This window comes from Sphaeramia orbicularis, chromosome 21, assembly GCF_902148855.1.
Source record: "Sphaeramia orbicularis chromosome 21, fSphaOr1.1, whole genome shotgun sequence".
NCBI lineage: Eukaryota > Metazoa > Chordata > Actinopteri > Kurtiformes > Apogonidae > Sphaeramia > Sphaeramia orbicularis.
This window is the reverse complement of record NC_043977.1, coordinates 9,782,866-9,845,595: the sequence shown is the minus strand read 5'-3', so window position 1 is coordinate 9,845,595 and position 62,730 is coordinate 9,782,866. Positions and strand designations below refer to the sequence as shown.

The following is a 62,730-nucleotide window of genomic DNA, read 5'->3' as shown; positions in this document are numbered from 1 at the left end:
TGTTCTGCTTCATGTTCTGATTCCGTTTCATGTTGAACCTCGGTGTGTTTCATGTTTGAGGGAATGAAACACCTGTTTTTAACGGCAAAGACTAAAAGAATCTGAAACACTTTGCCATCATTTGTTGGACTCATGTTGAACTGTGCGGACCTTTGACCGTGTTGTGTTCAAGTACCTCTGTATACTTGTGTTGTGTTTGTGGTTCTAATCCCGTTGTTGCATTGCTGTCTGTTGTAGGTCCTTGTGTGCATGTGTGTGTGATTTGTGGGTCTGTCCGTGTCACTGAGTGGGTTCCCGTCTGTCAGGACCTTACCGTTCTGGATGACAGCTGTCGGCTCCAGCTGAGACTCCAGGACCCTCCACGCCACCATTCGACCCATTTAGCCCAGCGCCACCACCTTCAAAAACACCACCCCCCGAAAGAGTCCAGAAAACCAACCCTTTATTAGACTTCTACTGACAAGGCCAGGAAATGTTCCATACAAAAAACAAAAAGAAACACAAAGAAAAACAAAAAAGGCACAAAACGCTTCAAGTATCAGGTTCACCATCAACAGCTTATAAATACAGAAAAAACACCAAACATCCCAGAGTCGGAACAGTCACCCTCAACACAATAAATAAAAAACACCAGAAGTAATCTACGCTTTCTGGATTTTAACTCAATCTACGTCCGATTACGAGTAAAGATCAACAAGAAGAAAAGAAGTCAATTCAACCATGATAAGTTTAACTCTGATCTAATAAAGTTACAACTGTTTTATACAATAAACCAATGAACATTGCACTGAAAAATATATTTATATGGAGGTTCACCAAACTTTACATTCATTATAAATAGAGCTGTGATCTGTCTTTAATCTGTTCATTATTTTCACCGTTTCATCATCTAATCACATTTATTTCACCAGAAGCTTCAGCTACTTTTGAGTGAATCGAATGTGAAAAAAACCCCTGCAAATTCTGACCATTCATCAAAATACCCGCAGATTAATTAATAAATAGAGCTCAGTCACATTTATGTCGAAACAAAACACCTTAAATATCAAACAAAACAAGAATTAAACTTATAAATAAGTTGCCGACAAATAATGTAATTGTGTGAAATATTTATAAAAGTGCATTCACTAAAGGCAAAAATATGAGATACTTTATTAGATTTTTGTTGGATTTTGTACGATGTTTTTTAAATTTATTTTGTCACTATTTATATGTAAAATTCATATTTTAAAATAAATTCAGGGTACAAAATAACCTCAACTCTGTTCTGATACAACACCAGTTTCACATTATTACGAGATAAGGGTCTAATTTTTTTGTTTGAAAATGCAGTTTCCTACTTTACTTTTATTAATTTTTTTTTTTAACTTACATGTTTTAGTTTTAAAATGTCTTTTTTTGCTTTGTTGTGTTTTACTCCCATTTATTTGATGTTTTGTTAATAAGTTTTGTTTCTATCAACATAAATCTGACTCGGGTCCACACAGTAAAACAAACAGAATCAGATATAAAAATACAACTTTGGTGCCTTCATTTCATGACAAACACGAGGAACCATCGGTGACAGGAATAACTTACATGGCTTTGAATCAGGACTGATCCGTTAATCTCTTTGGTGCATTAAGGCACAGGAGGTGCTGGCTCCTATCAGTGGTTCTGTCCCTAACGTTAACGTCTGCTTTAAACAGAACCAACACAGGAAGTGGAGAAGCAGCAGAGTTTAACAGGACACCTCTGACAGGGTCAAAGGTCAGCTTCAGGTTGAGTAAAGGCTCTTTAAATGGTACTAATTTACACTGAAAAGGAGGAGTTTTAGAGTTTCTGTGACACATTTTCAATGAGCGGATGTAAACATCTGGATATAAAATATTACATGTTTTACAGGAAACGACCAGAAATAAAGCCTCAGTGGGGATTTAAAGGGGCAATTTGTAATGTTTGTAAATTCCAAAATTAAACAGAATTATCAACAGTGAGGAAAGAAATAAACTATACGGACAAAAACTATGTGAATATGTTGAATTCAGGTGTTTCTTTTTCTAACAGGGGTCAGGGATACAAAACAATAATGACTAAGGTCATATAGTTTTATATTTGTGTAAATATCATTATATTGGTTAGTTTGGCTTAAACTGTTATCTCTGCTTCCAAAATGCCTGAGATGGTTTGTACTGAATTTCTCTCAACATTGATTTTGAGTAAATTCAAATGTTATATCAATACAAGAGAAAACTGAAGACAATTTGACTTTTTCACTATCATTAACTCAACATAAAAACACATTTCTACATCCTTATTTTGATCATGGTACCTTGGTATTTTGTTAATTTTTTCAAATTCATTTAGTTAATTTTGATTCATTTTATTTAGTATATTATTTGTTTTTGTTCATTTTCTGACATATTTTGTTCATTTTGGACATTTTTTTCTTCTTCTCTCAACATTGTGTGTTTTTTATCCATGACAATGATTTTAAATGTTCTTCCTCTACATTTCTATATTTTTCATGTTCTGACTGTAAATAATAATTTTCTACTACAACTAACCAGCTACTTCCTCACATCTCACTGAAGAAGAAAAATCTCCCATTAAACTTTAAGAAAATATGGATGTTTCTAAACTATATGGACATAAATATTGGGACACATCATGTCTACAGCTGTAAAATGTCCTACTCATGAATATTTGCCATAAAAACATCAATATTTCCTCAAAGTTTATTGGGGGATTTTTCTTATCATTTTGGATCCCAGACCGCTGTTAGAAAATACACCCCTGAATTCAATGTGTCCCAATACTTTTGCCCATATAGTGAATATTTATATGTTATCAACTATGTGCAGAAAAGAATTGGAAAAATAGCTAAAAATGAGCTGAGTTACAATGCAACAACAATCATGTGTTTGTGCTAAAACACTGTGCCCTTCTGTTGAAGACTGGCGTTAATTTTTGAGTTTTAATTTTACAAATTGCCCATTTAATATTTCTAGTGGTGGAACTCAGTTCAGCTGCTTCGAAACTGTGCAAACATATGACACATAATTAAATAATGGATCATTAACGGAAACAAAGGGATCTCCAGAGTCCATAGAACCAGGAGACAAAGGTTCTGTTGATGATTAAGGCTGGAAATGCTTCGAGTTTTGTTTGTTCATGTGTAAAAAAAACAAAACAAAACCGACACAGGCTCAGTGGAAGAAAGGCAAAAGCACGAAATCCAAATATTAAGGAGGTTTGGTGCCTTTCAAAGGATGAGTCTTTGTCCATGTATGCAGTCAGATCCAGAAGGCTGATGTGGAATGGTCTCCATGGTGAATGGACTGTTGGTTTGTCCTTAAAGGGCAGGTTCACATGTGTCTGATGTTTGTGACTATAGACCCTCCTCCTGTTCAGATAAAACATCCATCACAATTTAATGGACGCAATGGAAAAACCCGCTGTTGTCTGTATCTGAGGTCACAAATTTAGTGGAAGTCACCTTCACCTCCGTAAATATTCATTATTATTATTTATTTAAATGCAATAGTCATCACCTCAGTGCAATAATCACACCCATGCACCTTATATTTCCTTTTATCACCTGTAAATATCTTTATATGTTGTACATATGTGTTAGCTGTAGTAGCTTTTTGTGTATTTTAGCAGTAATTAGTAGTATTTTAATAGTATTTGAATATTTAAAATGTTATCACTGTAGTTTTTATATATTGCCAATATTTCTCAGTATTTTGTGCGATATTTTTATACAGCCTTCTTGCACTTTAAGTGTTTGGTGTCAAACAGATTTTTATTTTTCCTGTAACAAGGACAATAAAGATCTATTCTATTATTAATATTATTATGAGACAGGATGTGAGTATTTGTATAATCACTTTACCCTGTCTGTTTTTATGCTTATAGTTTTTCTGACTATTTGACTCCAGGTCCATCTGATCATGTTTTTATCTGTTTGGATTTTACTTTTAACCTTTAAAATATGGACATTTAACCCTGTGATCTCACCCCATACCAGATTTTTCTTTTACTCCATATTACATATTGCTACTGTACTCTTGCTCTGGTTGACTTGTTGTCCTGAATCTCAAAAAACCTTCAGATTAATGTTATTTATCACGTCAACTGCACATTGTGAACAGATCTCTGAACAGGAGGAACAGTCGCCCATTTTGGTCAAAGGTTTAACAAACACCTTCATTTTCTCTTTTCTATTTAACACCGATAACGTTTCTCACCGTTATGATGGAGGTACGGTATCCCCTCCAGTCCAGTCCAAATGTCCGCTCTAACACTAACTTCACAAAAAAATACCATGTTAAAAAAATTAAAAGAATAAAAAGTCAGGATGTGTGAAGGAACCATTTACTATGCTGCAGAAACAGTAAAGTTTGATTATTTTTCTAATATTGGAAGCCAAGTCTAAAAATGTTTCCATTTCAGGTCATTTACTGGACTTAAACCAATGCATTTTAGAAGTAAAAAAAACCCTGTTTCTATCCACATTAATACTCTGATCAGTATCTGATTAGTGAAGTTATCAGATTATTGATCAGAAATCTATGTTTCATTAAATTGAGAATGGAATCCCTCAGGGCACTGTCTTAGGTCCCACCATTTATATGTTTACATTAATGTATTTTCAGACGTAAGTCTACAGATGTACACTGATTACAATGACCCTGTTTACATCCACACTAATGCTCTGATCAGTGTCTAATTATTGATCATGTAAACAGTATAAACTGTGACAGTAAACGCATCACATCTGATTATTACAATTATCTAATTTAAACAGTTATTGGATTTATATCATCATGGAAAATGACTCACTGATAATACCTTAACAGCTTCAAGTCGTGATATAGTTACATTTTTTGTTGTTATGTTGAGGGTAAAATGCAGATTATCTGACAAATAAAATACAGTGGTCTTATTTAGGAGACGCTATCATACTGGAATCTCATACTTTAGGATGATGCTCCTGCTCTGAGTCATATAAACTGTTAAAACAGAAAGTTACTATAAACTCTGGGTCTTTATTTGGATTCTGTTGCACTGATGGTATTGGTATACTGTCTCATAATGGTAAGAAACAAGCAGTAAGCAAAGACGACAGCGTTCTAACCCTTTGACTGTAGGCCCATACTAGTTTGGTTTGTTGAAATGATGGTGAATTTGTCAGGACTGTTATTCTTTTGTTGTGTTACTGTTGTCAAAGTCCTACGAGCTGCAGCTACACACTGAAAATGTCAGGGTTTGACAAAAATTGGTCTTTTTTTCCTCACTGTTTGTTTTTGCAAGGATATAAGACTTGGTCTCTCCTTTAGACAAAATGAAGGTGTTCTAAAGCCTTTGACCTTCAGGTTGTATTCTGAACTTGTGTAATGTCAGAAACGGGTCAGAAGACCAAGAAAAACCATGAGGCTGTAACGACGGTGAGTGTTTCTGAGTTCAGATGAAGTCCGATCAGCTTTATCTCTGAGGAACATGTGTGTGTGGTGGGTTTGACGGTCGACACTGCAGTCATACACACACACACACACGTGTGTTGGTGTGTCAACATGTTTCACTACGGTTCCATATGGGTCCGGTTCTGGTCCAGTTCTGGTGGGTCCACAGTCCCGTGGAGACCTCAGACAGTGGTTTAAAGTGTGTGTGAAGGCAGTGCCATCAAAGTGCTCAGTGCTCCTTCAGCCTGTGAAACAGAGACAAACATTAACATCGTCGTTATAAATCGGTGTCGGTTTCATCATCATGAGCTCAATTAAAGCTGAATGCAGTAATGATGAGCTGATGCTTTTAGAAGATTAGAATCAGATTCAGAATACTTTATTAATCCCAGGGGATATTATTGTGTGCTACAGTTACTCCAAGCAAATATATTAAAGTTGAAGGAAAAATATACACATATATATCTAGCTGTATATATATCTAGGCACTGCTAGTTAGCAAGGAGTTCCTCCTCCTCCTCGCCCAGAGATTGTCACATCTTTAAGGTAAATAAGTTCATAAAACCATTATATTTCTTTGTAACTGCACTTGATCCATTTTAAAAACCGTCAAAAAGGATTTTTGGTTGATTTTTGGGTGTTTTTTTGGGGCTGGAATGGATTAAATATATTTCAATTAATGTCAATAGGGAAAACTGATTTTTAAAATGAGTAAATCACAAATTGGGGTGCGTGCGCGCATTTTCTCTGGGGATGTGTGCATGCGTGCCAGCCAGTTTCCGTCCTACTTATAATACTACGGGGGCACAGGGCGGTGCGGTCTGTTCTGTCCTGCCTGCAGAAGTGAAAGTGAAACTTAAGGCTCATTTATCTTTTCCCTACCTCCTGAAGCTTCACAAACTTTCATTTGAGGGGGCAAGACATTTGTCCTGGCCTATTATATATTATACATATGTATAACAAGTCTAATGCGACAGTGATGATTTTTTTTTTGTATGAAATGTATGGTGTGCGGAAAAGCTGCACTATTATATACAAATTATTTATAAGAATTCACTACTAAAACCTTGCTAAAATGCTGCTAAAAGTAATAAAAATCTACCATTTCTCTCACCGACTGCACTCTGCTGCTCTCTGCTCCACCCACTTCCACCCTTCCCCCTCAGCCAATGCTGACCTCTACCCTGATGTGTTATAGACCAATAGAAAGAACCCAATCTCAGATAAAAGATGACATTTGGATTTTGTCAATAGCTTAATTTGAATGACGGTGAATCTTAGAAGAGTTAAAAGCAGGGTTTTGTTTTTTTTTCTTCCAGTGGACCTGTTAGACCTCCCTGCTTCATCTCCTTCTGGAACAGCATCTGTTTGGACACTAAATGGTTCTAAATCAATGTTTGACTCAGAACTAGGAGTTTGTGCCAAAGTTTCAACTCGTAACTCACACTCATTAACCTGCGACTGTCTGTTTATCCTCATTCTGCTCTGATCATAAAGTCGTGGACTCTTTGATTCTGCTTTGACTGAAGCCAACAGATAAACTAAGATAAACTGCTTTAACATATAAGTGGAGAATCTGTTTACATCCACACTAATACTCTGATCAGTATCAGATTAATATTGATCATGTAAACAGTGTAATCTGATCTATTTTATCAGATAACAGCAGTAATCTGACTAGAATAAATCAGATTAACACACTTGGATTTGTCCCCAATACTCCCATGTCTTTATGCATGTATACAGGTTAATCTGATTAATTTAGTTCTGTTACATCTGAACATGTGGAAAAACTATTAAATCGTAGAAAACAGAAGTCAAGGAAACAGACTCCATGAAGCTGTGAATTCAACAGGTAGGTGATAATGAGACTCACTCTACAGCTGAGATGGGCCGTGACTTATTGGATGTCAGTTCCTTCATCACCAGCCGAAGCAGCAGCTGAAAAAAAACAAGTCACAGGTTAGTTTATTCACAGATTTACTGTTTGTCTCAAACACCAGTGAAGACATCAGAATGTTTTCTCTGATGCTGGTGCAGCTGAAACTGCCCTATTTTTTATTAATTATTCTGCAGATTATTTGGTTCATTTATCATTGGGGGATCTACTCAAGTTTATTATAAAGCTAAACAACAAAAAGCATGAAATATCTACAAAACCTGAACCTTTAAGCTTGAACGTTGACTAAAACATTTTTAGCCATTACCAAAACAGTTTTTGCTTCAATTAATGGATTAACAAACTTGTTTGACTGAATTGTAGAAGGTTGAAGTGGATTTACAGCAAAATGAAGCCAAATCTATTCTATCAGAAACTGAAACTGGAAACCAGAGTTCGACAGATTATTTGGACTGAAATATCATTTTATCCAAACCAGCAGTGATCATTTATGTGAACCAAACAGTATACAGACACATTCACGTACAAATTAAAGTTCACTGGTACAAAAACAGTGATTCTACAGATTAAGATGAAACTTAATTTCAATCAGGACTTTTTACTTTTCTTTAAAAAAAAAAAAAAAAACAACATTTCAAAGGTTAGTTTTTTGCCGACCTGTGGATGCATATTTAGTTTAAGCATAATAACAGCGTTATAGGTCCAGTGACTCAGATTGAACAGGATCTAATTACAGAAATAGAATATCCATTAGTGAGTAATTACCTAAAAATCCCTGTGAATAGGTCATTTTCTATCTAAAAGGTTGTACAGTAGCTCTGAATAAACTCCCCTATTTTTCATCTTCTACAGCAGCTGACATCATTGGTTACTGTGCATGGCTGTCACCTGTTGTATTTATAGAGGTCTTCTCCCATTAACCATCTAAAAACTCCTGTATTTACATCTGTAGCCCATTTCTGCCATAGTTATTATCAGTCCAGTAATCTGTTATTTTTAGCTTTGTTTTGGTCTCCACCACCCTGCATTAGCTAACTGTGACTGAACACTCCATACTAAAGACTGTCAGCTGCATGTTTTACTTCTGCACACTAAAACTAATACTTGTGTTTTCCGAACTCTTACCAGCAGAGCGAAGAAGTCGGCGGTCATGAGCATATAGAAGACCTGGTCCCATCCTCCTGCAGACAACAGTCCGGCCAGCAGGGGGCCTAGTGCTGCCCCTGAACACGCAAACAGGAAAATATAAAACACAAGGAAGAGATTAAAGAAACATCTGGAATGACTGCAGGCTGTAAATACACCTCCTGTTGTAATAAATAGATTCGTCCCCCATAAACGTGTCTGTTTAATATGAGCTGCAGTGTTTGAGCAGATTACTGAGCCTTTTCTATGAATTTAAAGAACATTAGAGTCAATCAGAGAGCCTGTTTACATGATCATAAAAATCTCATAACCATTAATAATCAGATAATTGAAATAATCAGATGTGATGCATTTACATGCACTTCAGATACAGGATAATCCATAAACCCTGGTTTAGACGTTTCAGTCCATTATTGGATTTATTTCAAAGTTCATTGTTACATAGTGATATAGAATCAAACTTCCTGTTATTGTCTTAAACTTATGTTTGCATTTGCTTATTTTTTTCATTATTTTACAAGTTTTTTTGTTCCGTTTTGTTCGTTTCTTCGTTGTTTCATTTATTCTTCATTATTTTTTCTACATACACTAATACAAAGAAATATCTGTAGTTGTCATTATGTTATTTTACTGGTCTGACCCACTTTAGATCATATTGGTCTGAATGTGAAACCTGAACTAAAATGATTTTAACATCATTGACTGTTATTATCTTCTACAAACTCATCCCTCAGGCCAGATTGGACTGTTTGGTGGGCCAGTTTTGGCCAAGGGGCTGCATGTTTGACTCCCCTGATGTAGACAGAAAGTTAAAAAAAAAAAAATCAATAATTAAAACTGAATTTTAATTATTAAAACCAATAACTGTGATAAAAGTGTTTGGGAATAATCACATGGACTTATCCCAGTTACAGTGTGAAAACACTTAAGGGACAGTGTACACTTTGGGATTAATTACAGCAAAAAAAAAAAAAAAAGAAAAAAAAAAAGAAATGGAGGACAGAGCAGTAACATGTCAACACTGGACACATTCTGTCTATAAATGCAGACACTCTGAGGAATCACTGTGACACTAACCCACAGATCCTGTCCCGTCGATGATGGCGGTGACTGTAGATAAGGCCCTGGCGTTGCCCTTCAGGCTCTTATGGGTCCCCTGGGGTCAAAGGTGAAGAGAGGGTTAAGACAAAAAGGGGAGAGGAGGTTTAATCAGGTAACGTTTGCATGAACATATAAATCCAGTAACTATTATTAATTAGATCATTATAATAATCTGATGTAAAGCGTTTACATGCACTTCCTGGTTTAGATGTTTCAGTCCATTACTGGATTTATTTCGAGTTGGTAGGTACGCACTGACATAGAATCCAACTTCATGTTATTGACTTGATTTACATCCACACTAATACTCTGATCAGTATCTGATTAGTGGAGTTATCAGATTGTTATTGATCGTAAATCTGTGTTTCATTAAATTGAGAATGGGATCCCTCAGGGCACTGTCTTAGGCCCCATCATTAATATGTTTATATGAATGTATTTTCAGATGTAGGTCTAAAGATGTACACTGATGACACAGACCCCGTTTACATCCACACTAATACTCTGATCAGTATCTGATTATTATTGATCATGTAAACAGTCTAATCTGATATGTTTTATCAGATAACAGCAGTAATCTGATTATAATAAATCAGATTAACACACCTAGATTTGTCCCCAGTACTTCCATGTCTTCATGCATGTATACAGGTTAATCTGATTTATTTAGTTCTGTTACATCTGAACATGTAGAAAAACTATTAAATCAGAGAAAACTGAAGTGACATAAAAGACAATAACAAGAAGTTAGATTCTATGTCACTACATTCGTATGAACTCTGAAATAAATCCAATAATGGACTGAAATGTCTAAACCAGGGTTTTCAATTATCGTATTTCTGAAGTGCATATAAACGCATCACATCAGAGTATTACAATTATCTGATCATTAACAGTTTTTGGATTTTTATGGTCATGGAAATGGACTCACTCTGTATATGAGAAGTCGTCTTATTTCTGTGAGAACAGGGTTAATGCTGCTGCTTTAGGTCAGTGATTATCGTACTTGGGTGATGAATTGTTCTTACCAAATCCGCCGACACGGCGGTGGTGATGAGAGCGTAAGGCCCGTTGACAAGTCCTCCACACACCAACAACATCCCTGAAAACATACACCGTCACACTCACACCTCCTTCTATGGCTCATATTAAGGTTCATTTCCACAGTTTGGATTGGACACTGGTGTGTGTTCAGATAATTATAGGACATAATCTGCAGCTGCAGCTCGTCCCCTGCTGCATCACACTGTGCTACATAATGACAATCACTAATTCCCTTCAGTGTATTGTGAGGATAATGAGCCACAGCTGTGACCGTCACGAGCTCAGTGTCAACGATACACAGTCATTGTCGTCCAATCAGAGCTCAGCGCATGCTAATTCAGGCGTCTGAAGTAACCTTGTGGAACTGGACTTTGCCTCTTATTAACACAGAGGTGGACGCACAGACGATAATTAAATCAAGTGTTATGTCGTGTTCATTTAGGCAGAAGGAACTGTGTCCAAACAGGTGAAAAAACAGGTTAATTCACATAATCCACACCCACAGTTTGAGTTCATTAACCTCAGAGTGGAAGGGAATGTACATCTCATAGAATGTTCCTGTTGTTCACCTGTATCATATCAAACCTCTGTGATTATTAAACATATCTTTTCAAAACTACACCTCCCATAATGCTTTGTAACACAGCTTCTTCCTGTCTTTTTCAGAGTCTTGTTTTGTTCATAGTTCATGGTTTCATTCTGTGAGCTCTAACCTTTAACTGTACTTTTACAACCAGGTCTGAATTAAGGATAAATCCACTAATCTTTATTCAATTTAATTTAGTTCTGCCTCCTGAAAGACAACAATTCTGAGCAACTTTCAGTCCAATGAGATGTGGAGGATCGCTGAAGTTGACCATTGACTAACACTCATTATAGTGAAATTCGCCTATAATCCAAACACTGTAGTCACTGTTGTGTACCTGTGTTGTCTAATTTATTTTCTGTGTGGTTCTGATTTATATTATGTGGTCAAAGTCAAAGTGTCAAAGTCTGCAGCTGATAAACAATGAGCTGAAGCTAAAGATGAAAAGCTTGGTGACTGAATATGTGTTGTTTAAATGCACAGTGTTGTATTCCAACAGTTTAATCATCTTTTTAAGGCTGCATTTGTTTTTCTATGGAAAATACTGGGAAACAGAGACTCCATCGTCAGGTTGCAATTTACGTAGCTCTTAAATAAATCTCGTCTTGGATCTAAAACCTCCTACTGCTCTAGAGCTGCATCTAAACAACCTTTAACCTTCCAACATCCAGGTAAGCGTATTATGCACACTTTAAACTTCATGTTATTAAAGGTCATACTATTTTTCATAATTTGTTTTAGGTCAGAATTCAAAAGTTGTTAAATTTGTATGATTTTTTAAAATTCTGACCCATCCACTAAAATCAGCACATTTTAAACATTGTTAAATTCCTACACTAGCATCCCTCTACCAAGTGAGTAAAAAATGCACACTGACACATTTTAGCATTTACCATTTGACCTAACACAATAAATAATTTTAAAATTTCAATTTAACCTCAATTTAACCAGGAAATATCCCATTGAGATTAAGAACCTCACTTACAAGGGAGTCCTGGCCAAGATAGGCAGCATCAAATACAACACACAGTTACTAGATCACACAGTGAAAACACATATAACACACACATTCGACAATAAACAGTAAAAATAACATTTACAAGCAGATTAGGAAAAATCTGCTTGTCAAAGTTATTTTTAAAAACTGTTTTTTAACAACTGTTTATATAATAGTGTATAGTAACCAAAGTTGGTGTTAATCATTGACATATGCCAGAACAAAAAAATAAAAAAATAAGTAATCCCATTCTTATGTAGAATATTGGAGAAAAAAACATTTCTGTTCTTTGCATCCAAAAATTAGGTTTGTTTGTAATTAAAAATATGACATTTAAAGGTTGACAAATATGAGTTATTGAGTATTTGTTTATGGCTCAAGTTGATGAAATACAAAAAAATGTAAAAAAGTTAAAGAACAAACTGTATGAAAAATATGTTATTACAATGACATTGTGCATATTATGGGCTTTAGGTGGTTAGAAGGACCTCTATGATAATGGAGGATTGATGGATCATATATCATCATTTATTTAGTAATCATAAATATCTGAGTACAGTCTCCATATCATGTGAAATGGATTATATCAAGATCTTCATGTACATCTTGCATTATTTTTTTTTAACATATTATGTTATGATGAACAATATCAAAGCTGAACTTATGAAAAACATTCTGACATTAGTACTGTACTGCACAGATTATCCACCTTCAGTGGTTAAAGGACCTCTATAGGTGAATACCAGAGGGAAAAATGCTTGTTAGAAATATTAATCTACAGTGTTTCTTACCAATAGTTGGTCCCAAACCAAACTGGCTGATCATGGAGAAGCCGTACAACTGAAAAAAAAAAAAAAAAAAAAGGATATAACATTTAATCACATTTAAGTCATCATCATCACAGCTACATCCACAGTGAAACTAAATACATGTGGTATTTCAGAGGACAGTTGTGTTACATTCTGTCAGTTCAATGTTAGCATGTCTGTGTTTTGTTTGGTTGTTTGTTCATGTTCAATTCAGACCCTCAGAGAATCCCCCTCCATCCCTCATCCTTTGAACATTTGGCTCCCCCTGCTGGAAACTCTGGGTATATGTACATCTAGTTCACAGATCCTCTGTACTTGAACAAGTGCATTTTACTAATTCGTGCCATCTTTCCTTATTTCTAAAGACAAGTAACATTAATGTTTAAATATAAATCAATGCTTAGCCCCCTGCCTTTCTACATTTGCACATTAATTGTGGAGAGACATTCTGACATTTATTCTCTCTGTACAAATGGTCATGTATTGCAAGGATGTCAAACTCATTTTCTTTCAGGTTCCACATTCAGCCCAATTTCATCTCAAGTGTAAAATAATATAACCTATAAATAATGACAACTCAACCTGAAAAAATATTAAATTTCTTAAAAAAAATAACTGCAAAATTAACAACATTATGCCTCAACTTTTTATTTATACATGTGCATTACAGATCAGACCTACTAAGGCACAAAACATTTAAGAACGGGCAGAACATTGGTAAAATTACACTTAATTTTCTTTAAACATTTCAGGTTGTCCATATTTGTTCAGGTTTTTCACATTTTATTGTTAAAGGATAGTTTGTAATTGTAAACATTTTAATAATCCGATGTTATTTTTTTGGAACTGAAACAAAGAGAAAAATTTGGAGTTGTCATTATTTACAGGCATAATGTAATATTACTTTTTTCACATTAAACCAAGAAGAAAATTTGGAGTCAGTTATTTTACTTTAGATCAGGCATGTCCAAAGTCCGGCCCGGGGGCCAATCACGGCCCGCGGTCAGATTTTATACGGCCCACAGCTTGGGTTTTATAATGTATTATTCATGGCCTGCTTGGACTGTTGAACTGAGTACATGAATCATGAAAGGTTCAAAATGCAATTTCTCCTTTCACCTCATGGTGGCAGCACCACTCTAACTCTATCTGGCTCTGTGACCTTCCCATCAACCATTTTCGCTAATTTCTAACCATGGTGCCTGTAAATAAAAAAAAAAAGGAAAGTTGACAGTGAGGGCCGCCGCTTCCAGGAAAGATGGGAATTACAATTTTTTTCACTGAAAATTGAGGTGATTGTGTTTGCCTAATTTGTCGAGAGATTGTTGCCTTGTTTAAGGAATTCAATGTAAAGACACACTAGCAGACAAAACAAGCTAACGCATACGACAAGCTACAAGGGAGTGAGCGTTCTGAAAAAGTGACGCAAATTCAAGCTGCTTTAAACTCACAACAGTGACTCTTCATGTGAACCTGGGAGTTCAATGAATTCACCACCAGGGCAGGCTACCAAGTTGCCAGGTTAATTGCCTATAATTGCTGGTGATATGTACTTGTAGATGTGACACAAATATTACTTTCTGAATGATTTTGTGAAAGACAAGAGTAAGAGTCATATGTTTTCATCTGAAATGTTAACAGACTTTGCATTACTGAGTAATATATGAGTAATGATTACTCATATAAGTCATGTTTAAAATGAATGTGGGGTTAAGATTTTTATCAACTTCTTGGAAGTTTAAGATACTCCATACAGTTTGTTCTATGTTATCTGACTCCAGATGTGAAAGGAAGGCAGAATTGTTTTTTTTTTTTTTTTTTTTAATTTGTTCACACCTGAGTGGTGTAGATTTGGTTACATTGCCATTTAAAAAAAATTGTATTGTGACAATGAAAATAAAATTATTGTAGAACAGCACATTTATATGTAATTTTTACTGTTTAAAAAACGTCTGAAGGGACCGCTGGCCCCTGGCAATGTCCACATTATCAGATCTGGCCCTCTTTAAAAAAAGTTTGGACACCCCTGCTTTAGATCATGTTGGTCTGAATGTGGAACCTGAACTAAAACCAGTTCAACATCCTTGACTGTTAATATCTTCAGTATAATTTTTGTCCTTTGTAAATTCACCCCATGGGCCGGACTGGACCCTTTCGCAGGCCAGTTTTGGTCCACGGGCCATACGTTTAACATCTCTGGGGTAGAGGTTTGTCTCCACAGAAATCATGCAGACTTACTGTCGGAGCAGCAAGCAGTAACATGACTGCACAGGTGGTGGCTCTCTTCCCCAGTTTATCTGAGACCACTCCTGCTAAGATCCCTCCTGTATCACAAACATCAGAGACACAATGTCAGGGAGTTCAGAGGAAGGAAACCATAGCAACAACAAACCCACAGGACGTACCTACGATCCCTCCCACGTCAAACAGTGTCGACAGATCTCCAGCCTTCTTGGCGTCAAGGTGAGCTGAGAATAGAAAAATCCATGATACATGGTAAATCTTAGCAACGTCGATTCTGCAGACGGTAACACCAGGACATCCACAGAAAGAAGGTTTAACCTTTTAAGGACTACCATTATAACAGATTAAATTTATTTATGTCGTTTTTGCAATAAAAGTGTGACAAAATGTCTTTTTTGCCAATTCTTTTGCACCTTTTTTCAGGAAGAACTTAACTTCCAATATGTGTCCATTAATTATTATTATTATATATAATAAATACTAAAAACAGTGTTTTATAGCAAAAAAAAAAAAACTACTAGAATTTTTAATATATTTACTATTAAAAAAAACTGTAAATGTTCATAGTGAAACGTTATAAGATTACAGAAATAAACTTTCAACTATTTTCCATGTGTTCAAACATTTGAGTTTGTCTGGATCATTCTGTGTCCATGTTCTTATTTTTAGTTCTTTCTAATCATTTTTATCCTGGTGATAGTCTGTGTTCACTTTCTGTCTAGTTGCAGACAGAGCCCCTCATTTCACTGACAAAAACATCCATCATCTGATTCAAATACAGACACTGCATCTGTTTATGTTCTGTTTAGTTCTGCATATAGATTTACATATATAGATAGAAATATACATACATTTATATAATATTTACAGATACAAAAACAACTATCAATGAACTATACAAACAAATAACACAGTGAAAAAGGGCAGAAAAAACCCAAAAAACCCCCACCAAAACTCAACAAAAACATACTAGTAGAACACTCCAAAGCAGCACTATCACTATACAATTATTTACAGAATTCACCACTAAAACCTCGCTAAAACGTTGCTAAAAGTAATAAAAATCTTCCATCTCTCTCTCAACGACTGCACTCTGCTGCTCTCTGCTCTGTCCACCTTCACCCTCCCTCCCAGCCAATGCAGACCTCTACCTTAATGTGTTATAGACCAATAGAAAGAATCCAATCTCAGCTCAAAGATGATGTTTGGATTCTGTCAATAAACGGCTCAGGAGTTACAGCAAATTGAATGACGGTGGATGAAAAAAATCATCTAAAAATCTTAATCAGATGCTAGTTCTTGTCTGAGATTTACCTGCTTTTGTGATGTAGAGTGGCAGCCAGAACAAGAAGGTGTAGCTGACAAGTTTAGCAAACAGCAAACACAGAGAGAACTCGATGACCCCCTGCAGAAATAAACACACAAACCCACAGATTCACTGATTAAATGTCACATCAGGTGGTGAGTTTTAGTAAGTGAGGTCTGTGTGGAAGTGGAAAGAGATGGAGGAGACAGAGGAGGAAGAGGAGACAGAGGAGGAAGAGCTACAGCATTTAAAAATAAAACATAAATGCATTATTTTTTATAGACTTTCATACACATGGTTAATACTGTGAATATTCATAGAAATTGTTAATATTGTAAATATTGTGTCTATTCATATTTTAAGTCAATTATTATTTTAATCTACTTTTTAGTTCTATTCTAATTTTACTTTTGGTTAAATTTTATATTCTGTTTTATTAACTTTTTAGTTTTTTGTAATTTTTGATGTATTTGACGTACTTTTTTTATTATTAATATTGTTGCACTGACTGGAGCTGCACTCACTAATTTCACTAAACACACAATGACAATAAAGGTTATTCTATTCTGATATGAAAATGACATTTTTGTCCATATCACATAATCAAGACCTGCCTTTCCTGCATCAGACACTCGACCTGTTTCAACAACTGTTAAATGTAACTGAGGAACCACATTTATACTCAATGATCCTATGTTTTGAACAGGGACTACACTGTTCTAACTGACTCAACCCCATGGTATTGTTTCTTGGTGGTGCATTGTGGGTAATGTATGTGCTTAACTGACCGGTATCCGCAGGGCGCCCATGAAGCTGATGGCCGACGGCTCCGATTCGCTCTTAACCACCACAACCGGCTGCACCGGGACGCGAACGCTGTCCCGCGGTAACAGCAGCTCGGTGTCGTAACTCTATAGAAAACAGACAGAAAAAGAAGAGGGAAGTCCAGACACGGTATCAAACGCATCCACAGCAGAGTCAGGCACAGACGAATTATGTGTCTGAGCCACGAATTTCATGGAAAATAACAGAAATCAAATAAAAACAATCAGTGATAATCAATGAAGTATCAGCCATTTAAAGAGGAATTAAGGAACACATCCACATAATGTTCTTTCCAACACAGAAACTGGTAAAGGTGGATTAATATCCATTTATGCTCCATCTTCAATAGGTGTGTCCCCATCCAAACCAATTGCAAATTTCTACCAAATTTCAGAAAAATCACCAAAAGAAAATGTGATTTTTTTCATGTTTCTATCCACTAGTGCATGTACGGAGCTATATTGTTTTTTTGTTGTGATATTATTAAACTACATGGATATAAATATTGGGACAACTCATGTTTACAGCTGTAAGATGTCCTGTTCATGCAGATTTGATATGTAATCAATATTTCCTTAAAGTTTAAAGGGAGATTTTTCTTCCTCAGTGAGATGCGAAGAAAGTAGATGGTTAGTTTGTGGTAGGAAATTATTATTTACAGTCAGAGCACGAAAAATATTTTAGAAATTTAGAGATAGAACATTTAAAATCATAGTCATGGACAAAACAAAAAGCAAATAAAAATAGCTTAGGATGGATGGAAACACACAAATGACTTTCCGAGAGTAGGAACACTGGATCCAGACACTTTTAGAATACTGTGTTCTGATTGGTCAGCTTTCATGAAGCCTGCCTAGCAACAACAGCTTTGAGCCCCGCCCACCTGGAGGCTCTGTAAACAAACAGTAACAGAAGGACAAGACTTCTGTTCCTGGTTCTTTATGTGAGATGAAAACTGCACAAACCATCCACATACAGCTTTGGAAATGACGTTTAGACCTGATATTCATTCCGTTACTGGCATTTTTTTATCAAAATTATGATCTTTTGGCCTCAGAACCCTGATGGTCTCACATGTCATATTTAAGAGTTTTTCATGTCATATTTAAGGGTTTTTCATGTCATATTTAAGAGTTTTTCATGTCATATTTAAGAGTTTTTCATGTCATATTTAAGAGTTTTTCTCTTGTCAACATGGTCCAATGATGTTTTTTCCAAATCTATACGTTGGAGGCTGAATCTGATCTGTATCAGAGAACAGGAAAAAGCAGAACGTTAAAGAGCGGTGACCAGCGTTTAGACTCCGCCCACAACAAAAACTTAGACTGAATCCAAACGTCTGGACTGAAACTGAGCCTCCTGTAAAGAGGACCTGAGTTCCAGAGTCCAGATGATGCCATTTGGATTGAGCCTAAGGGTGATTTTTACTCATAATCCCCTGCCTGCTGCTCAAGGCACCATGAAACACCTGCAGGAAACTGAAGAAACGACCTCCTGTTCAAGACAACCGTCCTCATAATAGTAATAGACCTGATGGATTATAATAACATGTTAAACACAGTAACACACATGCATCGGCCGTTTTCATAAAAACACCTGAATGAGTCTGAGAAAAAACAGAGAAAAATCAATGACTTCATTAAAAAAAAAAAAAAAAAAAAAAAAAACCTTTAGCTGTGTCTGGTACACTAACCTTCAGTATCTGGGTGAGTATATTATGCACATTTTGCACTTCATGTTATAAAAGGTCATCTTATTTTTCACAATTTATTTTAGATCAGAATTCAAAAGTTGTTGCATGGTTTTTAAAATTCTGACCCATCCACTAAGATCAGTATAAAGTCAGATGGAAACAGACACCACTTCACTTTGTTAAACTCTGCTAAAGTTTTATGACTTTCACTTTTAATATTGTTTATTTCAGATTCTATTCTTCATGTAGGAGAAAAAAAAACATTGATCTTTTTCTTCAAATGTCTGGATGATGCATTAAATTCCTCTGAAGACTTAGTTTAACAAAAACTGAAAATCTCTTCATTGTGACTCAGTTTTTTTTAAGAGTTGAGTTGATTTAACCTACCAATATTTGCGGAGATTTTTTATTTTTTTTTAGTTCAGGTTCCACATTCAAACCAATATAATCTCAAGTAAAATAATAACCTATAAATAATGACTTCAAATTTTCTTCTTGGTTTAATGTAACTAAAATAATATTACATTAGGCCTATAATAATGACGACTAATTTTTTCTCTGCGTTGGTGCAAAAACAAAAAAAAAAACACATTATGAAAATATTTGCAATTTAAAAAATGATCCTTTAACAATAAAATGTGAATAACCTGAACAAATATGAATGACCTGAAATGTCCTAAAGAAAACTAAGTGTAATTTTAACAATATTCTGCCTGTTATTAAATGTTTTGTGCCTTTGTAAATCTGATCCATAATGCACATGTATAAATGATAAGTTGAGGCAAAATACTGTTAAAATGACATTTATTTTTCTTAAGATATTCAAGTTATTCATATCTTCTTGTTTAAATAGTTTGTAAATGTAAATATTTTCATAATTTAATGTTATATTTGTGTACTGAAACAAAGAAAAAATTGTAGCTGTCATTATTATAGTTTATGATATTTTTTACTGGTCTGACCCACTTTAGATCATATTGAATGTGGAACCTGAACTAACCTGAGTTTGACATCCCTGATGTAATGTCTACAGATAATGTGTTTAATGTCTTCAAATGCAGCTGCAGAGGCTCTGACCTGGCTTTTATCGTCCTTATACTGCAGATACATCTCTGCGTGTCCGTTCACTCCACTCCAGCTCTTTGACGCCACCTGAAAAAGAAGACAATCGTTCTCATCACATTCACACAAGGAAAAGACACAGGTTTACATTATTCACACACATCTCTATGTGTATCTGCTTAGTGCACTTCAACACTCTTAAAACCATGCACTGGTTTGTTAAAAGGTAAATGTTTCGTGTCTTTAGAGGTCAGAGGCTGACTGATAGTTTCACCTTCAGGTCATTTTTGTTTATTTTGTCATTTTTCTTTGTTGATTGCTGATTGTTACATCCATGTTACATCTTATGTCATGAATGTCTACATGAATGTTCCTTTTTTTTTGACAGATTTTACGCTGATGTCAGTTACTACTATACGGCTACTGACACTTTTTAGACCCTTTAGAATAAAAATCTAATCATATATCAATATTTTTTCTGCATAAATCTCTTAACCACTTCATCTCTGCCCAATACTACCAAATGTTCAATAAATTTCCAGGCTGTAACCCTTTAAATGCCCAGTTTGAATATACTGACCCTAAACATTTCACTGCTTCTGATTCTGTTGGGTTCTGTAAATTGGCTCGAGAGTCTGGTATTGACCAGCTCTATATGTAAAGTATCATGAGATAACTTTTGTTATGATTTGGCACAATATAATAAAAATTTGATTGAATTTGATTAACTGCTTTACATCATTATGTGTTAAAGATTACAACACAAACAAAAGTAAGAGTGCTGAAAAACATTCACTTCAACTTTTTTACGACCCTGGTTTTTCCTCACTGTTCCGTTATGACGCTGCTGATCTGAACATTATTTATCAGACATTTTCTGTGCTTCTTCTAACTCGGTCAGCAGATTAGTTTACAGCTGGTTTGTTAGTGAAGTGGACAAACATTCTCGCTCTGCAGGAACAGACTGGAAGACAAAACAAGCTCAAACAATTATTTTTACCTAATACAGACAGATCTAACAAGCCTGTCACACAGAAGAAATAAGACAAACCACCTGTAAAAATAGTTCCAATGTCCCTGTATGTCAGTGTCATGTTCTATCTGAATCATCTCAAGTTGAATTTGTGAGGTTGTCTGGTTCTGTCTCTGTTAGAATCCTGTGGTCTGGTGCAGGAGATCAATCTAACAACAGAAGTGGGTGGTGCTTTCACTGGAGGAGAACTCAACTAATTCAATCAGTGATCAATAGGAACTATTGATGTCTGTAACCATTTGGATGTTACAAACCATCACAGTATGGACCATTTATGGAAAGGCACATTTTAATACTTAAAAAAATTCATAAAAATACTCAAAAATTTCTCAAATCTTTGAACACAATTTGTAGACAATGTCCCAAGAAGATACATATAAATTTGAACTGAAGTAGTTTCATTGGAGATGTTGAAGAATTTGCAAACAACGACAAAGACAATGCCAGACACAGCGCCTTCACAATAACACATGGTTGATGAGATAAAACTGTCCTATTTGATGAGTAAATCTCTGTTTTAATCTATACTCATGTAAGTCATGAGAGCCTGTTCTGTATGTAGTCATGGGGATGTGTTCAGGGCAGACTGTAACTGAAATCCTCATTACTTAAGACTAAATGCTGCATTCAAGCATACTTTGTAAATTCAGAAATCCTCACTCAAATGGTCTGAAATATTACAACAGGAGAGGTGATTGTGTGTTTGCTGTTTTCTTATTTACATGATGGTTCATCTGTTTTGACACTGAGGATGAAACTGTTAAACACTAACAGTCGTCTCATATGTTATATCATGATAAAGATTCATGTCACAAAGGGCTGATTCATCTGTGATTGAGATGATACTTGTGTGTGTGTGTGTGTGTGTGTGTGTGTGTGTGTGTGTGAAGCCACAGATGACAACTGTCGCTGTGGCAACTGTTGTTATGCGCCAGTCTCACAGTGACACAAGTCAAACAAAAACACTGATACGCAACAGAATGAAGGACTGCAGTGACTTATTAACATTAACAATCCACCTTGAGAAAAGTGTTATTAGAACAAAGGTGAGCATCAAATTCTTGAACAATTAGGATCAAAGTTGGAGAAAAAAAGGCTGTGATTAATTAGTAGTAATGTTTCCAACCACTGGATCATCACAAATCGATAACTGGAAATGATTATTATACTGTGTCTTATAAAATAAACCATTATAAGACAATTAATAGAAAAAAATATGTAAAATGAAAACATTAAGTTTTCTCTCCAGGGTTGTTGGAAGTTTTGTTTTTCAACTCTGGTGGTGTTTATCACCTTCCATAGCTTTCAACTATTACATGGACAGTGATAGTATATAGTAAATGTAGAATTTTCCTGCAGAGGATTCAGAGAACCTCCACCCAATATGTTTAAGTAGAACACAACCTTTAGAAAAACCCTGTAATAAACTCAAATGATGCTACAATGAATGTGAACTGAGTGGAATGAGGACATGACACCCCCCCCCCCCATCACTGAAAACACAGACTCTAAGATCCTCAGAAACTTAAAAATTAAATAAAAAGTAAAACCTCAGACCATTCAAAACCTCAGACCACCTTCATACTCACAGATTTTCCTGGAGATGAATTTTGTGCGTACATGCTTTTCAGGTCATTTGGATCTACAGGAGACAAAGACATTGACACATTAGACTCTGACCTTAAGGCTTCATTAACCACTAAAGACTTTGTGGCAGTGCCAAAAATAATTTTTTTCTTCATATTTAACTTTTGTCAAGTGATTTATCATCATTTATATAATATTGTCCTCGGTATTTGCATTTTTTTCTGTGAAAATCAGGTATTTTCTATATTTAATTCATTAATTGTGTCTGTAGTTGTTTATTGAAGCTCAAATTAAGGTTAAGGGTTATTATATCAAAAACAGAGAAAAACTGAAGTAAAACTGACTTTTTCAGTAAACATATATCATTAACTGGAACATAAAACAAATGTCTACAACCTTATTTTGTTCATTTTTATTCATTTTAATTGTTATTTTATTGTTTTTTGTTCATTTTGTTACTATTTTTATTTTCTAAATTCGTTGCCGATTTTCTTACTTTTTCTTCAATTTTTGTTTAGTCTGTGGAATTATCTGTTCAATACTTATTATTTTGTGGATTGCTTACTTATTTATTTAAATTTTATGAATTCATTGATCACTGGGCAGTTTTGTTTTTTACTTTATTCTTTTTTACTTCATTTTAGTAAATTTTCAAATTTTTTTTCACATTATTTATTTTGCTTTTTTCTATTTTTTTTGGTTAGTTTATTTAGAATTAACATAAACCAGTGTCTCCATCCACTGTTATTTATCAACTCCATGGGTTTTACTAGTGAATCAATGCTGTAGAAGATGACGGTGTTTCCACGTTCACTACAGAGCCTCTGAAACGTCCAAATGGGTCAATATCTGATGACCATGAAAAGAGGACAAACTGCATTTTACTCCAATATTTACATGTGTTTTCATAGGATTAGTGAGTCAGAGTTATAAGCATTTATATCATTAGTATGGTTTTGGTCGCTGGTGGTTGTTTGGGTCTTTACAGGTTAAACCTCTGCAGTGTCGATGGATTAAATTTACACCTGAGCTGATGTGACGCGCACCTTCACCCTCTGTCTATGATGATGATGACGCGTACTTACGCTCAATGAGGAAGGAGGAAGCAGACCCACGCCCATGCAGCGATGATGAGGCCAGGTACGATAAAGGACAGGCCCCAGTTGGAGGAGACCCAGTACCGGCGATCAGCGAACCCAGAATGTTCCCAACTGAGGTGTGGGAGTTCCACAGGCCCATGATGAGTCCACGCCTGGAGGATGGACACAACGGAGGGTTAAGACATGGACTTGGAATTCTCCTGGAATTCAAGAGTCTAACAGGACACTAGAATCTACTCACTTCCAGATAAAATGAAAGTAATAAATATAAATAAAAGTGTTTTGGCCACTTCAGCATGATGTACACCTCTACTACAGTCAGTACAGATCTGTGAATTATCATTTCATCTGAAACTGTAGTTTGTATTAACAAACTCAGAAGAAGCAGATGCATTGGATTGTAGAGAAAAGAAGTAGGCTGGGGTATTTATGTGACCACTAGAGGGAGTGAGTCACTCTGAGGATGAGAACCAGAAAGAAACAAATATCAGAATCATGAAAAGAAGTGATAAAACTAGAGTCATTGTTTTCTCCACTAGATTCAGCTGTAAATGTAAAGAATAGAGTTTGATGGTGAAATGTCAGTGTTCCTTCTACACGGGTGACTTTGATTCTGAGGCTTATGAAGGTAAAAAGTTATTATGGGATGTTTTTATCTTTGCTAAATTGCCATTTGTTTACTCCACGGTTCAGACTAAACTGTGAAAGTTCTGACCTTGTTTGTCAGATTCCAAACAGATCTTGAATTCAGCTATTGACAACACAAACCGTAGAGAAAACAGAGATGACTTGTTGTTTTACTGTGGCTGCTTTCTGTCTAAAAACAGAGCTAAGCTAACAGAGCTAAGCTTCCAGAGCTATAATGTAAACTGTCAGCTGATGCAGCACGTCAACTTATAAGACACAGTGTTATTTTAGAGGTCACGTCTTACCTTCCTTTTCCGAACCAGTTTCCAATGCAGGTCACTACACTGGGCCAGCCGGTGGTTTGGACCAAACCATTTTGCACCTGAAACAAAGACCAGTCACAAGTCCAACCATTTATGTCCTCTATTCCTCTAGGATGCCATTTTAAGCTGTTGGTGGTGTCCTCTACTTGTGTGTTCTAGGTTTTATTTGTTGACATGGTACAAACCAGCATTTTTACAATAATGTTAATCATTTTGCTATTCACTCTGTTGTAAATATGTATATAGTTGTTATATTACTTAGTACTATTATTTTGTTCAATTTGTTCATTAAGATGCATAATGCTTGCAACATGTAGATGGATTCACTTTCACATTGTCTTTTGAGTAAAAACATTTGGAACCACCGCAGTAGAATAGAATAGAAATAGAATAGATAGAATAGAATAGAATAGAATAGACTTTATAGTCATTCCACAGGTTGTGCAACGAAATAGCAGGTGGTCTCTGCTAGCGATAACAACACAATAAAAATACAACCATAAAGACAAATAATATAAAATAGTGTGAAATAAAAATCTATGCCAAATTAGAGATAAACTGTATAACCAAGGTTTTTAAAAAGTGTAAAAGTATTATAAAAAATATGCAAATTAACAATGTAAACATGCATGTGCCGTCATAAGGTACATGTCTGGTGAGTTTTGCAGATTAAACCACCCATGGGTAAATAAACTTGCGTAGATGAGTTCAGCCTTTCCTGTTATTTCCTAAAAGTCTGATGAAGCCTCTGACCTGTACGAACACGTAGAAACCCAGACTGTGGACGTTGTAGACGTATCCGAGTCCAAATAGACACGTGAACAGGCCACTGGTCAACATGCCCACTGTCAGGTACAGACGGATGGGCAGACGCTCGCCGATGATACCACTGGAAAACAACAACACACAACACGGAGCTCAGGTCAGGTTGGAATGCAGGGTTGTCAAACTCCTTTTAGTTCAAGGTTCTACATTCAGACCTATATGATCTGAAGTGGATCAGACCAGTACAATAATAACAGAACAACATAAAAGTAATGACAAATACAAACTTTTCTCTTTGTTTTAGAGTGAAAAAAGTAACATTACATGAAGAAAATGTTAACATTTACAAACTGTCTTTTAAAAAATGTGAATAACATAATATTCTGTGTAAGTTTATCATTTACACATGTACATTAAAACTTACAGATCACAGGGATCTACAAATAACAAAACATTTAGTAACAGATAGAATATTGGTACAATTACACTTATTTTTCAACTTAACTTCTTCAACTTCAGGCGGTGTGCACAGTTGTTCACCGTATTCTTCCTTTTTTGTTAAATGATAGTTTGTAAATGTAAGTATTTTCTTTGAATTTACGAAGGTAAAAATTTGGGAGTTTTGTTGGATCTGGACCCTATCTGAATGAGCGTTATCATCAGATCATCTTCTATTCATGTCAACACTGTGAGTTACTATACCTGAGGTACATCCCCACTGCATACGCACACAAGAAGGAGTAGTCCATGGCTCCCAGCAGCTGTTTGTAGTTACTTTTATCTGGAAAACCCCACCCAACAGTTCATCAGCGGTCATCACTGTCACCTCAACATCAGCTGTGTTTATTGTTCAAAGACAGAAACGATATAAAACACAAAAAACAGAGAACATCCCACTGATTTATCACATTAAATCCAAACAATTAAACTGTTCTACATTGTACTAGTTTTAATGCTTAATGAAGGCTTCAAACAGTAAAACATATTTAAGAGTGAAATCTGTATACAGTATTACAGGCTGAGATAAGATAAGATAGATAAGATAAGATAAGATAAGATAGATAAGATAAGATAAGATAAGATAAGATAAGAATTTGAGGGGGAGTCTGTGCTTGATGCATCCTGATAACTGACCAAAAGGCTTCCAGCTGCAGTCCATGTCCTGAGTGCAGAGAGGGGATGGAGGGCTGCTGACGCTGGACGCTGTGGACACCTCACCCACAGACGAACAGTCTTATGGAGCTCACTCGGAAACACAGATCAACATGACCATAGTGAACACTGAACTGTAAGCACAGATCACCTGACCATGGGGGTGGTGATGCTCCACCGGCCTCACCTGACGATGCTGATGGGTTTCCTGGACAGGTGAAAAATGGTGTAGAGCAGGAAGGTGAGGATGAAGGTGAGAGCTCTGTACCTGCAGAGAGGAAACACAAGAGGGCAGCACTGAGCAACACAGCCCAACAACACCTGAACTTGTGAATGGAAAAAAGAGCTCTTTACAGGAACAGTACAGTCCTGTGAATGGATTTCTGCAGGATTTAACACTGAAACACAGGAGTTTTTAAGACTAATATTAAAATATAATGACCTGTTTAAAATCTACCGGAAACCAATGACAGAACATTTATTTCAGCATTTTCTTGAAGCTTTCTTAAAGCAGGGCTGTCAAACTCATTTTAGTTCAGGTTTCACATTCAGCCTAATTTCATCTCCAGTGGATCAGACCAATAAAATAAACATATAAGTAATTATGACATCTCTAAACTTTTCTGTGTTTTACAGATTTCTGATTTAAGATCCAAATAAGACCTTAGATTTCAGTGTGAACTTCAAATTTGTTTCCTGTACAGTTCATGTTTTTGGTAAATGTGGATGTTGGCAGACGTTAATCTCCTTGGACTCTTGTATAAATAACACTGAGGTTTAGTTGATGATTTACTGTGATACAGAACTGTGGTTAATGACGTTACTGTGACTTTATTCCTCGTCTGTAGGGTCAGTGTTTCAAAACCACCACAGCTGATGTGTCTGGAATTATTGTGTAACTTCACCAGATACATAAAGGTGTGTGTGTTTCATACTGGGATGGATTACTGGCTGAACAAACATGACACAAAGTCAAAGACAGACGTTCAGCAGCGTTTACAACAGGGAGAGGACCAGGACCTGGACCGGGACCAGGGCCAGGACCACGACCACAGGAAGAGGCCACAAAACCAGGACTAGGACTAGGACCAGGGTCAGGACCAGGACCAGGACCAGGATCAAGACCACAGGAGGTGGCCACAAAACCAGGACCACAGGGAGAGGGAGAGGATCAAGACCAGGGTCAAACAACAAAACAAACATCAATCAACACAGAGACATAACCTGCTGCCAGTCACTGCATGAGCATGTGCCCGCTACACTACCTAGGGTCAGGACCAGGACCAAAACCAGCGCCTCCTGTCGGCTAGTGCTCAGATGGATTTATTGTGACACAGATGGGGTTTTAAGTATTCGTGTGTGTGTGTGTGTGTGTGTGTGTGTGTGTGCGTGTGTGTGTTCAGTTTTACTGACAGAGTGAACACAGAGATGAAGGAAACACAGAATCTCAACATCTGGACAAACTGCCATTCTTCAAGGTTAAAAAGGATTAAAATGATTCACTGATCTGGTAAAAAGTCCTGCAGGTGTAAACACTACGACAACACAGCAAACACGAAACACACAATATGCACCAACTCTGCACCTGCTTCTACATTTTACATGTGTTTTTTCATGAGTTTTGACTTGATTTTCAATTTTGATTTTTGGGTAAAACTGCAAAAGACAACAGAAGTCAGCATGTCATTCTCGTGTGCAGTCCAAAATGCAAGGCACTGTTCCCTACCTCAAATCTGTGATGGTAACACGGAATCCCAGAAAATTCCATGATGGACCCCAGAAGTTATACCAATGTAAGTCAGTGACATACATCAGTCATGTGTGCACCATGTAATATGAGTGATCCCCATGCGTATATTAAATTGGGGGATCTGTGTGTGGAAGAGACCAACCCAGGACACGCTGGAGGGATGACATCTCTGGGTTGGCCTGGGAACGCCTCAGGATTACCCCGGAGCTGGTGGATGAGGCTGGGGAGAGGGCTGGATCGGAAGAAGGCAATACGGTATGGATCCATGTGGGACAATGTAGGTGAGTGATCCCCATGCAGTTACATTTGAATTGTGGGATCTGTGCTTGGGACTACAGCTTACATTGGTATCACTACTGCGGGCCCATTTTTCTTTTTTTTTAATATTTTGTTTATTTTCTTCATTTTCTTCTTCATTTTTATGTATAAGTTATTGTGTATTTAAAAAATGTTGTGCTTATTTTATAAATTTTTTTCATGATATTGCTGATTTTGTTCAGTTTCTTCCTGGTTTTGACACTGACTGATAATCATCTTCATCACCATCGGTTTTATTCTCATTATATATTACTGGTATTTTTTCCCTACATGTTTCCTACCATTCATGTCTTCAGTGTTTGTGTTTCAGTATTTCTGAAACTGTCCACAGAGTTCAACTGAATGAAGACAGTCGAATGGCCAGGAATGTCAACACACCAGTAGTTTGAAATGACGAATGACACTCGGATACAACAGAGGAAAAAAAAAACAACCAAAGAAAAAGACCATCAGCAAATCCAAAAGTCGGTTTTTACATCTGAAAAGTCAACAGAGACTGTAACATCTACAGTTTATATGTTCAATAAAAGACCAACTGGTCCTGTCCAGGTAGTTATAAACTAAGATGCAGTAGAGAATTTCTTTCTTCTACTATCTATCTATACTATTATCTATCTATCTATCTATCTATCTATCTACTATCTATCTATCTATCTATCTATCTATCTATCTATCTATCTATCTATCTATCTATCTATCTATCTACCTGGTCCATCTGTCATCTACTCATTTTTCTTCATTACATCAAGTTTTGCTTATTGTTTTCATTTTTTTACGTCTTTAGTATAGCTTATATTTTTTTTTAATCATACTGACGATTTGTTCAATTATTCTTCATTTTTCTTCATGTTTAGATTGTTGTTTTAATTTTTCTTTCATTTTCTTGCTCAATTTTTGCTTAATCTGATTTTTTTTAATATTGCGTTCATTTCATTGCATATATTGTAGGTTTTTATTATGTTCATTATTTTCTATATTTTTCTTCATTTTATTGATTTATTTGTCCATTCTCTTACTTTCTTTCATTTTTTGTCATGTTTCTGTTGATTATTTATTTTTAATTTTTGTTAATTGTATTCATTATTTCTATCTATCTACCTAGTCTATCTATCTACTCATTTTCTTAATATTTTAATTTTGTTGATTTTCTTCATTTAATATATTGTAAATTGTTATCATGTTCTTGCTTATTATCATTATTCATTTTTAATTTTTGTTAATTTTAATTGATTACTTCTGTCTGTCTATAATGCCCATCCTGTTTATTTGCATGTTCAGCTCTTACATCAGCAGGTTATTTGCATGAGGTGACCTGAACATGGGTGATGTTTAGACACACCCGAGGATACGCAGACTGACGTGAATATAATGAAAAATCCATTCTAGAGTCTGAACCGGATCAACGTCGTTACCCCCTCCACCTTTGACACACACCTGAACCTCATCCCTCATCTGTTTTATGTACCACACACACACACATACACACACACAGAGAGAACCCGGAACCCAGTTGGACTACACCACTGGTCCCTGTCGAAGGACACCAAGAGGCGGGATCCCAGGGGGGACAGGCGCCATGGTTGGACCTCCTGGTACCAACACCACAGCTTATGTCAGGGTCACGCTGAGGGGGCTGATGGGATACATGCAGGTATGGTTGGTGTTGCCTCGGCTCGTCTCCATGGCTGTGAGAGGAAACATGGATGAGAGGCTGGCACTGGAGCATGATGGGAGATTTAGAGAGGGTGGGGTAGTGATGTCAGCCTTTAACTACATAAATATCAAACCTTCAACAATATTACTGATCTGGTAACGTGGTGAACATCAGTCAGGGCTGGCATTATATCTGAAATGACTCAGATTCAGGAGGTTTTTGTCTTTTCTGTTTAACTTCAAGAGTCAATGATTTTTTATTGTCAATTCACTAGATCAGGGCTATGAAACTCATTTTAGTTCAGGGTCCACATTCAGCCCAATATGATCTCAAATGGATCAGACCAGTAAAAAACTGTGAAAAAGGTAGAATTACATTATGAAACTGTTTACATCTACAATGTTTCCTTAAACATGTGAATAACATAAACAACCTGAAAAGTCGGAAGAAAAATAAGTGCAGTTTTACCAATTTTCTACCTCAATTTACCATTTGCACATGCATGTTATAACTTACAGATCACAGTGGATCTACAAATACACAAACATTAATAACAGGCAGAATATTGGTGCAATTACACTGATTTATAGTACGACATTTTGAGTTGTTCATATTTGTTCAGGTTATTCAATCATTGTTAAAGGATAGTTTGTAAATGTAAATATTTTCATGCAATTTTACTTTTTATACTAAAACAAAGACAATATTATAGTTGTCATTACTTAAAGGTCATTATGTTATTATATTATTGGTCTGATCCACTTTAGATCATATTGATCTGAATGTGGAACCTGAACTAAAAGGATTTTTATTGCTGCTACTGTAAACAGACACACCTTATATTTTGCTATAGCTTATTCTTTATACCACTTGTTTATTCTTATTCTATTTTTGCCTCTTCCTTTTTTTAAATGCATGGCATTTAACAAGGTGAGAAACAGTATCTTAATTCCCTGCATGTTTCTGTGCATCTAGTGAAGTGACAATAAAGAATCTTTGAATTCAGGTGAAAAATGTTCATGACAGACGTTCGAACCAGTCTGTTCATCAGAGTTAAACTGTCTGGAGAAAACTAGAACTCAACCATCATATGAGTTTGTTTTTTGCAAACATCACCCAGAGTCTGTACTTTTTACTCCACTACATTTGTCTGACACCTTTATTTACATCTCAGAGTCACATGGTTTTTATTTTTAATGTTTATCCAACAGTATCTACAGTCATTAATTCAACTCCACCTTTTCCAGCTGTAACAGGATGAACCAGTTATTATTATAATCAAGCTTGTTGCAGGAAGGGCCATTCTGTACATTTACCTTTTACTTTTATTCATTTAAGTTTATAGTGACGCTAATAGTTTTTAAACTTTTCCTTAAGCACACTTTTACTTAGACCCAAATATTTCTACACTGAGATATTTGTGACTTTTACATAAATACATAAAATAAATTTTAGTGGAAACTAAAACTACAAATGAACATTACGTTCAGTGCAGTGAACAAATCTATTTCATCTGGTGATTTTCATCATGGTTTTTTTTTTTGCTGCTTTTCTCTTTTGTTTTTGTGTTGTTTGGTCTCTCTACACTGGTTTTGTCTTTTATGTTCTTTGCATCTTTTACATCATCATCATCAAATCAAGTGTGTGACTTATTAGTTTTATCTTCTGGTTGTGTTTTTAGGTGCTATTTATCCTATTATTACATATCAGTTTTAGTATATCTTTCATTTACTCTTATTTTTACTCATTTTATCATATCTTGTATTTTTATCTATAACTTTGTGCAGCACTTTGGATACTTGGCGCTGTTTGAAATGACCTTGATCATTTTAGCCTGGTCTCGTTTTACCAGATTGTTCTTGTTTGTCATGTGTGATATTCACTGATCTTCAGAATGAGAAGAGGAAAATGTGCAGCTGTGACGACTGGAAAAAAGTCTAGAAAGAAAGAGGATGTTATCGCAGACACTTAAAGCCCACAGTGAGACAGAATTAAAAAGGGATTTGGAGGAAAATCCATCAAGTTAACGGTGGGTGGTCCAAGGTGAGCCGGTGTGGAATGACTCATCTGGACTCAGGTTTAGTCAGAAACACTACTGTACATTAACTGACGTGAACCTGGATGAATGAACCTCTGTCCTCCAGGCTGAAACCAAGACGCCGGCGCACGCCTCGGACCGCCAGCGCTCCACACTTATCTGTACAATCACAGCTTCAAATACAAATCTCATATGACAGGAAGGTCGGTGGTGTCGGGTTTAAGCTTTGTCATATGGCAGGGGTGTCAAAGTCATTTTAGTTCAGGTTCCTCATTCAGCCAATATGATCTGAAGTGGATCAGACCAGTAAAATAATAACTGTGAAAACCGTAAAATTACATTATGAAAGTGTTTACAGCCATAAACTGTCCTTTAAAAATCAGAATAACATGAACAACCTGAAATTTCTTGAGAAAAATAAGTGCAATTTTAAAGAAGCATATGACTTTCATTAGAAATTTGTAATGCACTTTGTGACAAAATTTCCGATGAGGCCCAAGTGACATTTTGGTTCGTTATGTAAATAAGCAGACTGTGTTTATGATGGAGTCATCTTGGAAGTTGTTCACCCTGAGGGAAGTGATTCAGGTGCATAAGAAAAAGACAGACAAAATGGATTAGTGATAATTAGGATGTGACTGGGGTTGTACACATTTGAAAAAAAAATAGTGATGGAAGTCATACACTGCTTTAATAATATCCTGTCTCAGTTTATCATTTAGATATGTACATTATAACATACAGATCACAGTGGATCTACAAATACCACAAATATTTAATAACAGGCAGAATATTGGTAAAATTACAGTCGATATGATCTCAACTGGGTCGGACCAGTAAATAATAACATAATAACATAAATAATGTCAAAAATTGACAAAAATTACAAAAAAATGTATAAATATGAACAAAATAAACATGAATGTACAAAAATTTAAGAAATATGAACAGAAATGAGCAAAATTTCAAAAATTTGACAATATCAACAAAAGATTGTTAAAATCGTGCTTACTTCTATTAAGACATTTCAGGTTGCTCATATCTGTTTGGGTTATTCACATTTGTGTGAAAGGATAGTTTGTAAATGTACATATTTTCATGTAATTTTCCTTTTTTACACTATTATAATAGCATCAAACTGGTCTGATCCACTTTTAATCATATTGGTCTGTGTGTGGAACCTGAACTAAAATCATTTTAACATCCATGAGTGTTACTATCTCAGTGGAATTTTTGCATTTCACAAATTCACCCCATTGAACCGTTTGGTGGGCCAGTTTTGGACCACGGGCCATATGTTGACACCTGTGTCCTATGGGAACATGAGACGGCAGCGGCATGTGGAGGTCTGGTCTGGGATTTAGGACAAACCAAGACGAAGGCCTCCACGACACCAGGTCATCTGATAAACACATCTATAATCCTCATTTCTGTTCTTCTGTTTACAACTATGTTCTTTACTTAAGTACTTATTTATCACTTTACTTTCTATATTTTTACCCCAAACATCTGCCCTTTCATCTACCTACATTTTCATTTTTCAGGGGAATTACTGGTGATAACTTTTATTTTGCACCAATGTACGTCATCATGTCTGAGTTAAACCTAAATGGATCAAACAATAACACATAAAAAGACCACTTCACAGCGAATCCATCAGTGAATATCACAGATGACAAGAAAGACGAAAAAATCAGGTAAAGCACGAGACCAGACAAAATGATGTAAAAGATGCAAAGAACACAAGACAAAACTAGCGTAAAAAGATGGAACACAGAAACAAAAGACAAAAGCAGCAAAAAAACATGATGAAAATCACCAGATAAAATGGATTTGTTCACTGAACTGAACGTTCATTTGTAGTTTTAATTTCCACTAAAATTCTGTATTTATGCAAAAGTCAAAATATCTCAGGGCAGAAATACTTGGTTCCAAGTAAAAGTCCTGCTTAAGAAAAAGTTTGAAAAATAGTAGCATCAATTTAGCTAAACTAAAATTAATAAAAGTAAAAGGTAAATGTACAGAATAGCCCTTCCTGCAACAAACTGGATTATAATAAATGATAAATGACTGTGTTCATCCTGTTACAGCTGGAAAAGGTGGCGCTTAATGACTGTAGATACTGTTGGATAAACATTAAAAAATAATAATCATGAGACTCTGAGACATAAATTAAAAGAGTAAAAGTACAATATTTCCTTCCGTCATATAGCCTAGCAAATGTATGGACTCAAGTAAGTAGCCTACAAGTACCTTAAGATAAGTTTAGTTAAGTTTACACTTAAAAGTCACAATAAACAACAGTTACTCTGTCAGAAAACAGCAAAAAAAAAAAAAAAGAAAAGAAAAAAGATGATTACAAAAGCTGGTATAATCTCTTTTGCATAGAGTAAATCCAAAACACAATCCAAAGTATTAAATTCTTAAATTTGGATTTTGTCACATACACATTTCTAGGATTTCTGGTGTAAAATGTCATTAATCCCATACTCGGGATAAGACTAATAGTTTTTTGTTTTGTTTTTTTTAAATCACCAATTAACCTGTAAAATCCTGAAAACTCAAATTATACTGTCACAGAGTCAGAAACACAACAAAAATACTCAAATTTGAGGAGCTGAAATCACAATATTTGGACTTTTTTCTGAATAAATAACACAAATCAAATAATTATTCATTAAAATGGGTTAAGATTAATGTAATAGTTGACAATTAACTGATGAACTGTTGTTTTTCGGACACAAAGCCTGTACTATTATTCATTTATTCACACTGTTGGATCAGTAAAATGTGTCTGAATGATGTGAATAAAGCTGACAGACATAAGGAGAAAATACAGTATTTCTGAGCTGTAGTGAAGAAATGGGAATACTTCAGTAAAGTACAAGTACCTTCAGTTCACAGTACTGCTGGGAACTGTAGTTTTATTGACATTGAACTGGTTAATCTTTGATTTCATGTCAGAAATGGCACATTATAATCCCTCAGACAAAGGACTAATTACATCATCAAACTCTTACTTTTCGACTCAATAAGACAGAGCATTGTGCAGTTTCTGCTTTAAAGATAAATTAACTATATAATCTGTAAAAGAGGTAACTCTGTGTTTACTGTTCACTGGCTGATGCTAATTCTTCCTTGACTGAATCCATAGATACTGTTCGGTCCAGTCGGCTCCGCTTCCTCCTTTTAAACCAACTTTTTTTTAGTCAAATATCGTTCATTAACAGACAGAAAAGACGTAAACGGTTCAAACTTTCTGTCCTCTGATGCTCCGGACAATGAAACGGTTAAAGATCCGAGCTCCGGCGGTTTCACGGCTGCTAGCTAAAAACCACACGGCGGCTGGATCAGATGTTCACCGGCCGCTGTGATCCGTCCCACCGTCCGCCAGACCGCACGCCTGGGCGGACAGACCCCCCTCCGACCGTCAGTGCCGCCCCGGAGCTTACCTCCGACGGTAAAAGGCTGCTTTCCGTGTGAGACGGCGGTGTCAACACAGCGACACGTCGGTCATTTCGGTCCGGTTCCACTTCCTCTGAAACACTGTCACCGCGAGCCCGACGCACGATCACACAGCTGGGCCCCGCGCGCACCTCTCCGCCTTCGCCGCCCTGACGTCATGACGTGACGTAGAACAAGGAAGTAAATTTCAAAACAAATGTAGAAAAAAAAGAAAAAAAAAAAAAAAGAAAATAAAATAGCTTTATGAAAATAAATAAAAATCCCTTAAATCTAAAATAAAAAGAATAAAGTTCACAAAAAACTGAATGAAATTTAAAAACTTTAGTAAAATAAAAGCTGAGGCGAACAATATATATTAAAACTAAAATACAATAAAATTTTGAACAACTTTGGTTTTCTTTTTTAAACCAATAAAACAGAAAAAGTTGCCTTAGGCCTTGAAGAAAATAAGGTTTGGGTAGTGTAGTCGATATCAGTAGGTTCAGATTTAGAGGGAACAAAATCTGGGATTTAGGTTCAATAAAAGAAAGAAAAATGTGTTATGGATTTTTAAAAGGCTCCATCATGGAGACTCCAAAATGCCAGAGGAGGCTGATGTGCGTGTGTGTTTAACTTACTGGTCTTTTACAGACTTATTTCACCTTATTAACACAGACTCTTCATAGAATGTGACAAAACTAATAATATATTGTTGATAGCACAGTTATCACAGACAGAACATGGTTTATTGTTATAAGAGGAGTTTGAAAACATGAATCCGATTTCATGTAAATTAACAGATTAAGCTAGTTCTCAAGCATTTTTTTTTCTTTAATGCCTGTTGTTTTCATCTATTAAATCTACATGTTCAGTCAACCCCTACCTTTATTAAACATGTCTGTTCAACTCATCTACCCATTACCCAGCTTTTCTGTTCATTATTCATTGTTTAGTTTTCTTTAATCTATATTTCCTAGCCTTAAAGCCACTTAATCTATATTTTCAACAAATTTTTCATCTTTGTTTTATAAGCAAATGATCATTATTATTCTCTTGATTTTTTTTTTTTTTGCAATTAGTCACCCTTGGTTTCTTTTTTTTTTTTCAAAATGGTACAGAACATGAAGCTACTTTTTTGCATCACATATACACTTGTTCCAAATAAAACTTAAATTAAAAAAACACCTACTTATGATTTTCTCATTCAGCCACTTGGAAGCTTTCTGTTTTCAGGCAGGTCAGATGCTGTTGGGCTTCTTTCTCTAAGAACCTTATCTTTTTTTTTTTTTTTTTTTTTTTTTTTAAATAAAACACATAACTCAGCGTCATTTTGGACTGTCTTACCATCATGTTTGTATCCAAATAACAAAACTTGCTGAAGTCCAACTGCAGCCATTGGTCATTTTTATCCATTTTGATTCTGTCTGTGTTAATATGAAGGAATCCAGCTTTGGTTTTGTCTCTAAAACATCCACTATATGGACAAAAGTATGTGGACATGTTGAATTCAGGTGTTTCTTTTCTAACAGGGTCTGGGATACAAAACAATAATGACAAATGTCATAATATAGTTTTATATTGGGATAAATCTCATTGCTTCATTAAATCTCCCATTAAACTTTAAGGAAATATTGATGTTTTCATCTCAAATCATCATGAAAAGGACATCTCACAGCTGTAGATATGATGTGTCCCAATATTTATGTCCATATAGTTTATAAACATCAATATGCCCTTAGAGTTTAATGTTAGATTTTTCTTCCTTGGTGAGATGTGAAGAAAGTAGATGGTTAGTTTTGGTAGAAAATTATTGTTTACAGTAAGAGCATGAAAAATATTATAGAAATTTAGGGGTAGAACATTGAAAATCATAGTCATGGATAAAAAAAAATAAAACAAAATGAATGTTGAGAAACCATCTCTGAGGCATTTTGGAAGCAAAGATAACGATTTAAACCAAACTAACCAATGAAATGATATTTATCCCAATATAAAACTATATTCTGACATTTGTCATTATTGTTTTGTATCCCAGACCCCTGTTAGAAAAGAACACCTGAATTCGATGTGTTCACATACTTTTATCCATATAGTTTATAATGGTTAAAAACCAGACTCACAATCCCCAAACTATCATCACTGAAGTCTTTTCCTTGTAAATCTCACAGTGTTCATCACATCTCACAGCAGACACAACTGAGCATAGAATGGTTTTATTTTGAATGACATTCCAGTCTTTTTGCATCCCTGTAACTTCATTTATTCAGACACCAGAAGTGGAGAAACGCTGATCCTGAACCTGTTTCAGACATAAAAAACCTACAGCAGTGACACACGCTGCTTCATCACAGTCAGTTTGTTTAATGGATATATTAAGATGTAATGCAAAATTAAAGAATTAAAAGAATAAATGAAACGTACATAGTAGCTTTTGTTATTTTGGAGTTTGTGTCTACACCAACCACGTTTTTTTTTTTTTTGCTCTTTATCAGATTTTCTCCAGTGTTCAGAGGTAAGCGCCTTCACTTCAATCATTCATTTCCTGCATCTGAAAGTGAAAAACCCGAAGGAATCCCATCCAACATGTTTCAGCGTAGGGCAAAGCCAAGAGGCTGATGGGAAATGTAGTGTTACTGACGGTCACAAATGTTTATCACTGAGGGTTAAGCTTCATGTCGATCCTGGTGCTGAAACATTTAAACAGACTCTACCTAGGAGACGAACAGTCCAGGTAACATGGCAGGTGAAGTTAACTCCGCCCACACTGCATTGGCATCAAATGGAGTTTTATTGGCGAAGGGAAGCAAAAAAGGAGGCGGGGACACAGAGGATGAGGCACAGACAGAATGGTAACCACGGTAACCATGTTAGCACCATGTAAAAGCCAACAGGGTTATTATTTACAGCGAGTTTGGATGACGCTCTGAGATGTTATCAACAGCAGACGAAGACGCAGAACAGCCACAACCTGACCAAAGCAGAACCGAGTCCAAATGCTGAGAACAACCAGAACCGACCCTTTGAATGTTTAGGTCATGTTAGTTCAGGTTCCACATACAGATCAATATGATCTAAAGTGGATCAGACCAGACAAAAAATAACATAATAACCTATAATGACAAATACAAACTTTAATCCATGTTTGGAGTGAAAAATTTAAATTACACTAAGGAAATGGTTTACATCTATAATTAGCCTTTAAAATGTGATAACATGAACAACCTGAAATTTCTTAGGAAAATAAGCACAGTTTTAACAATATTCTGTCTGTTTATCATTTACACATTTACATTATAACTTACGATCACAGTGGATCTACAAGTAAAATATTTAGTAACAATATTGGTAAAATTGCACTTATTTTTCTAAGACATTTCAGGTTTATTCACATTATTCACATTTTTTATTTACGCTCAATAAGATTTCAAGTGGGCCGGACCAGTAAAATAATGACATAATAACCTAGAAATAGTGACAAAAAAATTAAGAAATATTAAGAAATTAAACAACATGAATGTACAAAATTTGAGAAATATGGCCAGAAATAAGCAAAAATGGCAAAAAAAAAAGGAAGAAAACAGGACCAAGGGTCTTGCTGTCCAACAGTACATTTAAATATTTGAAGACAATCAACAATTGTTTACCTTTCAAGCTCAGTCAAAGTCAAAGGTCATGGCACCAAATGAAAGCCTGTATGTGACCTCCTATCTATTGCCAATAGTATTTATATCAATATCTTCAACTGTTTTGAAGTTATAGCACTTTGAAATGTTTCCCATTATAAACCAATGGGGATTTTTTAAATTTCAAAAATTCCTAAAAAATTAAAAATCAATATTCTCAATTCTTTGAACAAACTTGGTATCCCTTACCACAGGGAACCTCTGCAATGAATTTAAATTAATTCTGGTTGTTGGTTTTGGAGAAGATGTTTCTAGAAATCTGCACTTAGATGACCTTGGGTTTGACCTTTCAAGGTCAGTCAAGGTACCAAATGAAAGCCCTAACGTGACTTCCTATCTATTGCCAATAGTAATTATATCAATATCTTCAACTGTTTTGAAGTTACAGCACTTTGAAATGTGTCCCATTATAAACCAACGGGGATTTTAAAATATTTTTAAAAAATCATAAAAAATTCTAAATCAATGTTTCCTAATTCTTTTAATAAACTTGGTAGGCCTTGCCCAAAAGATGTTCCACAACAAATATCAATCATTCTGACTGACGGTTTCAGAGAAGATGCTTGAAAAATTGTTTATGGGCGACGAACAGACAACCTGCGCCATTGGACTAAAAAATGAACAAAATGATAAAAACACCAAATAATATTGTTAAAATTACAATTATTTCTCTTGAGACATTTCATATTGTTCATGTTATTCACATTTTTTAAGGATAGTTTATAAATGTAAATATTTTCATGTAATTTTCCTTTTTTTACACTAAAACATAGAGAAAAGTATTTGTCATTATTTATCGGTTATTCTGTTATTATTTTACCAGTCTGACCCACTGTAGATCATATTGGTCTGAGTGTGGAACCTGACCTAAAAGGATTTAACATCCTTGATCGTAATATCTTAGTGTAATTTTTACATTTGATAAATTCATCTCATGGGCTGGATTGGACCCTTTGCTGACTGGTTTGTTGGACACCCCTGGTTTAGGTCGACACAAGGCATGCTGGGAAGGAGACATTAGGCATCATGTTGGGAGTACATGGCATTATTTTAAAGACTCACAGCTCTAGCTTCAGAGTCAAACAGTCATCGTTTCAGAGAATGGGGCTGATGGGAATGTAGTCTTAGAGTGCAGAAACCCCCACAGCAGGAGGAGGAGGAGCGTCTCAGACGGGCTGTCGGAGACTCCGCAGCCCTTCTTCTTCTTCTCCTCCTTCTTCTTTCCTCCTCAGTAAGGCTGCTCGGTTTGACTCCTGATCATTAACAGTCCTGTTTCTCCCCTCTCCAGCTCCTCCTCCAGCTCCTGCTCCTCCTCCAGCTCCTCCTCCTGCTCCTCCCTCTCGTTCAGTTCCTCTCCGATCACATCCAGCTTGGCCTCCAGTCCTGTCAAAGCCACCTCCTCTTCCTCCTCTTCCTCCTCGTAGTGAAGCCTGGTCTCCTGCAGCTGTAGCCGTCGTTTCCTCCACCAGTAGGAGGCGCTCTCTGACTCCTTCAGCCGCCACTGCTGTGTCGCTGGGACTCCCAAAGTATTGCTCACTCCTGGAGAAGAAGAGGAAGGAGGAGGAGGAGGAGGAAAAGAAGGAGGGAGGAGGAGAAGAAGAAAATGGAGAAGGAGAAAAAGAAGGAGGGAGGAGGAGCAGAAAACAGAGGAGAAAAAGAAGGAAGAGGAGGGAGAAGGAAGAAGAGGAGGAAGAGGAGAAGAAAAAGGAAACAATTACCATTAGTCTTTGTCAGATCAAGCGTAAAAGAAACAGTATGTTTTGTGTATATTTAATAAATTCAAACCTTTCATTAACTCCATTGTTTCCTTTAACTCTCATCTCCTCTAGTATTTCACTTTTTTCATTTTCAGAACATTAGATACAGCATTTTTTAAAGCACAGGAATTAGCTTTATTAAGAGGATAAACTGGAGGAATAAGAAAAGAACAGAAGTAGACCAATAAAATATATATTCAATAAAAATATTTACATACTATTTAATATACAGAGAAAATATGATTAGAAACAACAATTACAACAGGTTTTGTGACTGTGACATAAACATGATTTATAAAAACATTACTGTTTTATTGGATTTATTTTAATGACTAAAACGTAACAAAAAAAACAGCAATTAAGAACTGAAGAAATGAAGAACATCTAATGAATATTCAAGGACAGGTCATGTTAAAGGGTGAATTTATACTTTATAACAGGTTGTATTTCAAAAGTTCTATCAAGCATTTGATTTAGTTTTTTATTTATTATTTTTCACATAATAATGAATCATTCACCAATCAATAATAAACTTATTTTACTCAGAATTCATGAGTTGAAACAGGAAAAAATAGAATAGACACCCCAGAATGTACACGTGGATGCAGTTCAAAAGCAGAAAAAAAGTATAAAAGTGTAATTAAAAGAAAAGTAAAGGTAAAAAAAAAAATTAAAACAGTATAATTCATTTATGGTAACGTGCATGTAGAGCATCATCGATGAGAAACACAATCACATTATGCTGTTAATAATCAGCAACAGATGTATACACACTGATGTGTTGTCGTGTTGTGTATGTGTGTACTCACCCGTCTGGGAAGATAACGGGCCTAGTCAGTCTGTCCAGAAGAGTTTTTCCTGAAGAGTCGACCTCATCCAGAGACTCCGCCTCCACGCACATCTGCTGCAGCACCTGAACACAACATGAGAATTTAAACACTACTGATGCAACATTTGAATGCAATTTCATATATATTGGTTTGTTGTTCAGGAAAGCGGGTACAAATAACTTAGAGACTCAATTGTGAAGAATCTAAGCTTTAAAAAAAAAGACAGAATAAATATTAGAGCCTACAGTGATGACAGTTTTGTTGTAGAAAATACTGTATTCTATGTAAAATGGTGACTGGATCCCATGATGGAGACATTAAACGTAAACAGGTTAGCTTGTTTGACATAATATGACCAGTGATAGTTATTAAATCAGAGGAACAAGAAATAAAGATATAAAGAAATAAAAGCCAGATATGAGCTGAATTCACACAGAAAAGTAAAACTCAGCCCTTCATATTCACTATGAATCTTTGATATTGGATGTTTTCTCCAGTTGCTTTATCAATTTCCTTTTTAAAACTTTTAGATGTTTCTGAAATTTTGTAGATGAGTATCATCAACATTATGTGAAAATACTGAAGCGTTTTGTTGCAGGTTTACCCACAAACCCCCCTGACCCCCCTAAACCTTCATCTCGTGTTCGGCGGTATCTGTGGAGCCATCTCACCTCTCGGCATTGCCGTGGAAACTCAGGGCCAACTCCAGCCTGTGCTGCCTCTCCTCGGCGCTGACACTGAACTGTTTCCAGACCCGGTTCAGTCGGGGGAGGGTGTCTCCAGATGAACGTGTCGTACAGCGAAGAGACTGACACAGGACCACAGTGGCCTGGAGCAGCTGACGGCCATAGTCATATGTACTCTGAGGAGGAGGGAGGAGGGGGGGGGAGGAGATTTATTTACTTTACAGGTAACAGATCGACAAATAAACAGAGACGTTCTTAAAACTACTCCTCCTAATGTCTCTGTCTCACCTGAGCGACGTCCACAAACTTCCTGTGTTTGTCCAACATGGTCCTGGTCTCCTGAGAGTCGTCTCCCAGTCGGACGTGTGTCTTCAGCAGAGCATCCAACAGCTCACTGAGCCACTCCACGGCCCTGGACGGGACACACAACGCATCATAACGCACACTTAACACAACGCATCCCTAACACACACGGTGAGCCACATCTACACAACATTTCAGCTACTCCTCACAGGTTTACATGTGCGTCTGGACTGATGGACCATGTACAGTTCTGTGTGACAGTCTGGTTCAACATTGTGTTTGTTGGTTTATTATAGTTCTAATGTCCCACATATGTAGTTGTCCTATTTAGATCCAATCTATTGTGACGTATGAACAGCAGGAAAAAACTACTGTTAAAGGAAAAAAAAACAGCTTCTATAATAACAAATTGAACAAAAAAAGCAAAATGAAGCAAAAAAGAATGGGAAAAAAACCCAAAAATGAACAATGAACATAATATTCAACAAAATAAACAAAATAAATCAACAAAATAGCCAACAAATTTGCTAAATAATTAGCAAAAAAATAAAAGAATCAACAAATCGAACAAAACACAAAATAATTGACAAAAATGAACAAAATAATCAAATAGATAAAAAAAGGAAAAGAAAAAAAAATCAACAAACTCAACAACAAAATTACAAAATATTCAACAAATGATCCAAGTAATTAGCAAAGCACAAAATATATTGCATTGCACATGTGTGTTTTTGGTGTTGTGTGGTTTTTGTGGTTTGGTGTCGTGTGTGTTTGGTGTGTGTGTGCGCTTGGTTTGGTGTAGTGTGTTTTGGGTGTTTGGTGTAGTGTGTGTTTTTTGTGTTTGGTGTAGTGTGTGTTTGGTGTAGTGTGTTTTATGTGTTGATGTAGTGTGCGTTTGGTGTAGTGTGTTTTGTGTGTTTGGTTTAGTGTGCGTTTGGTGTAGTGTGTCTGACCTGTAAAGCGTCTTCTTCACATTTAAACAGCTGAACCATCTGCATCTTCAGCCTCCTCACATCCACCATGTCCTCACATCTGCAAACACACATTACATGATAAATACAACCTACTGCTGCCCCCTACAGGTCACACACACCTCGCACAGATACGTGATGGTTGGTTATCAAAATCCTTTTAGTTCAGGTTCCACGTACAGATATATATGGACCAGTAAACTAATAACATAATAACCTATAAATAATGATAACTACACATTTTTCTCTTTGTTTTAGTGTAAAAAAAAGTTAACTTACATGAAATGTTTACATTTACAAATTACCCTTGCATAAAAAAATGTGAATAGCCTGAACAAATATGAACAAGTGTTGTTTAACAATATTTATTGATGTTTCTCAAATTTCTATTCAATTTTGTGCATGTTTTGTAGCTTTAATCATTTATTTTGTTCACATTGGTTAATTTTCTTGTAATTTTTGTCCATTTTTGACAATATTTATAGGTTATTATGTTATTATTTTACTGGTCCGGCCCAGTTGAAATCATATTGAGCTGTGAATAAAAAAATGTGAATAACCTGAACAAATATGATCAACCTGAAAAGTGTTTAATAAAATCAGTGTAATTGTACCAATATTCTGCCTGTGATTAAATGTTATGTGTATTTGCAGATCCATTGTCATCTGTAATTGTAATGTACATGTGTAAATGATAAACTGAGGCAGAATACTGGTAAAATTGTTGAAAAAAACTTTTTCCAGAAATTTCAGGTTGATCACGTTATTTACATTTTTAAAGGATAGTTTGTAGATGTAAACATTTTCATAATGTAATGCAACTTTTTTCACTGTTATTATTTTGCTGGTCTGAGCTGTTTAAGATTATATGGAGCTGAATGTGGAACCTGGACTAAAGTGAGTTTAAAAGCTCTGGACTAAACCTTTATTGTTTATTCTCGTGTTTGTAAATTTTTTTATTACAAATAAAATTTCATGACTTTTCTTAATTGTCCAATGATTTCACCAAATTTCATGACTTTTTTTTTTTCTTCAAAATGTTCTGATCCATGACACTTCTGGGGTTTTTCCACGACCACATGAACCATGAAAATCTAGATAAAGGTTCTAATTTAGATCTATCCCAGTGGTTCTTAACCTGGGTTCGATCGAACCCTAAGGGTTCGGTGAGTCAGTCTCAGGGGTTCGGCGGAGGTCAAGACACACACTCGACTCATTAGTTGGTGTGTGTGTCAGGCTAGTGTGTACGTAAACAAATGGCTTCGGAGACTCTTTCTCTGATTGACATCCATATACGCAGTGTATTGTTGTTGCTTATAGCACTATAACACATCCGGAAGTGTTTATAATCTCTTCCACTCGTCTGACGATGAATTATTTTCCACATCGTTGTTATGACTTTTGCTACTTCCTGTTAACCACGGAGGCAGCCATGTGTAACATTTGTTTACATTTTCGGTCACCGCACTGGTCAGTTACAATCACGAGACGACCGACGCACCGTCGTGGATGGAGGAAGAGTGGCACTTGCCAAGGTGAAGCCACGCGTTTCTGAACTGGTCTCTCAAAGGCAACAGCAGAAGTCACACTGATTTGCAGTAAATCATTATTATTGTAGCCTGATAATTAGGTGATGGGTGTGTGTTCAAATGTTAAAAAGATAAATAGCATAAGTACAATAAGTTCATTATTGGAATACATAAGGTTAAAAAAAACCATTTCAGTGTGGTAGTATTAAAAAAGGCCATGTCTTTGTGAAAAGGTATGTATTTGTTGTGAGTTCATGCACTGTATTGGTTTTGTTCTTTGAACACAGTGATGTTAATGCACGGTTCATTTTGTGCACCAGTAAAACATATACCTGTGTCTTGAATTTGAAAAAAATTATATTTTATTTTTTAATAAAGAAGGGTTCGGTGAATGCGCATATGAAACTGGTGGGGTTCAGTACCTCCAACAAGGTTAAGAACCACTGGTCTATCCTATCTGCTGATCCAGTCCAGTAGATGAACATGTATTTGATGTTCCGTTCCTGCTGAACCCCTCCATCCTGAAGCCTTACCTCTGCTTGCGGAGCTGCATCTCATCCATCACAGACTGGATCTGTTGGACGTTGTCCTGCTGATCTCCACCTGGACTCTCTGTTTCCTCCAGAGTCCACGACGGCGGGCTGCACATCTGCTCCAGCAACAGCGACCCCTTCTGGCGGAGAGACGTCAGCCCAGCCTCTGGAGACCAACGAGAACAGATTAAAATATGACAATGCGGGTTATCCGGTTCTGTCTCTGTGTCCGAGTCCTGTGGTCTGGATATAGGAGATCAATCTCCCAATAGAAGTGGGTGGTACTTTCACTGGAGGAGAACTCAACTAATTCAATTAAACTCCATATATGACTTCTCTCAGTGATCAATAGGAACTATATTGATATCTGTAACCATTTACATGTTATAGCCCATCAAATATGGACCATTATAAGGAAAGGCACATTCTGTAGTTTCCCAGTATATGTATCTATCTATTTTTAGCGTTTCATTTATTTCCACATTATTTCATGATAAAACCACAGCGTCGACATTTGGATAAAGGATGTGTTCATGTACAAACCGACGGTCTGCAGTTTCTCCTCAAGCAGCTTCAGGTTCTGTTGGATGGAAGCTCCGTCAGCTGGAGCCACGTCAGCACAGAGCATGCCCAGCAGACCGTCCAACTGCTGCGACAGCTGCACAAAACACACACACACACCTTTACTTAAACAGTAGACAAGGATGGTACACCAGCCAGAACAGCTGACGGAAAAGATTTATGAACATATAAAAACACAAAGAAACAGCACACAAATAGGTGGAAGTGTGATGAACTTTAAACCATTTACATTAATGTTAGAAATAATACACATGTATGAGAGATATGATAATTGCGCACGTACGCACACACACCCACACACACACACACACACACCCTCAGTACCATCTGAACACTGAAGTCATGACCTGGACTAATATCACTGTAATACGTGTTCATTAGGATCTGGGATCATCTGTATTGATTACATTCTATATTGATTACCTCCTGTACTGAAGACCTCCTGCACTGATCACTTCGTTTATTGATTATCTCCTGTATTGATCACCTCTTGTATTGATCACCTCCTGCACTGACTACCTCCTGCATTGATCACATCCTGTACTAATTACCTCCTGTATTGATCACGTCCTGTATTGATTCCCTCTTGTATGATCACCTCCTGCATTGATCACCTATTGTATTGATCGCTTAATGCATTGATCACTTGCTGCACTAAGTACCTCCTGTATTGATCACCTCCTGCACTGATCACCTCCTGTATTGATCACCTCCTGCATTGATCATCTCCTGTACTAATTACCTCCTGTATTGATTCCCTCTTGTATTGATCACCTCCTGCATTGATCACCTATTGTATTGATCACTTCCTGTATTGATCACCTCCTGCATTGATCACCTCCTGTATTAATTACCTCTTGTACTGATCACCTCCTGCATTGATCACCTCCTGCATTGATCACCTCCTGCATTGATCATCTCCTGTATTGATTACCTCCTGTATTGATTACCTCCTGCGTGGTGCTGTGGAAGCTGTGCGCCGCCTGCAGGACATTCTGTCGACTCTCCAGCTGAGCAGCCTGACGGTAACAGACGTCACTGAGCTGCTGCTGCAGAGATTGAGCTCGGCCACTTCCTCCTCCTCGCCAGCACTGAGCAAGGCAGCAATCTGCTGGTTCAACTCCACGTACACGGCAAACCACTCCTACATCACAGACAGACAGTTCAAAGATGTGTGAAAACACAACCTCATCTACAGCAGAATGGGCTCATTTGGTCACTGATCGTCTTCTGAGGTCCTCACACTTTCAGGAACCTGATTGGACACTGGTCACATGATCACATATGTGCGTTTGGGTTCTTACACTGTGCTGACTCTCGATCTCCTCGTGTTTCTGCTGCAGAGCCTGAGCTGTTCTCATCGAGTCTCCGATGGCCTGTTGGGTTTTCAACAGCTCTGAACCTGGACCCTGAAGCCACGTGACCACCTGAAACACAAACCATTAGGACAGCGGGTGGAGTTAGGAGGTTCTACATAATACTGATAATACAAACTCTGACCAGCAGGGGTCAGTCTGGTACCAGAACACACTTAGGACCAAAACCACCATCGAACTAACCCTATGTATCTACAGACTGCATTAGTCACTGAATAGGATAAAACTCATTGTTTCCACACATCGTGTTAGGGTATTATCAACTTTTCTGCTTCAAACTAAAACTCATGTACGCTTATTTTAACAGTGGCTAAAAAACTCTGTGTCTTATAATGTTGACGTGCTGCATCAGCTGATAGTTTACATTATAGCTCTGTTAGCTTAGCTCTGTTTTTAGACTGAAAACAGCCACAGTAAAACCACAAATTACCTCTGTTTTCTGTACAGTTTGTGTTGCCAATAGCCAAACTAAAGATCTGTTTGGAATCCAACAACAAGGTCAGAACTGTCCCAGTTTAGTCTGAACCATGGGCCAACAAAAAGCAACTTAGCAAAGATAAGAGCATCCCATAATAACCTTATACCTTCATAAACCTCAGAATCAAACTCACCCGAGTAGAAGAAACGCTGACATTTCACCATTAAACTCCATTCTTTACATTTTCAGCTGAATCCAGTGGAGAAAACAATGACTCTAGTTTTATCACTTCTTTTGTCTGACTCTGACAGTTGTTTCTTTCGGGTTCTCATCCTCAGACTGACTCACTACTCCCCTAGTGGTCACATAAATCCCCCAGCCCATCAATGGAAATAAATTCACTTCATATGTGTACAATCCAATACATCGGCACCTTTGGCAGAACTTCACAGGTCTTTATTCTAAAAACTAATGAGAATTTCAGGTCATGTTTAAATATGTGACCGTAAAAATACCACATAAAGACCCTTTAAACAAGAAGATAAATACAGTAAATCTTCTAAGATCTGCAACAAAAATAAGACTCATCAGCCATAGCTCAGCTTGGTTTTTCTGCTGGAATAGATTACAGATAATTAATGTTTTAAGGGAACTAATGATCCATTTCATGTCTCCTTCCTCTCTTTGTTCCTCTTTACATTCTTAAATAACCTCATGGTGTCATTAAATCTTCAGTCCAAACATCTGCAGATGCTGATCATTGTATTTATCAGGTCAGCAATGCCTTAAAGAACTAAAACACAGATCTACTGATCCAGATCTAGGCCACCCTACCCCCTACCCACAATCCCCTAGGCAAACAGCCGACATCTCAGTTACTATAGTGATCCTGGGCTCATCTCCAAGACAGCAGCATTACCCATCAGCCCCTGCAGCTGCAGACAGAATCCAGCCATGTGTGTGTGTGTGGTGAAGGGTGTCTGCGGGGCTGGGGTCAAAGGTCAGGATTAATGCTGAAGTGGAGATGGTTTACATCATGTTCCACAAGAGTCTGAACATCTCAATCTAAAACTCTCATCTGATTCAGTTCACAGCTCGGTTCCTGAACTTCCTCCCATAAGACCATGTATGTGATGACGTTAAATCCAGGTCAATGGCCCAGAAGTTCAGGTCAGACATAATTCATGAACAGTTTGGCATTTTGGTGAATGTAGAAGAACCATCAGACTGAAAACACTCACAGATGGAACATTTCTACAATTATTTTAGCTTCGAATTCTCAGAATAAGATCTTCACACTGATTTTATTCACAGAAAAACCTTTAAAGACCCTGAGGTGACTGATAAAACACTAGCAAAAGTCTGATATCAACTGAAAAATGGATTTAACTAAAATACTTGAGGCTCCATTAGATGTGATATAACTGCTGTGCTTTATGTACTACCAGATTAACACCACTCCATATAACCCTTTTGAGACTACCATTATAACAGGCCTCGGTTTGTTTAGGGGTGGGGTTTTTTTGTAATAGAAGTGTCTGTAAGAACTTAACTTTCAATATCTATCCATCAATTATCACTATTATATGCAATAAATACTTAAAACAGCGTGTTATAGTAAAAGAAATGAAAAAAGGACTTGAATTTTTTGATCATATTTATTATGAAAAACAACTGTAAAAGTTCAAAATGAAACTTTATGAGATTATAGAAATAAACTTGCAACTATTTTCCATGTGTTCAAACATTTTAGTTTGTCTAGATCATTCTGTGTCCAAGTTCCTATAATTAGTTATTAGTTCCAAATATAGTTCTTTCTAGTCATTTTATCCTTTTTGTCTAGTTGTAGACAGAGCCCCTCATTTCACTGACAAAACATCCATCATCTGATTCAAAACAGACACTGCATCATTTATATAATATTTACAGATAAGATACAACTATCAGTCAACTATATAAACCACAAAAATACAGATAAAAACAGTGGAAAAAAAGATTGAAAAACTGTAAAACGTGACAAAAACATGGTCAAACACACTAGAACACTCCAAAACAGCACTATCACTATTATGTACAATTATTTACAAGAATTCACAGCTAAAACACTGCTAAAATAAATGCCTTCCATCTCAACCGTAATGGTCTATATAGTGAAAGCTATATTCCAAATCTCCAGATCTCAGCTTTCAGATGATGTTTGAATTTTGTCAATACCATAAAGGGTTCAGGAGTTATGGCCTTTTGAATGACAGTGGATGAAGTATTGTGGCGCCAGAGACAAAATGGTCCTAAAAGGGTGAATAAAGTTCATCTGTATCTGTTTTGTGGTCAGTATCCTCAAAGATAAAGACCAAACGTCCTTAAGGAACCGACCGATGTGACTCAAACCAGACTGAATGTGTCTGTGTTTTCGCCATTTGAGGCGCAGTCATACCTGCATGACCTTGGCGTGGATCTCGTCCAGTTGGGTGCGTTTGTTTCGCTGTCTGCACAGTTCCTGGTACCGGGTATACTGTTCCCGGAGCGAGTCCAGCAGCTTCATGACCTGAGGCTGAGCCAGAAGCTCCTCCTCCATGGGACACCAGGCTGGCCCTGGAGGTCAGAGGTCAACAGGTCTGAATAGTACCACTACTGCAGGTCTGAATAGTACCACTACTACAGGTCTGAATAGTACCACTACTGCAGGTCTGAATAGTACCACCACAACAGGTCTGAATAGTACCACTACAACAGGAATAGTACCACTACTACAGGTCTGAATAGTACCACTACTACAGGTCTGAACAGTACCACTACTGCAGGTCTGAACAGTACCACTACTACAGGTCTGAATAGTACCACTACTACAGGTCTGAATAGTACCACTACTGCAGGTCTGAATAGTACCACTACTACAGGTCTGAACAGTACCACTACAACAGGAGTAGTACCACTACTACAGGTCTGAATAGTACCACTACTGCAGGTCTGAATAGTACCACTACTACAGGAGTAGTACCACTACTACAGGTCTGAACAGTACCGCTACTGCAGGTCTGAACAGTACCACTACTACAGGTCTGAATAGTACCACTACTGCAGGTCTGAATAGTACCACTACTGCAGGTCTGAACAGAATAGTACCACTACTGCAGGTCTGAACAGAATAGTACCACTACTACAGGTCTGAATAGTACCACTACTGCAGGTCTGAACAGAATAGTACCACTACTGCAGGTCTGAACAGAATAGTACCACTACTACAGGTCTGAACAGTACCACTACTACAGGTCTGAACAGTACCACTACTACAGGTCTGAATAGTACCACTACTGCAGGTCTGAAAGAATAGTACCACTACAACAGTCTGAACAGTACCACTACTACAGGTCTGAACAGTACCACTACTACAGGTCTGAATAGTACCACTACTAAAGGTCTGAACAGTACCACTACTACAGGTCTGAATAGTACCACTACTGCAGGTCTGAACAGAATAGTACCACTACAACAGGTCTGAGTAACAGTACCACTACTACAGGTCTGAACAGTACCACTACTACAGGTCTGAATAGTACCACTACTAAAGGTCTGAACAGTACCACTACTACAGGTCTGAATAGTACCACTACTAAAGGTCTGAACAGTACCACTACTACAGGTCTGAATAGTACCACTACAGCTGCTTCCTCACCTCCTTGTCCTCCTCCTCCCTCGGAGCCATTGAACCGACGCTGCTGAAGCTCAGACAGCAGCTCATGACCTGCACACAGACACACAACAGACGCACAACACACAACAAACAGACACACAACACAACAAACAGACACAAACACAACAAACAGACACACAGAGCTCTGGGTTACAGGCTGACACACAAGAACAGTGTGTGTTTGTGTTGTTTGTGTTACTGCTGGAGGACGGAGCCGAGTGGCACCAGAAACAAAGACTCTGTTCAACAACACAAACACAACATAACACAACACAACACAACCTCTGCATTAAAGGATCAGTCGGGCATTTTCAGGTCTTGAGTCTTTTGAGCAGACTCACTGAAACTCTGCTGTCTGACACACCCTGAACGCATCATTACAAACATGTTCCTTCAACACTAGTCTGTAACTGATTAACAGCCATTACTTTTATCTCGTCCAAAACCACCTAAATATCAGGGATGGATTTAAAGTCCGTGGATGCAAACACTTCACGGGCAAAAAAGGAAATGAAAATTCCCAGAATCCCACAGGGGTCCAGAGTCAGAAAGCTTCTAAATAATGTTCTGAAAATGTGGATCTACAGTTGAATTGTGCATCAACTTAAAGGAAAAAACCCATGAGTCACTGTGATCTCAAAATGTTTGCATCCCTAAGATTAAATTCCATGACGTTTCCTAGATTTTCAATGCTTTTACTTTATTTCATGACTTTTCCAGGACTTGAAAATGAGATGTTACATGTGACGTTGACATTAAACTAACCCTGGTGGCAGAATAAAACTAAACGTGTGGAATATTGGAGGTGATGTTTACCGGTCTGAAGAACTGTCTCCGGGTCGAAGGACGGCAGCAGAGCACAGTCTGACCTGCAGAGGAAACACATCTGGATTAGATCTGGATTACATCTAGATTAGATCTGATTTAGATTTGGACTGAATCTGGATTAGGTCTGAAGTAGATTTTGGTTAGATCTGAAATACATCTGGATTGAATCTGAATTAGATCTGATTAGATTAGATCTGATCAGTAACTGGTCAAACTGTGTGTTTTGTTTTTTACTTGTCTTTGTCCACGCCGCTGCTCTTATCCGTCTCGTTGATGATTGACAGCTCGTCCAACAGTGACGTTGACTCCTTGGTGAATTTCTCAAAACCTGAAAAAACGCACAATGAAACTGTCATCCTGATGGTTCCAGGTTACCACAGTAACACATAATATCCTTGTAAATGACTGTATGCAAGTCAGAGACAGACCAGTCTCTTGTTGAGCCAGTCGCTGTGGTCGTAGTCCAAACTGCCACCGAAGTCGTCCGTCAGCTGACAGGGCTCAATGTAACGGGTCAGTTTATTGGCTGAAACCAGGATCACCTGACAGGAAGCAGAAAACAGCGATGAACAGCCGGTAACGGCCACGGTACCAACATAGTCAGTTATACAGTTATTCACAGCACAGAGATGGATTTCAGAGTCTGAAATGGTTAATGCATGAATCTGGGTCTATATATTATTATATTATTATTACAACATTTAGAAACAGACCAACGAAACAAGAAATAAATCAGTTATTTTACAACATCAACACACAAATAATAGATCAGCATATACACTGCACTAATTTTCAATTCCAGGTTCCTTATAATCTTATTTATTGATTTCATTTAACATTTATTAAAAAAAAATTCTGAACTCTTCTGTTTTGTACATTTTTAATCTATTATGCATCTTATGTTTATTGACAATCCAACATTTTTATTGTTATTGAAAGTAAAAGCACTTTCTTCTACATCAGTTTAGTCTTTCTACTTAATGTTTCCTCCACACAAGTTGAAAGAACAGATTAATAATCAGATTAAGTGTTTACATGATACTGGATATGAATATTTTCCTATTGACCGGATTATCCTGTTTAATCAGATTATTATATGAGTATTAAGGTCTATACAAACACTGATGTTAGTGTCAGTTTCTCCTCCTTTTCTCCTCATCCCTTTAAAATAAACGCCACCTTCACTGAACTCCTGTGTCTGATGTTACCTAGATGATCAATGAGTCAGTGAACACGCCACAGTTCTAAAATCACAAGACCAAATGCAGCCTCCCTGAGCGTTTCTAAATGTGGACACAGACCCATTATTGTTCATTTAAACCTCGACATCTGACCTGACATTTAACCAAACCCTCTAATATTCACTGGACTTGGGACTTTCTACCAGTTCAGTCCACAGCGGCAGCATTCCAGTCATGTTTATGTCCCGTAGATTCAACTGAAGCTGAAACAGCAGATGGTTTCATGACTGTGTGATGAAGACGATGATGAAGAGCTGTGTTTAGAGCAGCTGTGCGACACATCCCGCTGTGACATCCACAAACTCACTCCATAGTTTAGATGAGTCACATTCAGCAGCGGCGCCAGAATCTCAGACAGCTGTAGGGTTCACGTAAACGGACCCTGAACGCATCATAGATCTAGGACAGGGCAATCTGAACACGAGTCCCACAACAAATAACACAAACCGTGGAACAACGTTACCTCAGCCTCAGGTTTGATAGTAAAATGACCAAGAACTTCAGCTACAGTCAGAACATTCACAGACCTGAGTTTAGATTAAACCACTGTGGTAAACACTCAGTGGATGAGCTGATGTTAACAAACCCTCGTCTCCAAAGACTAACATATACACTGACAGAAAAAAACACAACTTTGAAAAGATATGAAAACATTTCACTGATTATAACCAAAATGGAAATATGTTTGAAGAAGACGAAGGATGGACCATGTAGTTACCATATCTGTGAAACTGTATTTGTTTTTAAAAATGTTTAAATTGTTGTTTTAAAATGTATTTATTTATAAATTATTTATTTTAATACACACACATACATTAGACAGACAGACAGATAGATGTATGTATGTTGATAATTTTTGCATTTTATTTGTAAAAACTTAAATAAAAAATATTGTGGGGAACCAATTTCCTTCCAGATGAGACTGGAAAATCCATGATTCAGTTATTAAAATATCTTTTTTTTCATGATATTGAGTAGACGCTGCAAGTGAAACTTTGAGATGATTTTCCATCAACAAACATTTCTTGCATTAAATCAGTGTGAAGAAACACAAGTGTATGAAGTACATCTGCTTCAACAGGGTCTTTTTGCAGTTTGTTCATGTCTAAAACTGTTTTATAACATCCTCTGATTGTCTCCTCAAACCCTGAAAACCAACAGATAAAACAACCCAAACATGTTCCAGAGTCTCTGAGTCAAACCAGAAAAAAATGGACAAATTGACAGATCTGAGACGTAAATGTTTCTATAAAGTAACTGAAATCGTTCACCATCATCTAAACAGTTTAAACCATTAGATCCAACTCTAAAACAAACCCATCCATTAGATTCAGGTTCAATATGGAAACAAACCGTTGGGAAAAGGAAGAGGATCTAAGACACTGTATCTGTTGAAAACAGGATAATCTGTGGTATTTCAAACCACTTCTGTATAAAATAAGATTAAAGTAAGATTAAGATAAGAACAAATATGAACCACCTGAAATATCTAAAAAAAAGTTAAGTGTAATTTTAACAATATTCTGTCTGTTATTTAATGTTTTGTTTCTTTGTAGATCTGATCTGTAATAAACATGTAGAAATGATAGGTTGAGGTTATTTATAAAACTGCACTTATTTTTCTTAGGAAATTTCAGTTTTTTCAGGTTATTCACTTACACTTATGTATATTTCCTTTAATTATCATGTTGATAATATACTGTCTAGTACATATTGTACAAATTGCTGATTTAATTTTGTGCCTTAATAGAGTGTTTTAATATGTACATTTGGAATTTTTCTTTTGTATTGATAATTTCTTTCCTGCTACTTTTTCTTATACTTGAATGGAGCGACTGTAACACAATAATTTCCCCCTCAGATTAATAAAGTATTCTGATTCTGATTATTCACATCTTTTTGTTTGGATAGTTTGTACAATGTAAATATTTCCATAATTTAATGTTATTTTTTTGCTCTAAAACAAAGACAAAAATTTGGAGTTGTCATTATTTCTATGCATAATGGAATATTATTTTTTTCACTCTGAATGTGGAACCTGAACTAAATTGACTTTAACAGCCCATGTTCTTCTCGGATAAACTCCACCCTGAGGACTCCATTTGTCTGGACCTCACCACCCTGTTACTGTAAAATACAGTAACACAAAGCTCCAAATGTCTCTGGTAACCATGGCAACCAACCCAGAATCCAACATGGCAACAGGAAACTGGGTCAGAGGGACTGATCTGGTAGTAAAACAATCTGCTAAACAGACACACACCATCTAACACACACACACACACACACACACACACAGATCGATGGCTAGTCTTAGGTTCCAGCGTCTCTCAGACGTCCGATGCTGAAGGTCATTAGAGACGTTTCATATCAGGTACACAGACAATCAAAACAAACACAAGTGAGCTCCATCCAGACTCAGAGTAACACATGAATGTTGTTCACCGTCACCTGACTGGATCTGAATGGACCCTGACTGGACCTGACTGGATCTGACTGAAATGCTATCTGACTGAACCTGACTGGATCTGACTGGATCTGACTGGATCAGACTGGATAAGAAGGACCTGAATGGTACCTGACTGATCTGAAATGTACCTGACTGGATCTGACTGGATCCATCTGGACCTGACTGGATCTGCTCAACAGTTCCACCTTCAACTCCGTTTTATTTTCAGCCCATTTTCTACATCCACAATCCCAGGTCAAACTGGTCCAGGTCTGGCCTTTATCCACATACATGACTCATAAAGAACAAATGAGATGGAATCTGATCTGGTCCAGCCTGATCTGACCCAGGTCCATGTACGGTCCTGAATCTGATACAGATCGAATCTTTACCGACAGTCGACTTTTACATCAGTTTATGTCCAAGTTTCATCTAAATGTCCATTTTAAGTTGTGCAATATATTTTATTTTATCCACTGTGCAATGTTTTTGTTTGTGTTGTCATTTTATTCGTTGTTGTCTGTTGCTTATTATTATTACTATTAAATTATTATTATTACTTACATACTTATATTACTTATTACTTATATGTCTCATTGTTACGATACGACTACTATCACTGTATCACGTTATTATAACTTTTATCGTGTGATCATTAAACTGCACCACACACACACACACATATATGTACACACACATGCACAACACATATTGAGCATGTTATAGTATTATAAACATAATTACTTAGTATTATTATTACTACTTCATTATTTATTTCTACTAGTTCTCACTACTGTTTTTACTATTTCGTGTAATATTTCTTATATGTGTACATTCATTATTGTGCTGATACTGGAACATAAGTTCCTGAGGGATCAATATCTATCTAATCTAATCCTCATTTAGAAACATCTGGACAACAGTTTATAAATAAAACTCAGCTTCAGTTAGAACAGAACTTAAACAGTTTAGTTAAGCAGATCAGTTCAGAACCAGTTCACACCAGAATCTGAACCTGAACAATCAGGTCTGATATAAACCTGAACATTGTCAGGTGGTGAATGAACTGATCATCTGTTACTTAACATTCATTCATTATTATCCACGTGTACATATACATTTAATCCTTTCTCTACGTTCACACCATCAGCAGTAGTGCTCAATCCTGATTGCTGCTCAAATCGCATTTTTCTGATCATCTGTTCACATTATTTCTAAAGTCAAGAAGAGCTCAAATCATTCTCTTAAATAGAAGTACAAATACTGCTCTGACTGTTTACACTGAAATCACATAGAAAAAGATCAGATCTGTCTGATTCAGGACCACATCTTTTTTTTAGAGGACGCTTTTCAAGTACAAAGAAATTAATAAAATGCCCAGATTTGGTTTCATCAATACACATATCTAGATTATCTGCTGTTGCTGTGGTAACTGACAACATTCAGAAAGTGCCTTGTGACTTCACCTCGAAGCCCAGACGGTCCTTCTCCTTCCAGAAACAAAAGTGTGTCACTTTTTTGTCCCAGAATTCATCGGGTTTGACCACGCACACCAGAGACACCTCAGCCGGGATGACGTCTGAAACAGGACCCATCATCATCATCATCATCATCCAGGGGCTTGTTTGGATGGTGTGTGTGTCTGGATAATTTGTTGGTACCTGCAGGCATCAGGACCACGGTCTTCACGATGTTCCCACTGGGATTTACGTCCATCCACGATGACGGTGAAACCACGAGCTTTACACTTTTCACTGACAAAGACAGAAAACAACATCACACTAAGGTCCACAGTGGGAGGAGTTTGTGTTCACATGGTGCATTCAAGAGCTTGTTACTCAGGTAGGATCAGAATGAAGCTCATTAGTGTGTAGTTATTTTCAGATTTTCTTTGTCCTTTGACAGGTGTTATGACGTTAAAGATGAGACATACAGAGATGCCACCAGCAATAAAAAGTGTTTATAAGAAAAAATAAAAATAGTTCCAATGTCCCTGTATGTCAGTGTCATGTTCTATCCAAATCAATCCCGAGTTAAATTTGCAAGGTTGTCAGGATTCTGTCTCTGTGTTAGAGTCCTGTGGTCTGGATGCAGGAGATCAATCTTCCAACAGAAGTGGGTGGTACTTTTCACTCAATTAATTCAATCAAAGTCATATATGACTTCCTATCAGTGATCGATAGTAACTATATTTGATATCTGTACCCATTTACATGTTATAAACCATCAAAATACGGACCGTTATAAGGAAAGGAACATTTTAATATGTAAAAAAATCCTCAAAACTGAACAAACTTTGTAGACATTGTCCAAAGGAAGATACATAAAAAATTTGAGATGAATCCAACTGGTAGTTTCATCAGAGAAGATGTTTGAAGAAACTGCTGATGAAGACACCAGACACAGAACCTTCATAATCACCTATGACCGACTGACCGGTGAAATAAAAGGATTTATGGTAGTTTAAAGTCAACTGAATATTGCAAAGTTAACTTAAGCAAACAGTTCCACTTGTTGGGATCAACACTGTTTTCTCCTCTAGTTTCCCATCTGAGTTGAGTTTCTGATTCAGATCATTTGCTCCGTCCTCGTCCAGACCCTTGAACTCTGGGATTAAAGCTTAATGCGTCAGGCAGAAGGTCCAACGTTCACCAACACCTGAGCTTCAGACATTCTCCTCCATCTAACCTGAACTTCTAAGTTTGTATATCAGTCTCTAGCATTGATTTCTGAACTGCTAGAACTTTGTGTTTTAGTCACTGCCATTTTGGCTTTTTCTTAGAGCTGGAAGTGATCGAATTTGGACAAAAGGGGCAGAGCTACACGAGTGCAAGGCGGGGTCACGGGGGGCTATGCTGAAGTAGACTTATCAAGCATTGTCACAACGATGTTACAGTCTTATTAGTGAAGCCTCAGCAGGTAAACAAGCTGTCAACCCCATAGCAACATCACCTTTCTTAATTAAACAGGCTTTTAACCCTTTAATCCCTGACATGTCTGTGGTGAGCGTTCCTGAATGTATGGTTATTTTAAATATTCATAAAAATTCAACCATTGCTCAATAAGAAAAATTTCCAATCATGCTGATAGAATAGATCTTATTCTTTCCATAGACATCTGAGCATGCTCAGTGCACCCCCATCTCCACCCCACCCCCTGCCTGTGGAATGAGGGGTAAACACAGCCAGTGAGTGAGACTGATATGCTATAAAAATCGACGGTTTGGGCTTCTTTTCTTTTTTTTAAAACACCATTTTCCTTGTGGTTTTTGTTTTTTACTGTTGTTGTCATCGTCTCATTGCTCTCCGCCATATTAAAAAGGTCAAAGATTATTTTAATCTCTTGGATCTAAATTTTTCCCCCAGTTCTCCAGTGGAAAAATACAACATGAGGTGGTGTTCATGTGCAATTTTGGGTTGATAACTAGTAATTATCATAATCCCCACAGCACATGAGGGCAACATGAAGCCTAAAAACAGGCGCTGGATTCCTTATAAAATGGACATTTGACAGATAATAACTGACAGTGTAAGTCCTTGGAGCCATTCAGGGTCCAGGTTGTGTGTTTACCTGGGGATGCTGAGCAGGTAGTCCAACGTGGCGCTCAGCTCCTCCATATGGTCTGATCTGAACTCAGAGGGATGGTCGGATCAGACCACTACGCCGGTCTTTACCTCCTGAACAAACACAGGACAAGTATCAGTATGGAGTCTAAACAGGAAGCTCTAAAACAGGGCTGTCAAACATGAGGCCTGTGGGCAAAACCAGTCTGCCAAGGGGTTCGAATCTGGCTCGTAGGATACATTTGCAAAGTGAAAAATGACAGTGAAAATATTAACAATTACGGATGTTGAACTGGTTTTAGTACAGGCTCCACATTCAGACCAATATGATCGAAAGTAAAAATAGTAGTATAAAAAACCTATAAATACTGACAACTACAACTTTTTTCTTTGTTTTAGCACAAAAATAACATGAAATTATGACAATTTTTTTACATTTACAAATCATCCAAACAAAAAAGATGTGAAATAACCTGAAAAAAAGTGAAAATTTCTTAAGTCAACTTATCATTTATACATGTGGACACAAACGATCGTTTAACAATAAAATGTGAATAACCTAAATAATATGATGTGAAATGTCTAAAGGAAAATTAAGTGTAGTTGTACCAATACTCCCCCTGTTATAAATGTTTTGTGTATTTGTAAGATCCACTGTGATCTGTAGGTTATGTAATAATAAATTTACAGTGTAATATTGTATAAATTTTTATTTCAGTTCAAAATTTCAAAATATTACCAATATTCTGATTGTTACAAAATGTTTGTGTAACACTGTGTATAATGTACATGTGTCAATGCATAGTTGAGGTATAATATTGTTAAAATTGCACTTATTTAATTTTTTTCAGGTTATTCACATCTGTTTTTGTGGAAGTGTGGAAGGATGTGGAAACCAGTTTGACCACCTCTGATCTAATCCATCTTCATGTCCGTCTAGGTTTTACCTGACAGAAAGGCCAGTTTTCTTCTTGAGGATGGGGAGGATGGTGGTCGCCTCCATGGTGACGTCGGACATCTGGACACAAACACAGACGATGGTCAAAGGCTGGTCCACTTCATCACAGCAGAACATATGATGACGTTAAAACCACGTCTCCAACCAGAAGGAGGAGGAATCTGGGTTTGTGGTTCTGGTTTGATCAACCTCCCAGTGAGTGTTATAACCCCCCCACCCCCCACTTATTCTGAAGTCTGTCAATGATTTTAACTGTCGACTGCAAAGGGTTTGTTCAAATTTTATTTCGTAGAAACAATTTCATATCATATCATCATCTTGGTTTTTCATGAATCATTAGCTTTATCTTTTTGTAAAAGGATATGTGTTGGTTTTTTTTTTTTTGCATTAACTGTATTTTTTTTAAAACATATTTGATTTTTTATATTTTGTTTCTATATATTAAACAGAATTCTTATTATTATTCTCGACTTTTTTCTTTGAAACTTTTCTCATAGACCTCTAACTTTAATTTTCTAACATTATTCTTTAACTCTGTCCTTTCTTTTAGACTTTATTCATTGTGTCATCCAGTGTTTTTTATTATTACTTATGGCTTTCATCCTGTTTGTAGATTGTTCATATTTTTCCTTAGTTTTTTTTTTTTATCCCGTCGTAGGTTGATCTACTTTTTCTGAATCATTTTGTGATTTTTCTCTAGTTTTCTATCATTTCTTTCTTGATGTGACCTTGTTTTTTTGTTTTTTTTTTACATTTATATATTTTCTCTAGTTTTTCTGACATTCTTCTTATATTTTGTCCTGTTCACTGGTTTTCTTCTTGTCCTGTTGTTTTACAGTTTTTTTCTGAACTGATTTAGTTCATTATTATTTACCCTCCGTGACCCCTCCCGTTGGACCTGGTCGAACCGGGTCAGACCACGTCCCCCTGTGTCCTCCTGTCCCCGGTCTCCCGTCGTCCTCTGCGGCCTGATGCGGCCCCGACCCTCCGCCTCCTGCACGGTTAGTCTCAGTCAGTCTCGGCTCAGCTCGGTTAGTCTCGGCTCGGTTCGGCTCGGCCCACAGACACAATGACCTACATCGGCGGCGCGCGCCTCTCTCGCCTCCCGTCGGCCTCCACGCGCCCCTTCATCGATAGTCTGATCAATAAGTGAAAGATATCGATCCGCCGCTGTTCGTACCTCAGTTCGATCCGCAGCTTCAGGAGGAACAGTCCAGATTCTGCCCGGTCTCCTCCTCCGGTTCCTCCCGCGGTTCCTCCCGGTCCGCGCGCTCCTCTTCCTCCTGTTCCTCTTCTTCCTCTCACACAAAGACCTCCACCCGGGTTGAAGTGCAACCAGAACCCGGTCCGCTCCTCCGCTCCTCCGCCTCGAACAACAGTC

At 36.8% G+C, this 62,730-nt stretch overlaps 1 long non-coding RNA gene and 3 pseudogenes across 1 annotated transcript; 1 reads left to right on the top strand and 3 right to left on the bottom strand.

Annotated features, from left to right (window-relative positions):
* Positions 1 to 2,746: 2,746 nt before the first annotated feature.
* On the bottom strand, positions 2,747 to 30,393 carry LOC115412505 (glucose-6-phosphate exchanger SLC37A1-like; annotated as a pseudogene).
* Positions 30,394 to 40,540: 10,147 nt separating this feature from the next.
* LOC115412523 (SEC14 domain and spectrin repeat-containing protein 1-like) lies at positions 40,541 to 61,409 on the bottom strand (annotated as a pseudogene).
* Positions 44,724 to 61,063, top strand: LOC115412529 (uncharacterized). Its single transcript, XR_003934351.1, has 3 exons — positions 44,724 to 44,769; positions 45,850 to 45,854; positions 60,980 to 61,063. It is a non-coding gene; the product is annotated as an uncharacterized LOC115412529 (long non-coding RNA).
* Positions 61,410 to 62,423: 1,014 nt separating the features above from the next.
* The window catches only part of LOC115412819 (high affinity cGMP-specific 3',5'-cyclic phosphodiesterase 9A-like), a 37,143-nt pseudogene continuing 36,836 nt past the window's right edge, over positions 62,424 to 62,730 (bottom strand).